Source organism: Lepidothrix coronata, unplaced genomic scaffold, assembly GCF_001604755.1.
Source record: "Lepidothrix coronata isolate B3197 unplaced genomic scaffold, Lepidothrix_coronata-1.0 Scaffold29, whole genome shotgun sequence".
Classification (NCBI taxonomy): Eukaryota; Metazoa; Chordata; class Aves; order Passeriformes; family Pipridae; genus Lepidothrix; species Lepidothrix coronata.
This window is the reverse complement of record NW_016690209.1, coordinates 3,349,042-3,411,503: the sequence shown is the minus strand read 5'-3', so window position 1 is coordinate 3,411,503 and position 62,462 is coordinate 3,349,042. Positions and strand designations below refer to the sequence as shown.

The following is a 62,462-nucleotide window of genomic DNA, read 5'->3' as shown; positions in this document are numbered from 1 at the left end:
TAATGAGCGTCAGAGGTAAAGCTTTGTGCAGCCGTCACACCCCAGGCCTCCAGTGCTCTCATGAAGAGGGACGTGCGTCTTTCCCACACAGGAGGAGGCAGAAGGGGGTCTCCCTGTCCAGAGTGGGTCATTTGAGCTGAAACCCTGCACAGCAGCACAGAATCATCCTGTGCTTGCAGCTCTGCCACTTTCCTGCACGGAAGCAACCATTGGAGAGGCGGAAAGCTGGGAGCATGGCTGGCAGAGCTCCCTGCTGCAGGCTGCCAAGAGCCCCTCGGCCTGCAGCACTGCCACTTCCACGCTGGAGCAGCACAGCCCAGGGATGTGTTTTGGGATTTACTGCAGCTGCCTGTGAGTGGATGCTGCCATTCCTGTACCCATCATGGTCCCAGGGCACGTGTCAAGGAGGAGATGGTGGCTACATCTCTCGGGGTTTTGCTTTTCACACCCTCTGTGCCTGTTTGTGTAAGGGAGATTCTCCAGTGGGATCCCCCTCCACTGTGAGCCCCTCTTTGCAGAGTGGGGTGAATTCCCAGCCATGGGCTTGTGTGTACCTACCATTGCTGTGCTACAGGGATGAGATGGGTCCTTCTCACACCCTGTTCTGGTCAAGCTGATGCTCAGTGAATCACATGGCCATGGTTTTCTTGGGGTCATGAATGCTGCAAATACAGATTTTCCTGTGGACACTGGGATTCAAGAAAGGAATCAGGGAAGGCATGTAGGGACCCTTGGTGGTGATAAAGTCATGGGATGCTGTGGAGCTGGTGCAGCCTGTTTGGGCAATGTTTCCTGGGGAGCTTTCACAGTCTCCAGGACATGGAGCTGCAGGGCATCCGGGAAAGTGATAAGCTGAGATAAGGAGAGAGAAAACAGGTCTGGAGAAAGTAATGCAATTTTCCTCCCCAAACTGGGCTGGACTTGGGGTTTTCTTGGTGCAGAGCCAAATGTTGTTTGACTAGCAGATGCTGTGTGGGTTCCACTGCATGCCCAGCCTTGGAATAGAAGAGCCTTTCGCATGAGAAGCTCAGTGTGTCTGGGGGATTGTGAGAGCTGTAGGAGACCATGACCCTCATCACTCATGAAAAATGCAGAGGGACTGTTGAGAAAGATATTGAGAGATCTCTGCTGGACAGGGAAAGAAATATTGCAAAGGATTTCCTGCAGGTTTCCCATCCTGGCTTCATGGTGGTCATGAGAAGCTGGTGGGATTGGGAAGGTGACAAAAAAGGCAGATATCAGAAATTATGGGGACCAATTTTTATGGCTGACAAAGATCTTCAACTGAAATGCTACATTTAAGAGGAAAGGAAGATCATAAATCTGCTTCTCAATGGTCAACGGGGAGTCCCATACTGACATGGCTGTAGCAGAAATGCTGGTGAAATTGCACCCAAACCAGGGCTGAGGGAACAGGAAGGACATCTCACCTGTTTGTGGTGCTGTTGGAAATTTTACCCATGAGAGGTCCTGGCATGCCAAACAGGCACCTTCCTGCTGCAGCAACTCTTCCTCTTGACTCCCTACACCCCTAGGGGAGATGTGGGTCCTCGGAGATTTTTGGGTCCTGGACAGAGTGTGGGTGCTTGATGAGATGGGAGTCCTGGGCAGAGTGTTGGTCCCTGACAAGGTGTGGATCCTGAGTGAGATGTGAGTCTTGGGAGAAGGGTGGGTCCCAGGAGATGTGGGGATCCAAGGCAAGATGTGTGGCTCCATTGCCCCAGAGACGCCAAACCACACTGTGCACAGAAGCAAAGCTGCTATGAGAAACTAGGGTGTTAAGCCCTAGCTCCCTTTTGAGATTTATCCCAAAGTGAGTGGTCCGTGTTGGGTGGTGGTTAGAAAAGACCCATATGGCATTTCCAGAGATCCCAACTGCCAAAACCACCTCTCCAGGTGACTACTGGGATGCCCTTCCCATAACTGGGCTCCTTTGCACTAAAGGCTCTGGGACAGAGCTACAGCACCCCGAAGAGGTCACTGTGCCCGCGGGGCCGGGCTGGGACCCCCCCGAGCTCCCAGCTCCCGGTGGGTGTCCCATCAGCAGCGGGGAGGGTCCCCAGGGGAACGTGTGGGCAGTCACCCTTCAACACGTTCCCCGGGCAACACTGGGGAGGTCTCTGCCTGCTGGAGCGACCGGGGCGGAGGGGCGGGGACTGAGGGGCAGGGCAAGAGTTAACCTACCTGGTCTGCCATCCCTCTTGGCTCCACCTCGGAGAGCAAGGGGAGGGAAAAGGGAAAAAGTAGGAAAAAAAAAAAAGAAGAGGAGGAGGAGGAAGAGGGCAGAGAAGCGCCCGGACCGCGGGCAGCCCGGCCAGCAGCGGAGCGGCCGCCCCGTCCCACTCCCAGCATGTTCCAGTGGTGAGTGATCTCCGGGTAGCGGGGAGCCCGAGCTCCGCTCCTGCCCCGCTCCAGCACGGACTGAGTCCCGCTGTCCCCTGCTCCGCCGTCCTGCCGAGTGTCCTCCGCTCCCGCAGCCCGGCACCGCCGTCCCGGCGCCGCATCCTGCCCGGAGCCGCGGGACTGCGAGTCCCCTCTCCGCCGGCTCCCTCTGGAGAGTCGCCCGGTCCCCTCTCCACTGGGTCCTTCTCGAGGGGTGCCCCAGGGGTGGCTGGCTGGGAAGGGGCAGCTTCGGTGGGGAGGGTGGGAATGGGGAAGCGACTAAGGATGGCGTTTATCCTTTGTCCCCTGATCGTCTGTCCTCATCCCAGGAGCGAGGGCTCTGCGGGGGCTCTCAGGTGGGGTCTCCCGGGCCCAGTATCCTGGGGAAGGCTTTCTGGGCTGTCCGCTGCCTACACAAATCTCTCTCCATCCCGTGGTACATCCCGGCCCGCCGGGAGCCAGGACAGGGGCACCGGGCAGAGGCGGGTGGTTGGTGTCCCCCATCCCTGGGGATGCCTTTTCCAGCCTTTCCCTGGGAAGGGCTGGTTTGTGTGGTGGGGCCGGGGAGAGCAGGGCCACCAGCCCTGCCCCGTGGGGTCCCTGTCCCAGAGCAGTGCTAGCCCGGGGGCAGATGCCCTCGGCGTCGGAAACAGCCGGGATTTCGGCTCTTGCCTGTTTTCCAAACCTGCGTTTGTACTGCTTTCTGTTTAAACCAGACGGCTTTTATAAGGAGGGGACACGTCTCTGGGCACCCTGGCATTGGGGAAAACCGTTGGGAACTGGGGCCCTGCTTGGTGCTTCCACCTGGCTGGCACAGGCTACTTCTGGGGACATTTGGGTGCTTTCTGCCCAGTATGTGTCCCTAGATAAGATTCTCTCTTCCAGTCCTTGGCACTGCCAACAGACAAGGCTCTATACTGGCCATGCCTCTAGTGACTGGATCTAATTGAGGGGCCAGAAAAAAACCCCAGCCTAATAAATAGAAAGTGCTGGCGGATCAAAGAGGTTTTCATGTGAATCCAAAGTGAGATGGGATGGGGTTAGAGAGCCCCAGTCTCCGGGGGGGGGGGCATCGTCTGCCCTCCATCATCAACACCTGAAAGGGAAACTGCTCACCTCTAATTTGGGATTTACATTTAATTGCCTGCTGGTGCAGCCACCTCACAGGGGGTTTTAGAGTTTTCCTGATGGATGAAAAGGACCAGGCTGGGATCCTTTCAAAGCTCTCTCAGTGGCACCCATACCAGCAGTTGGGGTAGTCGGTTCTGGTTGGCACAGATGGGAGCCCTCCGGGTGGCTGCTGCCCTCAGGCCCTGCAGCGCTGGGTGTCCCCAACTCCTTGGGATGCTGCTGGGGACTGGATGGGGGCTGTGCCCCAAAGCAGGGTCCTGGGGCTCAGCAGGGTGTCTTCTCTGTAATGGCAGCAAACCCAAAGCCCTTTGACAATGTGGTGGTTCTTGGCATCTCCAGAAAACAGGACCTGGTTTCTCCCCTCTTGAAGTACTTCCCAGCTGAGGAGACCATAGAGAAAGACTTAAGATCAGAAAAGATGTGCATATTATTCTCACTCTTTTGCCCCCCAAATCCTCAGTTCAATGTGGCAATCTCCGGAGGTTGTTGCTCAGGGTCCCCCTAACCCCTTACGCTTTCCTGACAGTGCAGGGATGGGATTTCTGCAGGGGAGAAGTGGCTATGGGGCCCCTGTTCCTGCTGGACCTGGTGGTACCCCGTGGTTTGCAGTCAGACCTGTAGGAAAAATGCCAAATAGGTTCTTGTAATAAAGCAGGAATTGTACATTGCACTGGTGAGAGCTGGGAAACGGTGTCCTCTGAAGGAAGGAGGAATAAGTTTCTGTGCTGTTGTGCAACACCTCGGTTGTACCCAAGCCACCTGACTCTTCACCTCTTACTAAACACCAGAGGTCTCCCCTCAGCCCCGGGTCTGATCTTCTGCCTGGACCCAAGGAGGGTGAAGGGGGGTGAGTGGATCCATGTAGCTTCTCTCTGTTAGGCAGAGTCTGCCAAGACTAGGACCCATCCCTGCCAGTTAGTGACAGCCCTACCTATGCAAATTTTTAAAAATTATAGCAGTAATTCCCTGCCTTTGGCTTCTGGTGAACCTTTGGCCATCCTTCAGTTTGGGTATTTTATCACTTGTTGTCCTTGGAGTGGTGGGGAGTGTGAGGATGGGATGGGACAGGATGGGATAGAATGGGATGAGATGAGATGGGATGGGAGTAAGGCTAGTTTGTCAGGGTGGGATTGATGCAAATAGAGTTACTATACAGGGGTGACCAGGGTTATTTTTGTGGCAGTGGTGGGATACTGATGAGAGGTTTTAAACATTGCTTGGCTGTGCTTGGAGTGAAATTGTATTGGAACTGAAGGATTTCTAAGAACAAGCTCAAAGCTGTGCGGGAAGGGCTGGAGAGGGTTAAGAGAATGGTGAGATCTAATCAGAACTGCTCCCTCATCAGTCTCAGATGAGTGGCCACATATAAAACCGGATGGGGAATATCTATCCATTTACCCGTAATTACTTATTTCCACGCTCGCTCTCACACTAGTGATCACAGTTTTCCCACGACAACGTGGGGCTCAAAAGTTCTTTGTACTTCAGGGCGAAGCCAGAGACAGGAGCTCCTGAAAGCTCCCAGTTCCTGTGGTTCCCATTTGGGGTTCCTGCATTTAAGGGTTACTGAAGTCCCCAAGGACAATGCTGACCCCTGTCCCAGGGAGCCTGAGGGGCTACAGGGTGTCCCACCAAGCAGGTGCTTTGGTGCAGCCTGTGGCCCAAAGCCCCAGCAGCTTCCTGGTGGTGCTGATCCCATTCAGGCCCCCAGGTCCAGGAGTTTCATGGCTTTTTTGTTTTTTTGGCTATCTAGGTAAAATACTTGGGTTAAATGTTTTCACTTCCAGCCCCAAGCTCCTTCTCTGGACTGTCCCAAAGTGAAGGTGCCATTTGCCTGTGAGAGATGATTTTGGATCTTTCTGGCTCTCTGGAGTGGGAGACTGAGGGCTGTCCCCAGCTGGTATCACCCAGGCTGGGACATGCTTCTGTCACCAAGAGGACAGGCTCATGGGATTCACAAGACCAGTGCCATGTCTGTCTCCTTCAGCTCCCCAGCCAAGGTCCCTTTCACCCACCGGCAGGGAAAGCGAGTTGGAGCAGAGATGGGATTGCCTTTAGGAAGCTGTCAGGAGTGGGCACGAGGAGGTCAGCTGCCATCCCCCCATGCCCAGTGCTCATTTGCATAGGGAGATGGCTCACTTGCACAGGACTTCGGCGGGACAGAATTGGTGCAGATATGCCAGATGTGGAGGGGAGCCAAGCATTTGGGAGCAGCATAGCTCAGATGGGCAGAGAGAGCAGTTCCTCTCCTCTGAAGAAGTGGGAAGAGAAACCCACCTTTACCTATGTGGAAAAGCGGGTTGGGGGGACTTTGTGCTTCAGTAATCTCTGAGTGCAGCCTTCCCACTGTCCCAAGGACCTCAGGAGGATCCTGCTCAATCCCCCCATGAGTTCTGTCCAGGGTTTGTCCCATGAGCCAGCAGCTTCCCTGGGAGATGGGTCTGCAGTGAGGGAGAGCAGCAGGATGACCCCACAAGGGGCTGGGTTTGATCTACCCAGTCCTCTACACACCTTGGACATGCAGACACCTGTTTTGCTGCAGGCTGAGAAAATCTGTCCCCCTATCTGCCCTGAGTCCACTGCTCCTTATCACCACAAAGGAAGCAGTGGGACCCAAGAGCTGGCCAAAATGCCCAGCAGTGCCCCCAGAAATGCTGGTTCCCAAGGTGATTACAGGGTTAGGGATGTCTTTTCCCCACTGAATCTTGAAGTTTGGCTTCTTTTTTTGTCCTGATGTGCCATTTTGGAAAGGAATAATAATGCCAGTTTCATGTTGACTCTCGTGGTCTTCCCAGCTCTGGTTTCTCAGTGTTGCCAGTCTAGGGCCGTGGGCAGTATGTCTGTGTCTTGTAGCTAATGCTTCTGTGGAAAAGATAATTCTCTTCTGCTCTTGTCCTAAACTGCAAGTTTCAGATGGCTGAAACAGAGGTTTCCCTTGAGACTTTTCTCCAAAACGGCTGCCTTGCCAAAAAACTCTCACCCTGACTTCATCCTTCTCAGCCCATTTTTTTTTCCCCGTGAACCCTTCCCAGCTCTTTGCACTGGGGTTATCAGATGACTCTGCAGTCACCTGCCACACGCCTTGAGCCTGTCCCTGCAGTTATGTGTGGCCCCAGAGCCACCCCACAAGTGGGATGCAGGTGGGAAGAACATGTGTGAAGGTGTCCCACAGCTCTTTCCATGAGGCTTCTGCTCATCAAAAGATGATGGGACACAGATTATGAGTATCCCATGACCTCTCCAGGAGGTCCTTTTGCAAACAGGTCTCTTGCAGCCTGCAGTTTCCTCTCCTTAACCCCCCATCTCGTACCTTTAGGAAGAAGACCATCTACAAAACGGTTTGTCTCTCCTTCTTGCTGGTTATTACGGTGACGGTGCTGCAGCGAGGAATGGCCCCCAACCAGTTCATGCAGGGCCAGCAGCAAAAAGACCTGCCCCCTCCAGAACCTCTGAAAACACAGAAGAGAGACAACGCCTTCTCCATCACCAGCACCTTCTGGAAGACCAAGAAGGAGAAAGCTCCTGTGAAGGAGGAGAGCGTGACAGCAAAGCAAACAAAATCCTGGGATGTCACCACTACCAACTGCTCAGCCAACCAGAACTTCAGCAAGGTGGACTGGTTCAAGGGGCTGGAGCCAAACTTCCAGCAGTTCCTGCTCTATCGGCACTGCCGATACTTCCCCATGCTGATCAACCACCCGGAGAAGTGCAATGGGGACGTTTACCTGCTCATCGTGGTCAAGTCCATCATCACACAGCACGACCGCCGCGAGGCCATCCGGAGGACCTGGGGCCAGGAGAAGGAGGTGGAGGGCAAGAGGATCAGGACACTGTTCTTGCTGGGCACGGCTTCCAAGGAGGAGGAGAGAGCCAACTACCAGAAACTGCTGGATTACGAGAACCACATCTATGGCGACATCTTGCAGTGGAATTTCCTGGACAGCTTCTTCAACCTCACCCTCAAAGAGGTCCATTTCCTGAAGTGGTTCAACATCTACTGTGACAACGTCCGCTTCATCTTCAAAGGTGATGACGATGTGTTTGTGAGTCCCAGCAACATCCTGGAGTTCCTGGAGGACAAGAAGGAGGGAGAGGACCTCTTTGTGGGGGATGTCCTCCACAAGGCCAGGCCAATCCGTAAGAAGGAGAACAAGTACTACATCCCCAGTGCCCTCTACAACAAAAACATCTATCCACCCTATGCAGGGGGTGGGGGCTTCATCATGGATGGACCCCTGGCCAAGAAGCTGCACAAGACCTCGGAGATGCTGGAGCTGTACCCCATTGACGATGTCTTCCTAGGGATGTGCTTGGAGCTCCTTAAAGTATCACCTGTTGGACATGAGGGCTTCAAAACTTTTGGCATTGTGAAGAACAAGAACAGCAAGATGAACAAGGAGCCATGTTTTTTCCGGAGTATGTTGGTGGTTCATAAACTGCTGCCTCCAGAGTTGCTCCAAATGTGGAACTTGGTCCACAGTAACTTGACATGCTCAAGAAAACTCAATGTCCTTTAGCTCAGTCTCTCTGGAGAGCTGGGACTGGAGGGGCTGGGACAGCTGATCCCTGCTCCAGAATGGGGTGAGCCTCTGCTGGTGGCACATGAGTCCTTCGGGGGCATCTCCCTCCAGGGCGAGGAGGGCAGAGACTTTGCACTCGCGGGCAGGGTTTGGCTCGCGGGCAGGGTTTGTGATAGTGTTTGTTCCTGTACTGTATTGTGGTTCGCTTATCTCCAGCTGGGTTGGGGGTTGCTGAAAAAAAAAAAGAAAAAAAATAACAACATGACAAATCAAGCACGAAATGGAAAGAGAGAGAGAGAGAGAGAAGGCACAGAGGTTTGTGCATTGCTTTAAGCACCTCCTTCACAGGAGTGTGATAAATGAAGGAGTCGGGGAGGCAGGGAGGGATGTGGCACATTTTTGGAGGTGTTCAAGTCTGGCTATCCAGGGAAGCTGCTCAGAGGGAGTTCAGCTGATCGCAAGTGCATCAGCCCCCCACAACACAAAAATCAAGGGATTTTATTTGTTATCTCAAATTTCTCCTCCATGCAAGGTTTCAGTGACCTTGACCCTGTGCACATTGGGTTCATCCCCATCAAAATCCTCTCTGTGTCCCCACATGCAGCTGGGGGAAGGGGCTCTCCTCCGAGGCTGGCCCTCAGCAGCCCTGGGTCCCCTTAGGATTTCAGCATGGCAGTTGGGGCACCAGGATCTTTGTCCCTATAAGAGGGCCCCAGGCGATGGTGGGGGGCCCCAGTGACCCTTTGTGGTCTTGCTGTGCATGCCCTCAGAGGAATGCACCCAGCTGAAATTCCTTAGGGATTTGATCCTCCTGGCAGGAAAGAGAAGAGACCAGGCAGACTGTCCTTGCCTGTGGCCCACTAAGTGGCAGAGAAACTTGGTGGCCCCCAGCTAGAGTGGCCTGGGGGTTTGTTACACCTGGGACCTCAGCTTGGGTGCAGGCATCCTGGGGGTTTCCTCTGGGGAGACCCTCTCCTTGCAGCAGGGCTGCCTGGTGGGTTTGGTTGGAGGGGGACAACAGCCCCCAAAGGCTCCATCCATGGCTGCTTCAGGCTTAGCCCTGGTTTGGCAGCAACTGTGATGCTCCAGGGTGGACTGGGGAGCACTGGTCCTCCCCAGCACATGGAGCAGGGTCCAAGGGGACAAGGTAAAGGAGGGCTGGCGTTTCACACCACATCTGCTCTTCTCAGGGTTGTTGCAGTGTTTATGCTACAGGATGAGGTGCAGGAGCACAACAGGGAGTTGTGTCATGAGACATGGCCCTTTTTATGGCTGGAAGGGCCACAGGCTCTTGAGGGGAGCCCTGGGTCAGCTGCTGTGATGGAAACCCCCAACACAGAGAGACAACCCACGAGAGGGCCATGGATGTTCTCCAGCAACCGACTGCAGGTATGAGCAAAGCAAAGTGACACATGTGCATGGGTAGGGCTGTGCCAGCTCCCAGGCACAGGGTCTGCACACTCAGATGTCCCTGCACGGGGTGGACAAGCACAGCCACATCCCTGGCCCTGACCATGCACAGCAAAATGCAGGCACAGGTGCACTCACTCTCTCCCTCTCTGGTGCCAGACATTGAAAGGAAAAACTTTTGACTACCTCAAAGGTCCCCCTGTGCAGTGCCTTTTTTTTTTCCTTCTTTCTTTTTCCTAATGTGTTTTGGAAATGGGCCTGTTTCGTTTACTCCAAGTCTCTATGTTGCCCAGGTTAGAAAATGAATTAAAAAAGGTCATAAACCAGTCAAAAAGGCACTTCACACCAAGCCACGCCACTCTAGGCAAATGTCCCTGTCTGCAGATTTGAAGAGGAGAAAGAGCAAGAGCCAGTGCTGCCCAGGGCTTGGCTGGCAGTGATACTGTGAAATTTGATGTACGATGCACTCACCCTGTCCCTGGGGCAAGTGCCAGCAGTGCAGGGCAGAGCCCCGAGGGCATTTTTGGTGCCTGTATAGGTTAGGCAGCACACAACGCTCTTTTCCTTTCCCCTCTCCTCCCTCCTTCCACTGGGAGTGAGTTCAGAAATACTTTCCAAATTGACACCTCCATAATTTATGTCAGGTACAGTACTTTGGGCAGTTTATTTATCCTGTATGCAGGGTTGGCTCTTGCTCTTTGTAGCAATGTGTACAGGGAGCAAGGGCTGTGTGCAGACACCTCTCAGTGTTGTTCTTCACCTGGTGGGACCTGTACAGAGAAACCTTGTAGATTTTGGTGAATATTCTAGTTTCTAAATAAAGGTTAAAAGAGGAAGAAAAAAATCCTACAAGCCCTCAGATCCTGTTATTACTAGTGGGTTTCTGCTGGGAACAAAACCTAGCAATGGGCTACAGTGACAAAACTGCTTGGATTGGACATCTGGGGACTGTAGCTGCTCTGTTCCAGTTTGGCACAGCTTCCTGGAGCCTGGCATGGAGTTTACAAGGCCAGCAGGTATTTTCTCTTTCACGCACTCCTCCACCTCCATTTCAAACCCAGCTAAACTTTGGATCCTCTTGGTGCCCTGCAGTGAGGAGCTTCTCATCTTGACCTCTATGACAAGGGTCACTTCATAAGGGTTGGAAACTCACCCGTTTTGTTGAACACCCTCTCCTCATGCTGAAGGAGATTGACACCTCCTGTGTCCACCACCCTCCCCACGGCAAGACCTTCCTCACTGCCCCTCTGCCCCAACCAAAGCTCCACCACAAGGTGACACAAGCCCTGGTCACAGGGCAGTGGGGCATGTATGCCAAGGGGCAGCAGTGACCCCAGAGCAGAGTGAGCTGCGTCTGCAGGGACAAACCCACATCAGGTTTGAACCTGGCTGGGGCAAAGAGGAGGAAAGCCACAGGTGAGCCTGTAGGGCACTGGGGGCTCAGTTTCCAGAGCTGGCTCCCAGCTTGGCTGCTCCACATGGTGATGAGAGGTCAGCAAAGCAGACCAGGACATGGTGGACTTGGTAGGCTGGGCCACCTGCCACTGGAGCCGCATCAAAAATTGCACACGTGGGGACAAAAGGCAGGTACACTTGTGGGTGGTCCTGCCCTTTCCTGCTCCAGTGTGACCCCAAGCTGTCATGTCCCACTATGGGACTCCACTGCAGGGTACTAGGGTGCGAGGGAATGCTCCAGCCAGCATCCCAGGGTGCTGGAGTGGGCGCAGGCCCATATCCCGGTGTACGAGCCGGTGTGTCCTGAGGGACGAGTCCCGGCGGGAACAGCGGGCGGGTGCTGCCCCCTGGCGGCCGGACCCGCCCTCCGACCATTTGCCGGCGGGGCGCGCGCGCGGCTCCAAAATGGCCGATTCCAAAGGGCCGGGGGAGCCTCGGGCAAGGGGGGGGAGCGAAGACGCGAAACACACAGAACACATAAAATCTCTAACCCTCCCGACCGCCCCCCCCACTGGTTAACATGAAACATTAAAGTCACAGGGAATCCCTGCTCCCCCAGGGCTCAACGTTGGGAAGCCAAGAAGGGCTGCAAGGGCTCTGCAAGTTCCCAGCGCTGGTACAACGGGCCTGGAGGGTGGAACAGTCTGTAACTGCAGCCAGAGCCTGCGATGAAGGTCATCGGAACGTGGCTGGAATGCCAAAGCCCAGGGCAGGACCTTTTAGCAGGGCACAGGCCATTGACATTTGAGCCTGCGGGTCCCTGCGCCCAGGAAGGCACAGCCCTGCTTTCTGTGCCCGCGTACAGAAGTGCCTGGCTAGAGAAACTGGGCGGTCACCACTGCCACTGAGCTCCATCATCCCCAGGCAGTCACCCTGACCCAGCCTGAAGAACAGTAGAAGGCCTGTGTGTAAGCAGTTACTTACCCCGACCTCCTATTTCAATGTATTTGCTTCATACTTAGGGACAACTCAAGAGGAGACAATTTGGAATGATACACAAGAGGAAATGCCTGCAGAATGGAGCAATTGAGCTGCAGGGCCTTAGTACAAGATTGATTTACTCATTTTTTAAAAAGAATGTAAAAGAGCAATTGGCTACTAAGCACCATCACAGCATCTTTAGTTAAAAAAAATAAAACATGGTTGTGGTCACAGAGCTTACCTTGGCAATCCTATTCTTCTGCCCTTCTTCCTGCAAGCACTCTAACACAGCACACACACACAGCTGGGAGCTGACACAAGCTCAAGCAAAGCAGGACAGAAGCTGCTGCTGTGACACTAATGACCTCAATACAAGAGAGGGAAGGCTATAGACAGTCTCTTTCTCCCAGCCTGGCTTCATCTAGTGGCACAGAAGTAACACGAACCAGTTTAGGTCCTTTAATCTGTCCAAGACAGGGTGCTGAAGCACAAATGATAAAACATTCTGCATTTTTACAGCAAAAATGCTACAGAAGTTTATAGGAAAAAAAAAATTTGTACATGGTAAAACATTATAAATTCAAGACAACTCACAGACAAGGGGTAAATTCCCACATCTATCACTTGTGGTTTTTTTTTAAAAAGTTCCTTTGAACAGGCAAGCAGTCAAAATGGCTTGCTCTCGCTTCCTTGAAATGAAAATTAGTATTTTCCAAGTGGCTCACAGTACTGCTTCGCTTCTTGGAATGTCCTCCGAAGGCTCCGCCAAGATCAAAGGAGAATAAAAACCCCCGGAGTCCTTTCATATAGTCTCGGAGAGCAGAAGAAGGGGAAGGAAAGGGGAAGTTTATTCAAACTTTATCTTTTTTCCTTGTGGCTTGTGATCTCCACCTCCTCCTCTGCCTCCTCGGAAGCCACCTCTACCTAAAAAGAAAATTATTGCAAAAAACAGAGTTAGAGGTACAATATATATGATGTGTATATATATATATATGCACACATATATACATTTTATAGATATATGTAATATATACCACTGGCCCTTCCAAAGCCATCCTGGCATAGAATAGAAAATAAATTCAAATCCATTGCTCTGTGGTAGCCCCACATCATAATCCCAAGAATGGCCTTAGGTTAATTTCTGAGCACACCCCCTCAGAAAAAAAAGCATTTGCCTCCTCTTACCTCCAAATCCACCTCTGCCACCACCTCTACCACCAAATCCACCTCTTCCTCCTCGGCCGCCTCCTCTGCCGCCACGACCGCCAAATCCGCCGCCACGCTGGAAGTCACCCTTTGGCTTGGCAAAATCGAGGATCACTTTGTTGCCATCTATCTCCCCGTCTTCCATGGCTTCTTTAGCTGCTTTGGCATCTTCTGCAGAGCTGAAGTCCACAAATCCAAACCTAGAGAACAGGTTACAAGAATGACAGTCAGCCACACTCTGCGAGCTGCAGCACCACCTTCAGGTACCCGACAGCAATCCCTTCAGAAACAAACACTGGCACTTCTGCATCTCACAGACATGTCATGTGTAGGACAGCAGTGGCTAATCACAGTCGATGGATCCCCACTGTGAGTTTGCCAGTACTGAACAGTTCATATCCTTCTCGTGCGAATCCATCAGCTGCCATGGATTTGTTGGCAGGAAGGAGCTCATTGAGAAGAGGTGAGAAGTGAGCATGTGCTGCACTCCATGAACAGGCCCCAAAGCTCTGAGCACATTCTCTGCTTCCACCCAATTTAGTTGTTTCACACAATTACCCATGTGAGCATGAGAACCTCCCCCACTGCACAGATCAGTGTGAGGTGCTTTGCAGCACCTGAACTGATCCCAGGGGATGTTTAACATACCCTTTAGATGATCCAGTGTCTCTGTCTGTGACTATTCTTGCACTTATAGAGCCTTCAAATGATTCTCTTAGCGTCTCTTCCGTGGTGTCCTCAGAAAGGCCTCTGACAAACAACGTTTTGCTTTGCTCTATGGAAAAGGAATATATTCACAGGTCATTCAACCTGAACAAGGCAACCTTTAGCTTCTTATCACATCCAGCTTGTGCTACTGGCTCGCAGAACAGCTCCCAGGGATGACGGGGCTGTTTTCAAGTAACACCTCAGGCACCTCAAACCCATGAAAACTCTTCCAAGACTGTAGTTAAAAACTGACATCAAAGGATTTCCATTCGCCAACCTGATACTGTCAAAATAAATTCTTCCCGCTCCCCCATTTTGTAAAATAGATGCCTGCATCTTATCAACAGCGATAACAACTAACTGTACAGACACTGCTGGATCAGCACTTGACTATCTAGAGGAATTTGACAACAGTTTCATCAGCAATTCAGATAATCAGTCATCATATCCAGCACACTCACTTACAATGCAGATCTTTCACTCCATTGGCACAGTTTTTTGTTTTAAAACAGCCCCAAGTTTGCCTGACTGTTGCCCTCCCGACACAGCTGTTTCACGATCAAGCATGCAACACTTACGACTGAATCCTCCTCGTGCGTTTGTGTTCCCTTTCTGCCATGATGGTGCACTGAACTCCAGTCTGATTGTTCTGCCTTCAACCTCTGTGTTGTTATAGGAATTCAATGCCTCCCTGGCATCCTCAGTTGTGGGAAAATCTACGAACGCATATCTATATGGAGAGGAAGATTTCAGTCAGCCTGGGAGCAACAGGGAGTATCTGAAGGCAAGTCATTCACAATGCCAGCCGGGGGGGGGGGAAGCAGGAGAAAGGCACAACATACCCTTTAGACCTGCCCTGGTTGTTCTGTGGCAGCTTGATGGAAGAAGCTTTCTTAAACAGTTCTTGGAGCGTCTCTTCTGTAGCGGCGTACGAGAGGTTGTTGACAATTAGGGTCTTTGACTCCCTCTCTCCACCTCCTATGGGGAAAAGTCAGTTCTGTAAGTGCAGGTTTGGAGGAGAGCTCTCTTCCTCTTGCTACCAGACCCTGTCTAAGGGTGAGTAGTTGTTGCCTTCTCCTTGTCTCAAGGTGAGGCACAAAGCCAAATCCAACCCTGTTTTGGTCACCTAGATCTGCTGACCCACCTTGTCTGAAACATGCAGTAGAGACATAAAATGCATAGGATGCAGAGCACAAGTCAGGTAAAAGGGCCCTTCCTGATACCTTAGTTTTCTTGCAGTGCTTAAAGTTGCCATACCCACAGAAAACTTCTGAAACAAGTGGACTTAAATCCTGAATGTCATTTGTATGCATGTTATCAGTCTGGAAAAGTACCTTTCTGATGTTCTTGCTGGCTCTTCTCACCAGTGAAGTCAATGATCACAGCACGACCCTCAATCTCCGTGCCCTGCTTCTCCTCCAGAGCTTTGTTTGCCTCAGCTTCTGTTTTAAATTCAACATAGGCCATCCTACAGCACAAGAAAGAATGTAAGCAAATGTCTCCTTCTGGAAATGACAAAGCTCATGAATGGGGAGGGGGAAAGGATGTGGAAAAAAAATGCTGCAAAAAGTAGCCTTTTCAGTATACCTAATGCAGCAGGTTCCTTTAAGGCAGCTAAAGGACACACAAGCTTATCAAAATACACCAAGAGTCAAAGGAACAGCAAACATCCAACAGTCCTCTCAGCTACACACCCTCTGCTGCTTCCATCCTTGTTCAGTACTATCCGGACTTCTGCTGCATTTTCAAACACCTCCTTGATTTCATCCTCGGTTACACGGTAGGGCAGGTTCTTCAAAAACAGTGTTCTGGCATCTCTCTCTGCAAAGAGAGAAAAGTTACTTTCAGGTCACCAGCAAAAAATCCCTCCTCTTCTCCACTGCCACTGCCAGCAAGTTATCTAGCAGAAAATAAACCACAGCAAGTATTCACATTTTCAGAAGCTGCAAAAGCAACTATTATGAAAGTTAACGATGCTGCCATTGAACTTCTTTTAAGGGCATCAAGGTCAGGAAACAGGTCCTAAAGCTTTAAAGGTAACACATTTCCTTCAAAGTCATCCCACTATGTACTATTTCTTGGGACCACATTTGCAGATATTCCAGTCTGAACTTACATATCTACATGTTAGCATTTGAGAAACTTTACTACGTAGAGGCCAGAGCACGAAGATCTGCCATAACAGAGTAGAAAAGCAGGCATCAGTAATACCCCAAGCCTGCTCCGAGCTCCCATTGTAACAACTCTTCTTTGATGTACACAGGTATGCAAAGTTATTGCCCATACCTTTCTTATTTTCTTTCATAGTTTCCTTGCTCTTTGCTTTTTCCAGTTTGATTTCTGAACCCATTAACTTCTTTCCATTCATTTGGAGAGCTTTATCCAGATCTTCAGCAGATGAGAAGTCCACATAGCCAAACCGCCTGAAACAACAGTAGCCTTAATATCTCAACTGATCTCCCTCTGGCAGCAAAGACCACAAACAGAAACTCAAACCCAGGGGTTTCCACTGGTCAAGTTTGACTGTAATAAATTAAGTGCTACCTGTTCCACCTAAGAGAACAGCTCTGCAGTGGCAGCTCTCCCTTTAGGAAGACACTCTGACATAGCTGCACACCAGGCAAAGTATTAAACCCTTATCAGTACTGTACCTCCTTCATACACTACCAAGCAAACCATCTTGAAGGCAATCAGCATGAGCACACTTGCACCCCTCTAAACAAATTACTGCCAATTAGAAGAAATAAGCAGCAGAATTCTGCTGATGAACTCACTTGGAAGCACCAATTCTGACATCTAAAACTTCAATATTCTTCTTCCCAAAGAATTCTCTGATGCCAGCCTTCAGCTCTTCAAACTCCTTGGTGCAGACCAAATTTCCCACGAAGAGGGAGAAAGCTGACACAGGCCCTTTAAATAAAAAGATAATAAAGTGGGGTTTTTTAAGGCAGTTTTTTTAACAACTGGGAGCCAGACTCCAGACAACTTCAGCACATCAGCTTCTGCTCAAAAGTGACATCATGTGTCAGTATTAAGTCCCTTATGATCATCATTTGTGCCGGGAAACCCCACCCCTGGCATTCTGGCTCTTCACAGTTCTGTTCCTCACCCAGCAGTCCAATCTCAGTCCATCAAAAAAGTATGATGATCCCACACCACTTACCATCTGTTTTCTTCTTCTTGGCCTCTGGTGCACTTTTATTGGCCATTTCTTTCTTCCTCTTTCCAGGTGCTTCCTTGACAGGTTCTGTGACAGAGAACAAACAACAACACTGAAAAATACAGAACTTTTTCCTATACAGAATCAACACAGGAGCATTAAACTTTACACCAGTCATACACAAGACTTCTTGTCATAGAACAACTGCTCCTCAGCCCAAAAGACGGGACAAAATTTTTGTTCAGCCATCCTTCCTGTTATTGAGTAGTTATGATCTCAAAAGCATTTAAACTCACTTTCATCCTCACTTTCCTCCTCAGCATCCTCCTCTTCATCATCCTCATCATCCTCTTCATCGTCTTCCTCATCATCATCTTCCTCATCTTCAGAGTCTGCCTTGGCTTTCACTGGTGTGGCCTTGGCTGGAGTGGTTTTCTTCACTGGAACAGGGGCTGTGTCCATGGCTTCATCTTCAGACTCTGAAACAAGTTAAGCACAGTATTTCAGTCAGTTTCAGATTAAGCCTCTTTTGAGACTAAGAAAAGAAAATTCTGTGAAGCAAAGTAGTGTTTCTCACACCTCCTTAAGTTTGTTTGTTCTCAAGAAAGAAGTTTGATAGTTATTGTTTATAAAAGCTGCCTCTCCCCCTAAAGTTTTATTGCATTAAAAAATAATACCCTTTCACCAAAAGTCAGAAGTTTTACTAATAGGGATAAACTAACACCCATTCAGCCACATGGACAACATCAACCAGCTAAAACCAGATGGGCACACACTGCATCATTCCCACTAATTCATTAAGTTACTCCCCTCCCCAGGCTCCCTATAAGTGTTTATTAGTTACCCACCCTTTTTTAAGAGTCAGACAAAATTTCCCTAAATCCCACATACCATCATCTTCTTCATCATCTTCCTCATCATCCTCTTCATCCTCCTCTTCAGATTCCTGCTTTGCTGGCACAACTGCAGGCTTTTTGGCTGGTACTGCTGCAGGCTTTTTGGCAGCAGGCTTCACAGGCATTGGTGGTTCCTCTTCCTCATCTGCATCAAGAGTACAACAAGTCTTTATTATCAAGGCTGGAAGACTGAGTGATATGGGTAAAAAGTATTTTGTTTCACAAGATTTTTACAAAGTTCAGCAAAGAACGGTCAGGAAACTAGGAGGTGCTTCACGGGCTGTGTGTAATGCAGCTGCAGCCCAAGTTCTCCTCCAGACTTCACTGATTCCCCACCTCTCCCACAACTTATACAAGGATCAATGCATATTTCCAAAGTAATTTACCAGAATCTTCTTCCTCTTCATCCTCCTCCTCATCATCCTCCTCATCTTCGTCATCATCTTCGTCGTCATCCTCCTCCTCACTCTCTTGCTTCTTGGCATTCTTTCCGTTTTTTGCTCCTTTGGTTAGGACAGCTGCCTTTTTAGGTGATGGAGCAACAGCCTTTTTGGGCTGTGGAGTAGGCACAGCCTTCTTTGCAGGTGTAATTGCCTTTTTCGCAGGAGTAGCAACCTTCTTTGCAGGGGTAGCAACCTTCTTGGCTGGGGTAACAGCTACTTTTTGTGGTTTCTTCTGAGGGATCATCTGAAAGGCACATTAGTGTAAGACTCTTATGCTGCCCCTTTAAGCCACAATTACTTCAATATCAGACAAACATACAGCAACTGCAATCTAAAGCATCACCTTCTGACAGTTTCTGTTAAGTTACCTTAATTGCACATCCTTTTGAATTAATAAAGACCAAACCCACATTTTCCATGCTTTTAACAGATTATTTATGTAACATTCAAGCCCCTCCAAATTTCCTGGCCCTGAAGCAAGACCAGTGATCTCTATTAGCATTTAATAGGTTGAAACTCCTAGAGTTGAAAATAATTCGTGCTCTACAAGAGTTAATATTTACCTACTTGCTCATCAGCTTTAGGACAGCTTTGAGACCCCAGCAGTCCTTCCAAAGCTTGGAAGTACAGACTTTGTTACATTTCTAAGCTAGTTTTCCTCCCTATTGCTTTTGCCTCATAAAATTCACTTTATTTTTTAGCCACAGTTAACTGACAGACACCGATTGTTTATTAATGTTCATTTTGCCACAGTGTAACCCATAGGCCCCATGACACTTTTGTAACACGTGCATCCTTCCGACTTTTATCTATAGATCCATCACCTCTTCTCCGCTGCTTTCGTCTAGGTCAGAGGACTCTTCCTCCTCGCTCTCCTCGAACTTTTTCGGAGGAGGAGCCATTTTCTTCTGTTTGATCTGGTTCTTCGGGGTCTGAAAGAGAGCGCGGGCAGCACGTTTAGCTCCGTGCACACCTTGGCCGCCCGCGCTCCGGCGGACAATTGTCCCAACCACGTGGCCGCCCCGCCCGCCCCTGCGGCGCTCAAGGGGCCGCCCCGGGGTAACGGGGGATGGCGGTCCGGGGGTCTCCCACGGTCGGTGTGCGGGGCCCTTTCGGTGTTGCGGGGGGTCCGGGGGCCGCTCCCACGTGCGCGCAGTTCCCGCGCCCCACGTGGCCGCGCGGTGACGTAGCCCCGCCCCCCCGTCCCGCGCGCCCTTACACGCGGTGCTCCCCCCCCCGTCCCTCACACACACGGGTCCCCCCCCATCACCGACCCGACCCTCCAGCCCCGCGCCCCCGCTGGCGACCGCCGCTCGGAGCGGAGCGGGACGGGGGGGGCTCGAAACCGCTCCCTCCGGGGCCGCGGCCCCTCCCCTCGCCGCCATCTTCACGGCGAGGCCGAGCAGGCCCGGACCCGCCGCGCGGCCCGAGCGAACAGAGACGGGAAGGCGGCCCGGCTCCCTCCCTGCTTCCCCATCCCATCCCCATCCCTACCCGCCACGCCACGGCGGTGGCCGCCCCGCTCCCCCGCCCGGCCGGCTGCGCCCCGGCGGCGCGCCCTCACCTTGGCGATCTTCACCATGATGGCGGCAGTGCCTGGCGGCGCAGGGGCGGCGGCCGGGGCTGTGCAGAGCGCGGGGCGGGCGGTGCCGGCGGCGCGGCGGGAGCGGTGCCGGTGGCGCGGCGGGAGCGGCGGGGACGCGCGGGCGGCCGGGCCGGGCACTGACACGAAAGAGCGAGAGCGCGCCCCTTCCGCCCCCTTTGCTCACCCCGCGCCAGGCCCCGCCCCCGCCGCCCCCACACGGGCCAATCGCCGCTAGCGCCGCGCCGCCCGGCCAATCCCCGCCCTCCGCCCCTCGAGCCCCTCCGCCAATGGCCGGCGCCCTGCCATCGGCCAACGGGAGGGCGCGTTACAGCAGCGGGGCTGCGGGGCGGGGGGCGCGGGCGGGGGACGCACCGCCCGCCCGGGGGGAATGGGCGCCGGCCAATGGGGGGGAGGCAGCGCGGCGCCTGCGCGTTGATTGGGCGGTGGGGCCCCGGCAGGGGGGGCGTGGCCGCGCTCGCGGGAGAGCACGTGGCGGGCGCAGCCACGTGTGCGGCAGGGCCGGGGTACCGGGGGTCCCCAACCCCCCGGGAATCCCCCGGGAATCCCCGCCCTCCACGGCTGGCCCTGCGGCAGCGCGGCGCCCGGGAACACTGGAACCCTGCTCGAGCACACTTTCGCCTTATTCTTTGGGGCTGGGGTCTCCCCAGCGCTGCATCTGCCAGCCCCGCTCCGCTCTCCCGCGGGCATCCTCTGCCGGCCCTCAGGAAGAAGAATCCGCAGGAACTGGTCAGTGTACAGCTGCTGCAGTTGGCACAGGAGCACCTTGCAGCTGCCACCCTCCACCTCTCCCGTCAGGGAGAAAAGGCACAAAGCTGGAGAAAAAAATAAGCCCGTGCTTGCCCGATGAATGCTTTTGAATTCAGTCATTGGAAGAAGATACCAGGATTCATCCTGTGGAGTTTTACCCCGGTGGTTGTAAAGTCAGGATAGGAATGACCCCCGGTGCTCCTGTTTAACTTGCTCGTGTGCTGGCAGAGCTGAGTGCTGCGTTACCCCTGCCTGTGTTCCCCCTGGACTGGAGTGTCCTCCTTTGATGGGGATTCCCCACTGCCTTACCTCCCCTCCCACTTCATACTGAGTGTCCAGCCAGCTCCTGGGGTCTCCTGACTCGGGCATGTGTGACTATACCAGCTTGCCCTTCCAGGGCCTGCTTGAGAGAAGCCCCTGACTTGGGGAACACAAAATCCTAATGAGACCTAAAGAAAAAAAATGCAGATTATCAAAGAATGCAGACCTCCATGGCCCTGATGGCCTTGAGGGGATACCCCTGGGTTGCTCAGTGCCACCTGAAAGCAAGGGACACACTGTGGATGAGCCAATATTACTGGCTCCTAGGCTGTCCTAGTGCCTCTTTCTACTCTGCTGGGCAAGGAGAGGCAGTTTCCAGGCAGGCAGAGTTATGGCTGAAGGCACCTGCTAACAAAGAGGTGATGGGATCAGCCTGCCTCTCCAGGAGCAAGCCAGCCTGTGAAGAGCCTGCCACCATCAGCTAGTACGAGGAGGGAGGGAGCTGGAACAGAGGGGAGACTGCCCATGTCCCAGCCCTGGTCACATATGCAGGCAGATGGGATCCCAGCTGGGAAAACCCTTTGTGTAGGGCAGCTGGACTCTGCACATGAAATAGCCACCCCTGGCTCGTGTCCCACTGTGTGCTGCAGGAGCTGTCCCTAAGTGGCTGGGGGAAGAAGTGACACAGACCCAGGGTGGCCCGAGGGATTGCAGAGTGATGGAGACAGAGGACAGAGAGACCTGGAGGGCGTTTTTATCTGTCTGAAGCAAGAGCTGATTGCACTTTCCTTGCCATCCATGTAGAGCAACAAAATCCCCTACTATGATTGCCTGTACAGCTCTGCTGCCAGTGCTGGGCCTGGCCCTGGCTCCTCCCCATGCTGCGGGAGCATGAGAAAGGGACAACTGTTGCTCCAGCCAGGGGCAGTTTTGGCTGCTGGGGCACTGCGTGTGTCTAATAACACAGTGCCAGTGGTGGGATCAGTGGAGAGCTGGGCTGGAAGCTGACCAGTCTCAGTTCCCAGCCCTGGCAAGGGACATCTCTGTATGGCCTGTGCTCCAGCTCTTTTCCCAGCAGCGTGCTGGAAGGTTGTCCTTGGCACTGGCATCTCTGAGGGTGCAGCAGGACCCGATGTTCAGGGAAAGGAGCACAGCACCCCCATGCAGAGGAGTGAGAACCAACTCTGCCTACAGTGTTGTGTTAATCCATGCACCATTGAACAGGTCTGGATATGGCCCAAACCTGCCAGCTGCTGTTGTGGCCATAAAGGGCCTGGGATGCTGCAGGGAGGAAGGTAGCCAGGGCATTGCAGATTCCAACACTTAGGCTGGGCCTGTATCCTACCTGTGGTCAGGACCTCCAGGCAGCCCTAGCAGGGGGCAGGAGGATGCTGGAGGGGAGCAAGGCCAGCCTTGTTTTGGGAACACACCACATTGCAAGGCTGGCCCAGTGGCACAGCACAGCCCCGCTCCTCTGCAGGCACTGCCAGAAATTTCAGAGCCAAGGGAGGTCTGCAGAGCAGCATCAATGAAGGGTAATTTGGCCAAAAGAGCAGGTTTAACAGCTCTATTTGTGCAGTAAATATACTTTAGGTCCTTTTATGGCTGTCTCTTGTTGCAGCATGTCTGCAGCTTGGGAGCGTTGATCTAATTCCACAGTTAAAGGGAATTTAACTGGTTTAGTGGAGACCCCAGGAGGGATTTGCCATGGATTTGCAGTTTCTGGTACAGCAGAGACTCATCCTCTATGCTTCTCCCAAGCCTGGCAGCACTGGAGACACCTTACCCAGCTGCTGCTGCCAAGGGCTGAGGGGAAGCTGGGCTGCGAGGCAAAACGGCCTCCCCAAAAGCCATGAAAAATGGGTGACCAGCTCGGGGGGATCCCCACAGGAACCACAGGTGAGGGGAGTGAGTGTCCCCAAACGTCCTGTTCAACCAGTGCCTGGTCGCGGCTGCGTGTTTCCACTAGATGGTGACAAAAGGCTGCAGCGCCTGTCCCGGGTGGGAGCCCGCGGGGTTACCCGGCCCCCTGAAACAGCCTCTGTGGGCGCAGCTGAGCCGGACATCCCGCCCTGCCTACTGTATCACTCCCAGGAGATCTGGGCATGTGGAGAAGAGTCTGAGACGCGCCCCGCGTTTGATACCTACCAGATATAAGCAGTAGCCAAGTGCAGTCAGGAGAGGGAAAAGTGGCTGGTGAAGGCAATTGCTGCCGGAAGACTGTCAGGGATCTCCATGCAAACACCCCGCGGGTGCTCAGAGAGGGGTGAAACGAGCTAAAAAAGTCGTTGAATGCGTCCAAGTTCCCCATCCCCAGCTTGCTTTCCCTGGCAAGGGAAGCTCAGTGGCTGTGTGGTCTGAGCAGTAGCCCAGTGTGGATTAAGGCATGGCAAAGTTGGCAGCAAAAATACCACCAAATAAGCAAATTTACCCATCCCAGGTCTAGGTGCTGCTTAAAACCTCTTGAGCATCCCCATGTCCCACTGGCAAAACCTCTTCCCCTGTCACCAGTGCCCATCTCACCCCATTGTGCTGCTCCCATGACAGCAGGTACCACAGATGATGGATGGTAACTCAGCAGGACCAGGCACTCAGGGCTTGTTCTCTCTCTTCCCAACCGCACAGCTCACTTCAAATACCTGTCAGGTGGAGAAAACTACCCCCAGGCCCTGATTAATGCAGGTCATCAAATGAGATGGGTTTGTGTGGTACTCTAATTAAGTCTTTTCTTCATTATCCCCCTGTCCATGCCAAGAGGAGAGCCCTCAAGGCTGATGAGTATGAAGTTGGCGCAGGGCTTGCTGTGACGAATGGCATTTAATTTGAGTGGCCGCAGACCAGCACACGTCCTGTGCCTTGGAATGGGCAGCTTGGGACACATTAGGCTGCAGGAATGACAGTGCCTGGCAGAGAATGGGATTTCTTCTCTGCAGACCATCCTTTCTTGAGGTGGGATGCTGAAGGTATTGATGGGCCCCTGGAGCCAGAGGTACCAGTTGTCACTCCAGCAGATGCCAGGTGATAACCCAGCACATCGCTGTGCCATTTCCTGGGGTTCATGAACAAGGAAACGCCCTGGTGACTCACACAGGGAGTTTTGTACATGCTGCACTTACCCCTGACCTCCAAGTATTCCTCAGAGTGGTCTTTTCTGGTACCCTGCAGAGAAAAAGGGCTTTTCTATTTCCAGAAGGAGCCAATTCCTGTAAGATGACCCTTCTGGCAGTCCAGTTCCTCTCCCTAATACCTCTTGCCTGGAGCTGGCAGCAGGATCTTGCTGCCTGCCTGTGAGCCCAGTTCAGCAATCCCAGGCCAGCAGCCAGCTCACCTCACAGTCCTGTGCAACTGCACATCTCCCTGCATTGCCTTGTGGCACTTGGGAAGGCTTTCCAGGACCTTTGTGGAGACAGCCCAGAGGTGGAAGCTCTTCCTTGCACAGGCATTTCTGTGCATCCTATTTATCTCCTAGAGCTGGGGCAATAGGGAACGGGATCCAGACAAGCACTGGGTCCCCAGGGATGACTGTCAAGACATTCAAGTAAAACATCTGCACCCTGCCTGTGGCTCAGCACATCTGCCCCTTAGCACAGCCCCATGGAGCGTGCTGCTCACACGTTACCTGCTGGAAGCTCTCTCTGCTCCCAGGTCTGTGTTGGGCTATTTCCATTTCACAGCAGCTCCCAGGCACGGGGCCAGCAGAAGGCAGACACTGCCTGGAGCAAAACCAAACCAGGCAAATTTTTTTCTTATTTTACTTCTCAATCAAAAAAAATTCAATCTTGAGTCTGAACTGGAAAAGCAGGAATCTCTCTCCACTCCCCTTATTTTTGTGTTTGTATCTGAGCGAGGGGGTGAGCTCATCCCTGCCTTGGGAGCCACATGCACCCATCACTCAGTGAAGGCAGAGAGCAGATTGGCATGGAAACCCTGGGCTTCCCCTTACCTCTAGAACCAGAACAGAGCCAAATGCCACCAGGGAGAGCAGAGCCACACACACGCACATGCACACATGTCCCCAGTATAACGTGTCCTAGCCTCTGCCAGGGAGCAAGAGCCAAAACTGCCCTCGAAAACAGGCATCAGTGCCAGTGGAAAGCATGCCAGGTGGCTTCTTTAGCTTAGTGGGAAATGTATCATTCCCCCAGGGAGCTGCTGTGCTGTGTTCTCCCAACTAAAGTTGCCTACTGAGCCCCATCCATGCAGTTTGCAAACCTCTTTCCTCAACTTGCCAGTGGGAGGGACTAGCCACCCTGAGGGCTCTCATAGTTGCATGGAGAGATCCAGACACAAGCTGAGCTTTTGTGGAGAGGGTCACTTTGCACTTGGCTGTGCCTGCAGAGCTCAAGCAACCTGTGCAGGTGTCAAGGTGTAGAGACCACCTGAGAGCCTGGGAGAAGTCAGAGCTCAGGAGTCAGGGATACTGAGCCCATCCAGATTTCACTCTCCATCTGCCCCAGCCTCTCCTCCACAGCAAACTCCATCAAAAGGGAGGGCTAAAAGTACTGTCCCAGCCCAGACCACTCTTGGGTTGTTTGTGCCTCATCCCAGCAGTACATTGGGCTGTTTCACTTACCAGCTCTCACTGCAGAAATTCCCACTGACAGGATGCGAGTTAAAACCACTGCTTTGAAACTTCCTACAACCGCAGTCAAAAATAAGACTCAGAGGAATAATATCCCCACTGTTGGTGCTGTCAGACCTGAAACCTGGTCCTGAACGACTCAGTGGTGTCTCATTAAGCTGGGCAAGCGTGTGATCATGATATGTGCATCCTGGGAGGGAGGTGAGAACATGGTTTCTTGGGGGAAAGTCCTCTCCTTCCCATCCCTTGCAAGGCAACAGCTCCTCTCCCTGCGTATGAAATGGCAGAGGAAGCTTGAAGCAGACTGAAAATTACACTGCATCTCTCCTGCTTAGTTTTAATTGTAGAGCAAAGAAAGAAGCCCATCAATTCATCCCACTGGGTAATTAAATGCTTAATGCTATTGACTATAAAAACATTATGGTTCAGCAGCCCAACACTAATGCATTAATAATCGCTTATATCATGGCAAGGAAGGGGCATGAGCTGCTCCCGAGGAACGTGATAGTTACGCGGGATGGGAGCTTGCAGTGAAACCTTAGGGACTGAATGAATTAGTGCCATGACAACCTGCAGGAGCAAGAGCTTATCCTGGGGAGCAGGGGAACAGGGAAGGGCTAGAAGGACCATGGAGAAGGCAGGCAGCCCCTACCCCAGGGAGGCTCCCCCCAGCCATGGCAGTGGGGATGGGAGTCTGGGCTCCAAGCATCAGTGCTGCCCCCAGCACAGCTCTAGGATGTTGTCAGCCTTGGGATCTGGAAGATAACTCTGAGCAGTACAACCCATTTATAACAAGCCATGGCAAAGGCATGAGAAGGTCTGCCCACCTCCTGCCAGGTTCCATATTCCCAGTAATTAGCTGTCTGCTTTAGTTTATTTATTATGCAGATGATAGATGATGTGGAGCACAGGGCAGAGCCTGCACATTGCCTGGGATTAAGCACATCAGAGTGGGGCTGAGTGAGCACTGCCAAGCTGGAGAGGGTGATTTGCTTGCTGGGAAAAGCAGTGTCGACCCTCAGAACATGGCAGCAGTTTCTGTGCACTTCCCAAGGGGTTCTCAGCCAGTGAAGGATGGGGATTGCTATGGTGGCTGTACAGCATCACCCCCTGCAGGGACTTCAGAGCCCACATGGCAGGAATCCCATGTCCCATTGCCGGGCAGGATGCATAAGGCCCATTTTCAGAAGGTGGAGGAAGGAAGGACCTGCAGCAGCATGGGGGGAGGACATCCTTCTCAAGACCATCCCCTGCTGAGTTTTTTCCCACTTACCCATGAGTGAGGCATTGCCCCTCCACAGCACTGGATTACCCCAGCACCTCACCTGGAGCTTAAAAATCCACAAGAGGCACAACTTCCATCTAAGCTCTCAAACTCATGTCAGCAACCCCCTGCCCAAGAATAAAGGGAGCCCATGCAGTCCTTCCTGACCTCCAGCATGAAAATGAAAAGAACTTGCAATTTTCTTTGAGCAAAACCAAGTACAGATCATGCTGTCAAACCCTTATTTCATTTGTTTTTCTGGCGGCTCTGCACTATTTGCCTTCATTACTTTCTCTACCCTGCCATAGTCCAATAATGTAGCATCTGCCCCATAAAAGGTCCATGAATATAATTTACAAGTAGTTGGCACTTTCTGTCTTGTCTGTGAGGATGGGCTCCCTGGGTATGCTGTTGATTGGAAAAAGTATGGCTTTTTACAGTCATTCTCAATGGCATAAGTAACCTCTGAGCACTGTTTGTAGCCTGATTTATCTTCGTGAGGTTGCAATTCTTCCAAACATTTGATTCATGGCTTGAAATTGAACCTCTTTAAGTATATTTCTTTACAGAGTTTAAAAAAAAAGTCTGGAAAGAAAGAGAAGGTGCTTTCCTACAGGCCCAGGGATGAGGAAGAGGGTCCCTCTGGCTTTTTGGAAATGGCTGAAGGTAGAGACTGAGCCAGGGGAGGAGAAGTACTGGTGCTCCCTGTGTCCCACCTCTCCAGGTAAGGCAGCCCTGACTGTGTGAGCTGCTGCATTTACTCTATAAAAGCCTTTATGAAACTAAAGTTAGCCTAAATACACCTATGTTGGTACATATGTGTGTATAACAGCCTTGCTAAGGGTTTGTTGGAATATTGGGAAAGAAATAGATTTCCTGAGAATGCTGAGGGTAAGGGAAGCACGTTCCTGTGTCTGCCTTTGGATGTGCCTGTGCAGTGGTGGGCAGAGGTCAGGGTCTGTGCTGTGGAGCACAGACAGTGCTTCCTCTGCACCCTTTTTGGGGAGCAGAATGAATCATTACTGCTATGGATGCCAAACCCAGCACCATTTGAGCTCTGAGCCTCATAGCCTCACGCCTAAACTTGCTGAGATTGGTGCAGATGTGCCTCTAGGCTGAGGAGCGTCCAAACTAGTCCTACCACCTCACTGGGGCTCATCCTGTGCCTGCATCCTCGCCCTGGCTCAGGGCATCACTCCCAGGGAAACTGAGGCTGCTCCACATAAAATGTTTCCTGCTGCAGGGCCTGCATTGTCCAGACCTTGAAGGTGATAAAACATCCCCAGTGGACAATCCACAGCCTTTGTGGGAGCAAAAGGATATTGCACTGGGAGAAAGGTCCAGAAGGGAAAATTTAATGGAAAGCCTACAGGGGTGCCAGGTTTTTCTATTTTAATTGGTTTTCCTTGGCCTTCAGTTTTCAAGTGCCTCTATCACACTGCAGGTAAAGGCTGCCTGTGCACAGAGAAGAGACAGGAGGTTTTTGTTCAGGACTAGCCTGAGCCCTCACAAACACCTGCTGCAGCAGTGCAGGGGTTAACACAGAGCCTCGTTTCACCATCAATCTTTTGCCAAAGTCTTGGCCAAAACCGGGATGGGGTTATTGAAAAGATCATGCAGATTGGCCAAAGGTGGGGGTCAAGAGTTGTTTTCACATCTGACAAAGACAGAGGAGACAAGTGCATCCCTGGGTCCCTGCCCCAGAATCTGGCAGGGATTTGCTGGAAAACTATCTTAAGGCAAACCTTAGTGAGTCTAAAAGAGCGCTGAGCTGTATTTGCACTGTCATTCCTGCAGGACTAGTGCAGTACTGCACAGCCTGAGCTTCACCCTCTTGGTATTGAAAGATGAATTTAGCTCAGGAACGACCAGAGGGTGTGAAAACACACCAAGCATGGAGGGTCCTGCATGGACTGCAGTGGGACCATGTCTCCCTGCAGCTTGTGCTTGGAGATGCTCCAGCTCCCTCTGGGTGCTAAATTGAAAGGACGCCAGATTGCTTAGCCTGGTCTTTCCTGCTGTTTTAAATTGTTCTCCCAACTCCTGCCTCAAGCACAGTCAGGCTTAGTGACCAAAATCATCATTGGCACAGAAAAGTCAAGTATTGGGACCTCCTGAATGGGGTTAGAGATCCCCAAACCTGTTACTAGTAGGTTTAGGGTGGATAATCATGAGCCATGCACAGGGTACCTCACTGCTGATCCCAGCATCTCCCAACACACACCTGCAGAATAAAATTGCACCACTGTCAGCCAAAGAACCTGTTCAGCTCTGGAGAGTTGTTGCACTGGGGGGATGTTAAACCTTTGGGGCAAGGAAGCAGGCCAGGAGCTGTGAGGAACAGCACATGGACACAGAGACGCCTCCTAAGTCTGGTGCTCCCGGCAAGGGAGGAGATGCTTGAAGATAGGGCCCATCAGACCTATGTCAGTTCCAAGGATGGATGGTTTCCTACTGCAACCCAGTGGCTTTTGGAATAGGGATTAAACTCTGTTACACCTCCCAGCTACATCTGCACAGAGACAATCACCAGAGAGATACAAATCCTATTTTAGGAGGAAAAACCTTTAAATGCTTCTATGGCCACACTCACCCACCCCACTGGGTGCAAGTGGGTGCTTTTCATTGCAACTATCACCATTTACTCTATTTTCTTTCTTTTAGCTTTTTGCTGCTGTTCAGTGATCCATCACACACACAATCAGTAGAAATGCCTCATCCACCTCCCTTCTCCCAGGGCAGGGGGCTGAAGAAGTTCTCACACAGCCCTGATCTTGCAGGGCTCCCAGCTCGCACAGATGATGCTTTAGCACGGCACTTGCTGCTGTTGTGTTTCGGGCTCCTGCCAGATGGACTCACCGCCTGTCAGCCAGGATTGCCACAGAAAAATAGGAATGAAACCCAGCTCAAGCCATTTGCTTTTCCATCTGTGCAAGGAGGTTGTTTAAATCAGTCCCATCAGAGAGATTTGGAGCTGAGGCCAGGATAAGTTTGGACAAGTGAAGAGCTGTAGCGAGATGTGAATCTCCCTTTAGCCAGAGCAGAAATCACTTGAAAACACAAATGCAAATACAAGGCAGTACCTGAAAAAAGGCAGCTTGAGCCTGGTATTGCTAACAGGCTCCCAGGATGGCTTGGGGCTGTAGGTGTGGGAGAGAAGAGCAAAGCAGGCAGCAGCAATATCCTCCCTGTTCCTTATTAATACAGCGGTGAGGCTTGATGGGTCTCCTAAATTATAATGTCTTTCTTGTCATTAACTTGATTTCTTTCTGGTGACAGCAGCAGCAAATTGGTCCCAGCTGTTCTGAGCAAGGGATGACAAATTAAAAGGAATTAAACTGAGCCAAGTGCTGGAGGGGTTGGTGTGCAGAGGAGGGGGTGCTTTGGGCCAGTGATAACTGGGCAGGGGGGGGTGGGGAGCTGCAGTAATGGCAGTAGTGGGAGATGCCAGGAAGGGAGAAGTGGTGCCAGAGCTCACACTTCTCCCTGTGAGCAGGACACTGAAAAGCAGGTGTCTGCCACAGTGAGGTCTAGCTGGGGAAGGAACATCCTTCTGTGTGCTGAAACCACTGCCATGCGAGAGCACACATGAAGACTGATGGGTTGTGGGACCTAGCCCAGCCAAGGGAGACAGGGAACCTGTAGGAATGCTTCTTGAGGTGGAAGTTGCCTGAAAGGGATAAGACCAACAAGCCAAAAGCCTCCCTTGAGAAAACAGGACCTTGTCCACCATTTGCCATAAAGCTGCAGCACCCCAGGGATTCCCCCCCTCCTTGGAGCATCCCCTGGCTGGGCATGAAGGGCTATGCTGCTGAGTTTCTTTACGAGCCTACACAAGCAAGTGTCAGGCAGCAAAGAGTTTCTAGCAGCTGTCCTGGAAGAGGTCAAGCACGGAGCTGAGGAAAACAGATTTATGTCTGTGTATTTATTTTCTGCTGCCCATTGGCAGCTCCTGCCCCTGCAGGCACCTACCTGCCCTGCCGGGGAATGGAGAGGAGCTTGCCTGGGGAAGCTACTCAGTCTCTGCCAAATACCTACTGTGAACCTGTGTCCTCACCTCCTGGCAGCCTCAGGCTGATTGCTGTGTGAAATACAGCTTTTGGCCTGGCTTTCAGCCCCAGGGCCAGCTGGGACCATCCTGTGCCTGATGCAAGCTCTGGGGGCGGAAGAGGATGTCTCATTCTCAGTCTCAGCATCATTAATGTGAGATCGTCTGTAATGTGAGACAGTCACTCCAGCCGCCAAAGAAAGATAAGAAGAAAGATGTATTTGGCCTCCAAATGCCTCTCAGACAGCTTTCTCCAATGCACCACATTAAATAGTCCTGAACTGAGAAGACAAACTCACCCTGGCTGCCGTGATAAGCACAAAGAGTGATAAACCCACATAATTAAAGTCTGCCACTATAATAATGTTGCAGCAGAGACAGCTGGGGTCTAGCCCTGAGCCTGGGTCCATATCTTGGGTTTTTACTTGTTTTCATTCAAACTCATTTTGGAGGGATTCAGCCCAGGTACTGCCAGCTGCCAGGAGGGAAGATGCCATCTGGGCATGGTGGAATGGAGGAGCAGGGGCTGTTATTCCCTTCCTGATTCTGTGACACAGACGGGTCCTTAGCAGAAGCAGACACTCTCACGACCACATTTGAAGAGGAGCTGACATCATAGAAAAGCACCCAATCCATGAGGAGGCATTTCCCCTTGAGAGACTCCACCACCACCCTTAAGGACCTGCTCAGGGACAATAGGGACTGGTCAGAGATCAGTTTCACTGGTTCTAAATATATATATAACACTAGATAAAAGTTAGCTTTTCCCAGTCAGGGCATCCCAGCCTTCCTCTTCATACTGGAATTTATTCCACCCCAATGAGGACTGGAGAGCTGGTGCCCCCTCATCTCACAGAGGGGACCAGGGCAGACCCCTGGGACATGTGTGCTTGGGACCCAAAGTGTCGCTTGTGTGGCTGTGGGGAAGTCCTTTGCAGGGCTTTTATTCTCCAGGTCAGTCTCAGGGTGCTCTACTTGCACTCCCTAAGCCCTGGGGACCTGTTCAGGGACAATATGCAGGGACAATCTGGGGCCTAGGGGCTGAGCCCAATCCCTCCAGTCCTGCCAGCAATCATAGCCAGTCATTAGCAGTCCCCATTAGCCTCAGAGCTCTGCCATGCAGCCAGCTTTAATCCACTTACTGCTGCGCTAATTATGCATCACTTTCATTTCTTAACCAAAGTGTCCCCATGAACAAAATTAAGCATCACACAGGCTCCTCTGACATAAATTCTGTCATCTTTAGCAACAACACAGTCGCGATGGGAGAAGGCGTGGGCTAACCAGGCAGTCTCTTCTCTTCTAACCCACTGAGGTGGGATTTTAACACTGTCCCAGGTGATGCTTGTGAGGTACCCGGTGGCTTTAATGCGTTGTCCCTGCTAGACTGCACTGTGCATTGAACCTCTGTCCTTCCCCTCACCCTGCCATGACGACAGTGGGATTTCAAAAAGGAAATAACACCCAGACCTTCACTTCTTAGGGATGTCTTTTGTCCCTCTAGCCCTAGTGCGTTCCCTCCCTGCATGCCCTAAGGTAGGGAGAGGTGGGGTACAGGGATGCCATCCCTTCCCTGCACATGGCCTGGTTCCTCCAGGGCTGTTGGGTTTGCTGTGACGTGGAGAAGGACATCCCCAGTGCAGGTGACAGTCACACTGCACCACAGCTGAGTCAGCCTGAGACATCCAGAACTGCACCTGAGCTCCTCCATCCAGGCCCTTGGGTGGGCTGTGCTTCCCACACCGCCTCTTCCCAGCCTCCAACAGCACGAGGCTGCCTGAAAGCTATTTTCTGTGAGAATCCTGGCTCTTTGGGAAGCAGCAGGAAGATGGGGCTAAAAGCTGAGCCCAGGAGTGCCCCCTTGGAGCAGAATCAAATTCTACATATATATGTTGGGGGTTGGACTAGATAACATTCAAAGGTCCCTTCCAACCTGAACTATTCTATGATTCTATGATCTCTCACTGTCTGTCCCCCTGGGTGTTGGCTTTTCACCACCACCACTATCCTGGGATTCAAGAGAAATAAATGAAATATGGTTCAAAAAGCTGCCTAAGCTCAAACCCAGCACATCCCTGTGGTTTCCTGACACCTGCATTTTCCTGCTTCCCTGCTCCCCTCACAAAGTCTGGGATCTTGGTGGGAAAGGCTGCTGTGCCACATCCATGGTTGGGCAGCCCAAATCTGCCCCACTGCCCAGCCCCAGACAGGGACTGCTCAGTCCCAGGAACACAAGGGCTTTGCTAAATTAACACTGGACAAGTTTTCCCCATGCCATGGCTGTGCGAAGGAAGTGAAAAACAATTCTTTTCTTGAAACCATTTTCCCTTGAAAAGGGGCGGCAAAAAATCTGCTGGCACACTCAGGAGCCATCTATCATGGCTACAAATATATAAGGCAATTGCTGTAAAACTTGAGTTTGGCTCTGTAAAGGAAAAAAAAAACCACCCCATGCCTGTTGCAAACAACCACAGCACAAAAAAAAAGCCTTACAAGGCTGGGGCAGCCTCACAGATGGATTGCTTTTTAATCCCCAAAGCTATGGTGATAAATCTTTTCACTGAAAGCTCTGGAGATACTGTGTCGCTCAGGGTGTGCGGCAGCGCAGGGGGAAAACAACTCCATGAGCTGCTGGGAGGGAGGGAGTCTCCTGGGAGCGGGGTCAGAGGTGATGGAGGAGGACGGGTGCTCACTGTGGGGGTGCTGAGTGGACGCGGCAGGGCAGGAGGGCTCCCTGCAGCCAGGAGCAGGTGATTAGGCAGGAGCAGGACAGAAGCTGCTGTAAGTCTGGGAGGACAGATGAGACAGAGACACATTTTGGGGAACGGCTCTTCGGACTAAGTATTTGGAAAGGAGGTGGTGGTGTGGAGCCCAACTTGGCCATGTGCTCCATATTGCAGGGACAGAGAGATGCTTCTCCCAGCTCCAAGCAAAGACGTGGAGCAATGGCATCACACACTCCCTGCAGCTCCTGGTCCCTCGATGTACCTCTGCTCTGTCCCCTCTGGGCTGCCTTGGGTCCTGAAATGTTTGTTCAGTTGACTCCCAGGCATTGTTTTGGGATGCCCCTTCCCTGCAACCATCCTGAAATGCCAGTCATTCCCCCTGGCCAGTTACATAGGTGGAGCAGTGGGAACAATTTACCCATCCCTTGCTTCTGTCTTCCCCTGTCCCGCAGGGCTTTTTACTTCTATACCACCTCCCTGGCAGGAATAATCCCTCTAATTTATACTGGGAAGGCAGCAGGGACTAGACTGACCCTGAGGGCTTGAGGCAGTTGGGAGCATTGTCCTCAGTGCTAACAGGCTCCATAATTCCCTTCCTGGGGTCTGCAATGAGCCTGAGGCTGGCAGTAGCCATCAACCACTGCTTTCCTAGTGATGGAGAGGCATAAAACCCTCTCCATGAAACCATTCTCCCTGAGGAGATCAGTTCTTTTCATTAGGTTACATGCCCTGACTGCAGATTTTACTATTAATTAAGGGATTAAAGGACTTGCCTGGGAGCCTTTGATTCCAGCATCTCTTGAGAGCCTGGCTGGCACGTGGTAACCCCGGACGTCTCCACACACTGTTGCCAAACCACAGCCAGGGGGGCAAAGTTTGCCCACACATCTCCACCCAGGAGGTGCCACCAGCTGTGCTGCAGCTGCAGCTTTGCCAAGTTGTTGGGATGTTTTTCAGGGTGATCCTGGCCCAGCTGTGTTTGAGGGGAGTGGGTAGGGGGGCAGCCCTCAATATCACTGCCCAGTATGCCACGGCCTGAGCAGAACACACCCCTCCTGTATCTCAGAGAGGGGAATTTGGGGTAGCCAAGAAGAATGGGGAGTCCCAGGTCAGGGGATGGCTAGACAGCTGGGGACATAACGCTGGATGAAGGCAAAGCCAGTGTCTTGTCTTTCTGGCTGCTCTGAACTCTACTCCAGCTGTGCTGAGACCCAGAATGCCCTAAAAAAACCCTGGGAACACACACGCTGTCCTCTGGCACTGACAAGGAGCTTGAGCTGGAGCAACCACAGCTGCATCCTTGCACAGCCTGGCTGCTCATGAGGAGGGGAACATGTTCTCCCGACTTTCAGCACAAGGGACCCCAAAGCTTCACGTGGGCACCTGTCTGTTGCTGCATAATAAAATACTATTGACTGCCTATTAAAAAGCCATTCCCTGGAGATTACTGGCTGGGGAAGTGGCTGGGTGAAGTGAGATGGGACAATAATGGCCATCAAGGAGGCATCAGTCACATCCACTCATGTAACAGCAACAAGAGTCTTCACATGGCTGCCAGAGTGCTGTTCCCTGCCAGGACCATCAGCAACAGCAGTCAGAGAGGGATGTCAATGCCCTTGGCCACGCTGACATCCTCCAGAGAGAGGCTGCAAGCAATCAGCAGGACTGAAGTCCACTGAAGTGCAGAGTTACTGCAGCCCAATGCCCACCCTCATTCAGCAGCACCCAACAGGACCCACAAGGGCTGAGGAAGGGCTTTGCCCATGGCAGATCCTGCTGTGGGGATGGGAAGTGGAGGGGAGCCATCTGCACTGCCCCTGAGCCAGGGACTGAGTGAATGGGGGCAGGAGGGAGTTTGCAAGCTCCAAATCCTGCCCATTTTTATTCACTGGCCTGGCCACAGTCCCATGTGATGTGCTCAGAAGGGGCTGGAAGCAGAGCAGCAGCTGCCAGTGCTCTGCCTGGGGCTTGCTCCTGCTGTATTTCTGCTCAGGTCCCCTCAGGGTCCACACTGCCCAGAGGCAAGGCCATGGGATGCTGAGCCAAGGAAGCCTCCACAGCTGGCCGAGGGAATCAGGGCTGGGGAAGTAGTGCAAAGCAAGAGCTCAAGCTGCTTGGACAGTCCCTCAGCTGCCGTTTCAGATCCTCAATATTTCATCCTGTGGGAGGACCTGGTGTACACCGGGGAGTCAGCAGCATTGATCTCAGACACGAAATTGATGGGTCCTTCCACCCCAGGAGAGCATGACCAGCCAGGCCACGCTCCCTGGCATTTTCACGACATTTTATGAGCCATGTGTCTGGGGACAGACTGATGGCCACCACTCTAGAGGCAGCTGTCCCTCTGCAAAAGCCCCAGCCCCAGCTCAGCCTGAGCATCCTGGAGACCAGGAAGGGTGCATGCATCCCACTTAATGCCCTCCCTGCTGTGCCCTGAATGTGCCTGGACCCGCAGACCCAAAGAGGCAGCAGAGCCCTCAGGGAGATCTGGTGAAACACCCTGGTGCCCACCACCCTGGTGCCCACCACCCTGGCACATGGCCCTCTCCAGGAGCACGGCCCAGGTTCAGTCCCATGCTGGGAGCAGCGCTGGGTCTTGGGGGACACAATGAGAGCACAAATCAAGCCAATGACCCTTTTTAATTCTCAGTGAGGCTCAATCCGTGCACAGCAGGGATGGAGAAGGGCTCCCCACATTCCCCAGGGGTTCAGGGGGCCACAGTGGGCAGAGGAAGAAGAGGGTGGCACCCATGAGATGTTAATCAGAGAGGGGAGAGGGGAGCATATTCATGGGGCACAAGGACAGGCATGGAGCTGTGCCTTGGCACTACAGGCAGTCAGGGGCTCCCTTTGTCCTGTATTTTCCCCTGCAGACTCCATCTTTGGAGAGAGCAGCCATACTCCTTCCCTTGCCCTCAAAGAGCTGGGAATGCAGGGTGAGAGGAAGGAGCTGTACCATCACCCTGCAGCTGGACACCAGCTGGCCCCACTGGTGCCACAAAATCAGGGTCATGTTGGCGCCAGAGAGCCCTGAGGACATCTTGAGGGAGAAGGCACCCACAGACTGTTTTTTCCCCACTCCATCCCATGCAAACCTCTCCCACCTCCATGGGTCTCACCCCAGATAGGAGCACCTCTCAGGGCACCCATCCAGCACTGTGCCCCAAAACAGCCCGGGATGCCTGACACCCCCAATACCAGCCCCTGCGGGTTCACCCCACTGGGCTGGGATGTTTTTGGGAATTGCTGGCATATCTCTGACATAGAAATCAACTGTCCCCACATCACAAGGGATGCCTTGGCCAGCCCTAATGCTGAGCACAGTGCGTGCAGTGCATCCAGGGCACAGCATGGCCACTGCCACCATGTCCCTGGAGCAGTGCTGTTGATACAACCAGCCTTTGCATCCCAGTGGGATGAGCCCAGAGAGTCAGGGACCCCTTCATTACTCCTGCCCCACTCCCCACCACAGAATGAGTGTCTTGTGGATGCTGGTGGTAAGGAAAGCTGGTCCCAGTCCTTCCGTGTCTCCCCACTCTTCAGCAGAGGGACGCTGTGTGGGTGGTGGCCTGGCCCCTTTCCATCTCCTCCAGCTCGTACTCCTCGGCGTCGGAGAGGGGCAGCCCGCTGGAGCCGGGCATGGGCTCGCACTCGGTGCTGCGGGTGGTGGTGCGGGTGACGCTGGGCGAGTATTTCCGTGACCACGGCGGGCGGTGGCCGGGGCGACACATCACCTCCTTGAACATCTCCCGGAAGCGGGTGGACATCAGGTTGTAGAGGATGGGGTTGGCAGCCGAGCTCAGGTAGAAGAAGACACCTGAGATGATGTGGACGTACTGGAACATGTGGAGCATGTTGCTGGTCCAGGTGGAGACAAAGCTCCAGACGAGGCGGTCGGTGTGGAAGGGAGCCCAGCAGATACCGAACACCACCACCAGCACGACTGTGGGGAGATGAGGAGCCATTGTTACTGGGAGGATGGGGTTTACCAGAGACCTCCAGTCCATGGCCAAGCACCTCCCCATTTCAGCTTTGGCCATAGCAAAGAACTGAAAATGCAAGACAGAGAGGAAGACAGAGAGTGGAAAGGTCCATCTAGTGCCTTTTGGACTTGTCATGGAGGGATTTGGAAGTCTGGTCAGGATCTCCCTCCCACCATCTCCTGCCAGGGCTGTTCTAGGGCTTCCTGTGCCACATATCTCCATTTCTCATTGGTAGGCAGCAGCCCTACCACAGCCCTGGGGCCATGAGCACAGCTGGGGGACTCACCTATTGGCATCCAGCCCCCAGGAACCTGCCACCTTCACCAGCAAAGTCCAAGGAGCAAGAGCTATTTGCAACCTTTCCTTGTACTATGGTTTTTGATTTTTTTTTATAACCCAGCTCTGCTGATGGAAAGCAAAGGGGGTAATGTATAGGTAGTCCTGGGGTCCCCTTCTCTGCCGTACCTGTGCCACGATGCACCTCTGCGGCATGCAGGGACGGGTCCTCCTTTGTCCCCCTCCCAGCCCTGGTGCCAGGGGAAGCAGAGTTACCACTTGTCTGGGACGCGGTGGGGAAGCAGCTCTGGCCCTGTTGTTGGACTGGGCTGGGCAACCTGCCATTGCTGTGCCATCACGGGACTGGGAGCGTGCAGAAGTCAGCATGCGGGGGAGAGACAGCTACCCATGAGCATCCAGCTCCCACTGCTGGAAGGGGGCCAGAGGCTGTGGGGACTGTGCTGGGGAGGAGATCAAGAGCACAGAGCAGGGGAACAGAGGATGCTCCAGTTCAGCCTTGGGTCATTGCCCCAGTACAGTGACAGAGGCTGCGGGGCTAGACAGAAATGGTCCCCCTCTGGGAAATCCCATCATTGCCACCAGCATTTGAGGTCTGGGCTGGGGGAAGGGGAGCAGGTTTTCCCAGTCCAACCCAACTCCTTTCCCTTTCTCACCCAGCACTTTCCTTGAGGAGGGGAGGTCTCATGGCTGGGAAGGAGCTGTCATGAGCAATCGTCGTGCTGTACTGGAACAACCAGATCTGCCTTTGCCCTAACACCCCATAAGCCAGAGCCACAGCCTTCCTCCAGGTTGACCCAGCCTCAGCATTCTGGACTGTCCATGCCTCAGTTTCCCCCCAGCACCCTCACAACACAGCCTTGGGAGATACTCCCTGGCTCTGCCATCCCCAGCATTGACTCACACAGCATCTTTGTGACCTGCCTCCTCTTGACTTTCTTCTGCCCCTGACTCTTGTGGCAGTTGCGGCTACTGCTGGTCTTGGCTCCCAAGGCTTCCAGCATCTTTTCTTTCTTGAGCTGCAGGCCGATAAGAAGGTAGAGGACACTGATGGTCCCCATGGGCAGGAAGAAGAAGATGATGGTGGTGATCTGGATGATGAGGTTGTAGGTCAAGCGTGGCTTCACCAGGGTGCAGATCTCTGAATCGGGCACCCGCCCCCGGCCTGGCACATAGAGAGGCTGCAGCCCATGGAGGCTGGTGTTGGGAATGGAGCAGATGACTGACAAGACCCAGATGGTGACAATGACCTTCTTGGCGTGATTCCTGGTCACCACGTACTTGGCTTTGAGCGGGTGCACCACAGCAATGTAGCGCTCCACGCTCAGGGCTGTGACGTTGAGGATGGAGGCGAAGCAAACGGCCTCAAAGAGCAGTGTCTTGAAATAGCAGCCGCTGGCACCCAGCAGGAAGGGGTAGTTGCTCCACATGTCGTACAGCTCCAGCGGCATCCCCAGCAGCAGCACCAGCAGGTCAGACACGGCCAGGCTGAACAGGTAGTAGTTGGTGGGTGTTCTCATGAACCGGTGCCGGAGGATGACAATGCAGGTAAGTGTGTTGCCCACAGCCCCCACCAAGAAGATCAGCAGGTAGATGACACACACTGGGACAAAGAAGCTGGACCGTCGAGGCCCCAGGTACTTATCCCGCAGCTGCTCCTCTGTCAGGTTGGCATCCTTGGGGTCAAACAAGGTTTCTGCGTGAGTCCTATTGCTGAGATCAGGACTGATGGGCTCCACAGGAAAGTCTTGCTGGGACAGGGGGAACTCGGGACTGGAGCAGTTGACGTAAGGATTCATGGCTGCAGAGAGACAGGGAGGTTTGCGGGATGCTTTCCCAACCCCTTTGCTAACCCTGCTCCCTCCGTCCCTCTCCCCACTGGTGTCAGGGTGCTGCTGATCACCATTGCTCTGCACCCTTGTGCCCATCCTACCCCAGCCACAGCCTTTCCTTTGGCAAAAATCTCAGAGGAAAATCTCCACCTAACCTCCCTCCAGGCTTCCCAAGTGCTTCTTGCCCAATTTCCCATCTACAAACAACCCTGGCAGCTCCCCAGCCCACCTTAGCCCCTTCACCCCGTCATCAAGGAAATGTCAGCAGGGGTCTGGAAGCAGAGCAGGACACAGCCCCAAAAGCCAAACCCAAAAATCACTCGCAGCTCCAATTCTACCAGCTGTGCAGAGGGACTGGCAGGGCGACCATAAAACAGCTGAGGGAAAATTGATTTTCCAACATGAGAAGGACTTACGGCTTGTTGAGAAGCTCCAGTTGAAGGCTGAGGTCCCACCACCCCTGCGCCGGACAGGGTCAGGCTGGGGAGGGAGTGTGGGAGGGGATGGAGACTTCACTGCCTTAAGAGGCAGGCTAACGAAATCTTGCGGCTGCTCTCCCCTCGGCTCAGCTCGGAGAAGCCGCCTGCCCTTATTCACCTTCTCCCTCTTGTTCTCTGTGAGCTGAGAGTCTGGTGGGTGAGCCGGGGGTGTGCTGGGGGCTTCCTTTCCCACCGCTGGCTGGGCAAATCCCGGTGCCGAGACCTCTATTCCTGACAGGGGTTGGCTCCTCATCTGCAACGTAGCACTGCCGAAAAGATGCTCCTCAGAGAGAGAGGAAATAACGTTAAAGTAATAAACCCCATTGACTCCGAGAGTCCCAGGGGAGGGCGGCGCAGGCAGGCGTCTCCAGCCCCGCCAGGAGCCTTCGCAACGCCGGCATTTGTCATTTGCATGGCCTCGGTGGTGAGTAAAGCGTCGATCAGCCCCGCTGCCGCCCTGGCGCTGCCGGGCACGGGGGCCTGTGCAGCACCTAGTTGTCCGGGCTCATCTCGGGGACATGCAGATGGACCCTGCGGCTTCTTGGCGTGTCCCCACTTCCAGATGTGCAACCCCTGGGTCACCCGAATCACCCTCCTGTGGAGCAGGTGGCTCCAGCCGGCTCCTGTCACACTTCGGTGCGACGAAGTTGCTGGGCTCGCAGCATCGCCCCTTGCTCCGTGTCCGGCTCAGCTCCCTCCCCGTTCCCAGTGTCTCTCTGCTCTCCAGCGTGTCCTCCGTGCGGGCACCCCGTCCTTTGGCAGCCCCCGGCCGCAAGGAGCACTCCCGCTTTGCCGTCCCGCAGCCCCCCGCACACACTCGCACAGATACGCGCACACAGAGGTACTCACGCGTTCCTGAGCCCCACGGGCGCGTGTCGTGGATGCGTGTCCCTACTCCACCCGCGGCTCCTCTCTCCTCCACGTGCTGCACCTGCCCGAGACCCTCCTGGAGCCAGCGGAGCCCACGGGCTCCCGATGCCCTTGCGGCGGCGAAGGGCTGTCGGTTGCGGGGCGGGAGCTCCCCGGCCCCGGGCTTTCCAGCCCGCCCCGACCCCCCGGAGGTGGGGAGGAGGCGGCGGGTGAGTAAGGGGGGGGGTGGGTAAGGGGGGAGGCGGCTGGGAATCGCTCCACCGCTCCATGAGACGGCTGCGGGCACTGCCACCCCGCGGGACGGGACGGGCAGGTGCCTGTGTGCACAGGGACACGCATCGGCCTCTTCATCCTCTCTGAGGGTGGCAGGGCGCAGGTGGACCCGATTCCTCCCGAGGATGACACCTTGAAGGGCTCTGGCATCCCGGGACCCTCCTCATTCAGCGTATCCCGGCACCATCCCACTCTGCACAGGGGTTGAACTGGAGCTGAAAGAGCCTCCGGTGGGGCTGGATTCGAGGAGGCAGTGTAGGGATCTTGGAGAGGGAGCGTGGAGAGACTTACCAGGAGAGACCTTTGCTCCCTGCTCCCACTCAGGCTGAGCCCCAGCACAGCTCACTGCACTGCTGAGCCTGGCACCTGCAGCCAGGATGTGAGGAGCTACCTGGATCGAGTGGCCTCCAGCATCAGGACACTGCCCCTGGCGTGCTGCACTCCCAAATTCTCCTCCTGATGTCAGAGCACACAGCAGATGGGAGCAGCACCACTCACCCCTTGGTGCTTTTGCTCAAAGAAATTTCAGAGCAGGTGAAGGATGACAGGGCAAGACCATCAAAGCCCTGGTCTGGCTTGGTAGCCTTAAGCTGGCCCCTACCTCTGCTCACAGCAGCAAACAGGCATCAAGCAGAGGGACCTGGCAGAGCAAACACACTGAGGACTGGAATTGTCTGGGGCTGCCCTGAGACATGACTTTCCTCGGAAAATCATCTTTTTCCCCAGAGGAAAGGAATTGCTGAAGCCAAAGGGCTGGAGGGTAAATGAGTGTAAACAAGACATTACTCAAGGGAAGAAATCAACAAGCTGGAAATAGTGTCTGAAATGGTGAGGGAGAGGGAGAAGAGTTGCTGCCTGCTCCTATGGAAGCAATGAAGGAAATGAAACTTCATCCCCTTTGGGGAAACGGAGACACAATCAAAGAGGGGTTTATGGCACAGTGCTGGTGACAGCTGGGACAGAACACAGGGACAGCAGCCAGATGATGCTGGCAGGGACTCAGCAGGACTGGCTCGGCAGATGCCAGGACGGGTGACAGTGCCAGGGAAGTGGCACGTTGCAGGTCACAGTCCCTGTGTGGCAAAGCCAGAATCAGGAGCTAATAAGGCACGAATTTCTGTCCCTGCCTCCAGACAGTGCACAGGCTGTTTTCCCTGGGGAATGCCTGAGGCAGGGGACGGATCTGTGCCAGTGCAAAGACAGGTTGTGCTGTACTGCTGAGGCACAAGGAGCCTGAACACAAGCCCACTTCAGGGATTGCAACAGGGAAAGAAACATTCCTGGAAATCTCTCTCCCTTCCATCCCTCAGCTGTCCCCTCTGTTTTCTGGCCACTGATGAGGATGGTAACACTCACCCTGATGAGCCAGCTCCCAGCGCAGTCCCAGCTGTTCCCCAAGCTCTGTGCAGTTACACAGCCATCTCCCCATCCTTGGGGCAGTTCCCTGCATGCAGCCACAATGCCTCCCACCCGTCTCGTACCTCATTCCTGCCCAAGCTTTGCTGTGGGGCAGCCCCAGGGGAGCCCCCTGAGCTCTGCACCGCTGTCCTTGTCCCTGCAGGGACCACCATGGCTCATTCGTCCTGCACTCCCAGGAGTATTAGGGACATCTGCTGGGACTGAGATGTTTGGAGGTTTCTTGGGTTGGAGCAAAGCAATGGAGATGCTGCTGAGCTCTTGACAAACTTCAACATCTGTTTCCCTAAAGTCTCCTTTCCTAGCTGAAGACAGCAGGCACATAGTAAGGATGGTGAGAGAGGAGCAGACAGAGCTTGGTTCACTCAGAGCTGAACCACAGGTTTACCCATCCCTCCCCAGGTTGTCAGATCCTGACTTCCAGGTGGTGATAGACCTCTCTGTCCCACTTAAGACTTACAGTCCAGCTCTCCCAGCCCCAGTTTTCCTGGGACACCAGAACCACCAGACATGGGGTCCTTCTCCCTTTGCCTCCATCACTTGCATCAGCCTGCTCGAGCATCCCACATAACCGGGGCCTCAACAGCTGCTCCCCCTCTACCTTCTGTTACCTCTTTGAGAAGAGTTGGTAGCTCTCAGGGACTGACTGCACATCATTTCTTTCCCTTGGATCTGCGTTTCTTGCTACACCCCACCTCTGAGGCCCCACACGTCTAATGTGATGATCCATTCAGAATGATCCATTGTCTTTTTCAATTTTCTGATAAACCAAATGACCAGGAGGTGACAACCCCTCTTCAACTTCTGCTCCCTCACTGCTTTAAAGAGGGTGAACTGCACATGGGAGCATGATCCTTCAACCTATTCCCCTTATCAAGTATTTTATTATATTAACCCTGCCTGGGGAGGTAGCAAGGGGGATGACCAGCAGCACAGCAAAACCTGCTCCTCCCCATGATCTGTCAGCCACATCCCAGCCGTCTCCATGGCCAGAATGTCTCTGGGTTAGGCTAAAATTGCTCCTGCTCCCTGATGTAGACCCATCCCTCTCAATGAACCAGCCAGTGTGGAGGTTGTCCCTCCTGGTAGCTGGGTCCCTCCACAAGGGGGTTAAGGCTGGCACACAGAAGTTGAGAAAGCACCGCTCTGCAGCATTTCCAGGAGAATTAAGAGGCCGAAAGTGAAGACAAACAGCAGTTTTGAAGCTTGAGAGGCACAGTCCTAATAACCAACTGCATCCATTCCTGGCTCTTTTCAAGAGTGGATCACAGTAATTGCAGGGCAGCCCAGCACAGCCTTTTAGAGCTGTCTGTGCTCCGTCCCTGCTTCTTCCCCCACTTTGCAGTTTTAATTAACAACCTCTGGTCCTGAGCGCAAAAAGCCACCAAGCCACAGAGTGACACTGCATCCAGGAGGAAAACTGAGGCATGAACAGTTGCTTGTCCCCTCCGTGCCATCCTGCAGCAGGCAAGAGCCCCTGGGATGCATCCTTCTGCCACAGAAGCAAGTGGATGAGCAGCCCCTTCTCAGGGTATTGCTGCAGCAAATTTTCCAGGACAGGGATAGCCAGCACAGACAGAACAGTCATGAAGCTTTTGGACAAGAATGAACCCTCTCTCCCTGGAGAGCAGGCAAATCTCTTGGCCATGGGGATGTGTAAGAGGTTTCTCTCCCTGCTGGGAGCTGCCTACTCAAAGTTGCCCCTCTTGTCACCTGGAGGTGACATGTCTAGAGGATGCATTTCACAGAGCAGGAGGATGCTTATTTCAGTCCTCAAGGCCAGGAAGGGCCACTCAGACTCACAGGGCACTGAACTGAGATGGATCTGGGTAATTTTGCACAAACATAGCCCAGGGTGAAGGTAGGGCATTGGGGTGGCCTTTTCAAAGCAGTCCTGATGTCATTTACCCAGCAGAGCCCCCCTCCCACCTTGTCTCTGTGGGACACCCTCCTGTAGTAATCTTTTGGCTTCCCTGAGAAACAGGCATTTCTCCTCCACTCCATCTAGGCTAAAAGGAGAAGGAATGAAGGGGAGGTTAAAAAAAAAAAAAAAAAGATATCCATGGGAGAGAAGACCATTTCAATGTCCACTGGGGTAAAAGCAATCAGCTCTCTAAGGAACAGCAAAATTGACCTCTGCTCCATGGCATGTGTCCCCCAGGTCTGTTTGGGGGGACAAGGAAAGTCAGGCATTCTGTGAGCAGGTATTCAAGCCCCATGGCAACCATAAGTTTGCTAATCAGGGCTGGCACAGACTTTAAGTGCTTTTTCATCTGGCAGGACCACTGGGCTCTTGCAGGTCCCCATCAGGCCAAGTTGCCTGGTGGTGCTGCCTTGGCTGTGCTCCCTGCACAGTGATGGACTGGGATGAGGGCTGGATGCAGCCAGGGCACCCTGACAAGAAGCTGCAAGGTCCCAACACTGTGTCCTCCATCCAGCATGAGGCTGGGGACCATGTTTTTCTACTGAGGCCAAGGTGAATCACCCAAGATCAGAAAAGGATCAGATTATTTCACCCCAAGCTGTGGATGTGTCTGTCAGCCAGAGCTTGACTAATAATACACTGTGTTTTCCTGCCTCCCCCTTGCCACCTCCTTCAGCTCCTATCTGATGCTGCTCCATGGCAGCATGCAGGGTCAGCAGAGGTGGCAGAGCCAACACTGGCATTGCAACCAGCAATGGAGATGGCATTTTGTACCTGGAGAGGAGAGATGTAGATGCAAGAAGAGAGGTCTTGTGGTACTCAGCCCCCCGGTCAGGACACAGCTACCACCATCTTTTCCTTAACCTGGAAAATTCCATTTTGAGGAGAATGAGAGGCAGCCCACAGCAGGTCCCAGGGCTGCAGCAGAGTGCTCTGCCAGCCCCAGAGGCAGCAAACAAGCTGTGATGGAAATCCTTTGTTTTGGCTGAAATCTCTCCTATGACAAAGACTGTGGCACACTCAGTGGGCAGGAGGGACTCGGCACCTGGCCAGACCAGTTCCTCCCTTGCTCAGTAGCACAGCCAAGCCAGGGAACACCCAAAGTAACATTTTGCCAGCTAGAAACATCCTGGCCAACACATAACAAGCTTGGGACCACTTCATCTCCAGCAAGACAATCTCTTAAACACATTTCAATGGAGCATGGGTCCAGGGCATTTTCCCAAGCATCAAGAAGTCACTTTGTGGGCTTTATTACTTTCCAAGTCTCCTCCTTTTTTAGTTATCAAAAATATTTAACTACATGGTATAGCACAGGGATGGCTCTCTCCATTCCCCTTGGTTCAGAGCCACTTTGTACTCACAGATTGATTTAAGGTGCCCCCCAGGTCTCCCAGGATTGATTGCCAAGACATTTTTTACCTCCCCCACTGGGCCATGGTAGATATTAATTCCCTGCCAATGCACAGCTCTCAGCACCCAATTCATAAGTCTTTAAATGGGCCTGGGAAGAGGATTTCAGCTGGAAGGAAAAAGAGCTGCTCAAGCTCTGCAAAACCTCATTTGCAAAGAATACCAGGCGAGGAAATGACATTTCTGTGATGGGCTCCATTTGCCATGTAGTGACTCACTCTCCGAGTCAAAATCAAAACCTATAGTCATAAAAAAACCTCAATCAGCTACAACAACATCCCAACGAAACATAAGCATGGCAGCAAATAGAGATGCAGGATAGAGAAAGGGAAAGTCAACACAGGATCTGCAGCACTTGCCCTGGAAGTAATTTGCAAATGAGGATCTCCTGGGTCTGGGATGGGATAGGGCTGAGGGACAGGACCATGGCAATGGCAGGGATGAGGTCTGCTGCGAGTGCCTTGTTCTTCATGCTGACACCCCCAGACACCAATTTAATCATCACATTAATGATACTGCAATTTTCCTTATTGCTTTGTTCCTTTTCAGTATGACAGCTGGTGACTGGGGAGGGTGGGAGTATCTTGCACTGGTTGCTGGTGCCTTTACTGGTTCACTGGGAGAACAAAGAGCTGGGGGTAAGAGAGTGGCTGCTTCGGGGGGAAGGGCAGGGAGCCCTCCCCACATCTGCAGCATCCTCCCCCAGGGCATAAGAAAAGTTCAGTGGGGCAGATGGGAGAGGTGAGAAAGCTTTGGAGAGGGTCACACTAACCTGTCACCTGAAACATCACACCCACAGCATTTCAACTGAGTATGGACCCTACAATGGTAAAGTGGGGGGACCTCCTGGAAGAGCTGGGCTCAGGGCTCCCAGTGAGGCTCCTGCACCTCCCTGTCCAGCTGGCAAGCCAAGGGTGCTGCCAATCCTCCATACAGACTCTTCCACATGCCACACTCAAAGCCCTTTTCACTCTGACTGCCAGGCACCGGATAAGATGCTCTCCCTGATCCTTCCCTATGTAAGAAGTACCCCACTCTGCTCCATGTCCTGGGACAGAACTTTTCTCTACACCTCACTTTCCAGGTACTGATAAACTTCAGGGCTGGACTTTTCCAGTCTTGTTCTGCATTCAAAAGAAATTCAACTTAAAAAAAAAAAAAAGCAGGACACATGCACAGACTTCCATTTTTTTCAATCAGAAAGTTTATGCTGCAGCTAGAGAGAATTAAAACTGAAAGCACATCATGAGCTCTCAGGGATAGCAACATGGCAACTTCAGCATCAATAACGGTCTCCTGACCCCCAGGAAGAAAAAAAAAAAAGCCACAATTGTGAACAAACAGCCTGAAATACTCCTGAGAGAAGAAATCAAGAAATCTAGCAAACTGATGGAGCTGGCAGGGTTCATCTCTGAGCACAGGCAGCAAATGGCAGCTGAATTTGCGAGACAGCTGCCAGCAGTGCTGCTGTGCTGGAGAGCAGGGGATGCTCAGGCTCCACCAGGGAGAATGGTGGGCCCAGCCCCTTCAGAAACTTGCAGTGTTTTGCTGCCAGCAGAATTGGAGATGGATACGAGGAGAGCTCCAGTGAGCTCCCAGTTCTCTGTGTAACCTGCCTGACCATTGCTTTGGTTCAGGGAGAAGCAATCATTGCAGAGGCCAGGGAGAGTGGAGCATCCAGGAGTCTGATTTCCGCTCTGGGATGGATCAGATATATCACACCAGGATGGGCAAGAAGCAGAAGTGGGAGAAATGCCATGTCCTGGGCTTTTCAGAGGACTCACTTGCACTTCCCAGGGCTGTTGGCATCACCTCACCCGCTCCAGCAGCAAGCAGAGGTCACCGAGGTGGGCAGGCAGGAATTGCCTCTGTTGATGGTCCCAAGGGTGACAGTTCACTGTGTTTCAGGCAGCTGATCATCTCTCTGAGATGAAATTGCTGCTTCCCATGGTTTGGCCATCCCATCAAAACAATCACTGCTGCAACACACCTTCTTCAGCCCAAAGCCAGAACTCTACTTCCCACCTCCTCCTCCTCCTCTTCACTGCCTCTGCAGCTCTCACCAGCCCTTCTTTCACTTCATTTGTATGGGAGGGGGCACAGGGAGAAGATCCAGCCTGTGTCTACCATGACCATGAAGTGCATAGTAACTGTACCTGAGGACACTGGCAAACCCAACCTCTCAGTGTGGCACAGGATGGGCTGAACAAGAAGCCATAGGGCCAAGTCACATCAGCTAATTAGGGTGTGACATGCACAGTGATGGCATAAAGCCAGAGACCAGAGATGGGGACACAGGCACTAACAGGTTAAGCAGACACATGCAGGGTGGCAGGTCCAAATGACACCCACCCTGGGGGACCACATCAAGTCATCGTGCCATTAGTTGAGACCTTGGGGACACCCAGGGGATGAAAGAAGATTAGGAATGATATTTCTCTCTAAGTGGAGGGATAAAGATGAGAGACTCTTAGCCTGATTTTTACACTCAGAAAGAAACTGGAATGAGTAATTAAACATCCCACCTGCAAGGACTGAGGATAATCCCAAACCCACATCTCACAAGCACAGCTGGTCCGGCCAGTCCAGTTTCCCGTTCCAGCGGGATGGTGGTTTGTGGGTGAAAGCCACCAGGCAGGCACAGTCTCACTGCAGGAAAACTCCCAGTGCTGTCTGGTACAATATGCTCCCAAACCTGGGAATAGGCTCTGGGGCGGCTACACGTGGTTACACGTGGCTACACACGCACACGCGCGCACACACACACGCACACGCGCACACACACACGCGCACACGCACACGCACACACTCTCTCCCACTTCTGCCCAGACCCCATCACAGCCCTGATGCCGCCCCCTTTTCAAACATGGAGACCCTATTAGCCTTCCTACCCTATTAGCCCTTCTCCCCTATTAGCCCCTTTATAGTCCTGGGACCACCCACCTCTCTGCCAAGCTGGGCAGCACCTGGGTAAAGGGATGGGCTGGGTTAACCCTCCACTTGCCAGCCACCAGCCTAATGCCACCCTCACCAGCAAATCTATAGGAGAGGGTTGGGGACAGCTGTGCATCCACATGTTTCAACCATCCTACCTCACCCCATCCCACCAATCCACTCTCCTGTGTCTCAGTTTTCCTCTCTGTCCCTGCCTGCCACAGCAGTTCTAAGGAAATTCCTGTTTTCTCCTCTCTTCCCTCCTTGAAGTGTTTCCCAGATGGGCAGGCACCTTTCCCCATTCCAGCTGTCTCACAAGGCTTGGGGCATGCACACCCTGCTTCCAGCATCTCTGGGACTGCTGGGAGAGTCTGGAGCACAAAATCAACCCATAATGGCTCCCCGATGGCCTTGATCGGGTTTCCCAGCCAGGCTTGGTGGCCTCCCAGAAGTCTCTTGGCCTCTGGTTGCTTCCATGCCCCAAAGTCCCCAGGAGCTGAACATTTTCAGCCTCTCCATCAGGAAGTCAGGATTAAATGCCAGGTCTGGCTGGGATTTCCTCTCCCCGGCTGTGCCAGACTGCTCTGGCAGCAGTGCTGCCTGGCAGCCTGGCACTGTCTGCCTGGATTTGGCCCAGATCCCATTTATTCCATGATTTTCCCTGGCCCAGAGCCTCTCTCATTCTTGCTGACACCATGGCAGCCTCCTGCTCTCAGCCCTAGCCTCTGATGTACCCAAAATTTCCCTCATGCAGGTGAGGGTCTGGGGCTTTCAGACCAAGCTGATGAAGACAGCAGCAGTATTTAGTGGAAAGCAGGAATTTGGAGAGGACTTTAGTGCATTAGACACATAGTCAAAACGTGGCACCTAATTCAGCCAGGATTGGTGTGAATCCCATTCCACATGGCTGCCACCAATGACGGGCTTTAAATAAACAAGCAAATGCTGGGCAAAAGGGAGGGACTTTCCTCTGACGTCACACAGCATTGCCTGCGATATTTCTTCTCTATCTCTCGCTCCACCCATCTCCAGTCCCCATATGGCAGGTTATTTCCATCCTGCTCCCTTTTCCCACCAATAATGTGTCCAACACTACCCAAACCTGGGGAACGACAAGGTGTGAATGAGAAAGCTTCTGGTGTGACGCCATGAGCTGCCATTCATTCCAAGAGTTCCAAGAGCACCAGGAGGATCATTTCAAATCCTCCCTTTCTGGTACTTTATGTCTGCATTAATTTATGCTATTTACATCCACCATAAAGTGACCAGAGCAGAGCTGCTGCATCCCCACTCTGGGTTTGGATGTGGTGCTGGGTGATGGTTTGAAGTGGGGGAAATTCCCTGGTCAGAGCAGGGATTTGGGACTGCCCCAAGGTGCAGGGAGCACCCTCTTTGCTGCCACAGCCGCTGTTTTCGGACACATTTGGCCTCAAATTCTCTGCACAGGGAGCTGGGCTGGAGGAGAGTTCTGGCAGCGGGGTGCAGACCCTCGAGACTGGGGCTGCGAGCCCCTGACAGACACAGACACACAGATTTTCTCTCCCCGGGCTGTGTGGCGGCTGGAAGGCGGTTTCGTGGCATTTACAAACCGCATGGAGGGGTGACAGCTCCGTCTGGCCTCCTGGGGTTGTGGCGTGTCCGTGCGCCCCGACGCCGCGATGATGGGCGGTCGTGATCGCGATTCGTGGCATTTTGGCTCCCTCTGGTGGGAACACGTGTGAAGTCCGGCGTGTCCCAGCCACGGGCCACCACTGGCCACCCCACAGGGTGGCCCTGCTGGCGTAAGGCTCACGGGCAGGACAGGCATTCGCCCGCACCCCCCGTGGTAGGCTGGAGGGGTAGGGGTCGCGTTGTATGCACTCACTGCAGCCCCCAGGAACCCCCTTGGCTGGGCACGGTGAGAGGGGCACCCTGGGGACATGCTGACATTGCGAACCCCTGGGGAAAAGGAGACCTGGAGCAGGTCTGGGCTTGTCCATGGGGAAGAGTTTGATGGAAAATGGGGAAGAAGGAATATGAAATGAGGGGAAAAGGGGGGTCAAATAGGGGGAGAAAGTTCTCATGTGGCAGAGATACTCTCTTGGGACTTGGGGGGCAGAGCACATCTCCCCCAGTCCCATCATATCCTTCCATGTCTGGCCACTTGTGGTCATTTATTGCCTCCCTTTCCATTGCCAAGAGAACTTGGGGGGTTCCTCACCAGATCAGGAGGTGCTTCACCCCTTAATGTAGTCACAGTTTAGGAGTGGCCAGAACAGCTCAGGTACAGCAGTAGGGGTGATGGGGTGTGGAAGGAAAGGGCACAGCACTGGTGGCTGAGGGGAAGATGCAGGCAGAGGGCAAGATTTTGGGAGACTTGGAGTAGTGGGAGTGGGACATAAACCCCCCTGGTGTTCAGGACAGCCCAGGAAAGCAGCACTGCCAAGCTCAGTCCCTCCACCAAGGAAAGGGACAAGGGGTTTGTGAAAGTGTCGTGTGTCCACACGATGGCACCAGACCTGGAGCGGTGTCCCCAGCCGCAGTGGCATGGCAGGACCCAGCCTTAGAGTTGTGTGATCCTGCATCTGGGAGCAATGATGGCTTTCTTGGCAGTGCTCCACCCGAGGGTAAGAGCTGTGCAGCAGCTCTCTGCGAGCAGCTACTCTCAACAACCCTCCAGTTTTGGATGCTCCTGCTTTTGCCCCGGGTGTAAAACAGAAGTCTCAATGGAGACTGGGTTCCTTGCTTGGGATCTGGCAGATGAGGGTTTTGACTGTCCTGTCCTACAATAGTTGGGGTGAGGAGCAGGAGACAGGCTGGAGACACCACAGAGGGCTTGGAAGCCTAATGACTGCAATAATGGCAAGCCTACAAATCACCTGGATTAAACCACAGCTATGTGAGAGTCCCAGCAGATCCTGCACAGGCTCAGCACCAGCAGGATTAGTCCCCAAACTTGTCAGTGGGCAGCCAGGCTCTTCTCCATCCCCAGTGCAGCCTTGTGCTCTGGGCTGGCTGCTGCAGGCCAGGATTCCCTTGGAGACTCCACTGAACTCTTCCCAAGGAATACAGGATATCCTTCCTCTCCCTTCATTGCAGCCAGATTTTCCCCTGAGCCTCCTCCCAAAAGGCAACATGCATTAGTAGAGCATGAGGCCTCCAGAGGGGACTCTGGGGAGCCCAGGGTTTGTTCAGTGTCCCTCTGATGAAGCTCCCCCTTTGCCTATGTGCTTCAGCGTGGTCGAGGCTTTCCACTGCCCTCAGCTTGACCTGCTGTAAAGTTTGCACAGGCCTAGTGAGGAGCTTTCCTTGTTTGTCTCTGCAGTGGGCCCAGGGGTCCAACAGAGCAGCAATGCACAGGGTGCTCCCTGTGCCATCGGGATCGGCATGTGTCCCAGATGGAGCTGTAAGCCCCCTCCATCCCCTGTTCCATCCCCCAGCCATAGCTCCAGCCAGACCCCTCATCTCCATAACTTCAGCAGAAAACCTTTCCCTGCTGTCTTCCCAGCTGCCCATTTCACTGGGGAGTCACCCAGGCTCCCTGTCCCCACGTCCTCCCTTCCTCGCTCCAGAGTCCCGCAGCTCCCCAGCCCCAGCAAGCTCAGCAGCTGTTTAAGCAGCAGCGAGCCAAGATCCCATCACAGCAAACAGTGTCTCGGTGCAGCCTCACGCTCCTCCGTCTGCCCATCTCCATCTGCCAGCTCTTGTCCTACATCTTGACTGGCAGCACCATGCGAGCAGCATCTGCCCCTTCCCCGTCCCTCTGTCCTCTTTGTCCCTCCTGTGCAGGATGGACATTTCACTCAAAGGTTATTTCCACAAGGCTTGGGAAATAACACGGAGGCTGAGGGCTCACCAGAGCAAAGGAAGACGCTGCAGGACATCCAGTTTGGCCAAACCCAAGGTTTCAAGACGAGGTGCTCAGCTATTAACCCCAGGAAACCCCTTTCCCACTCAGCATCCTTAGAAGGGCTCAAGCCACATATCCTGGCTTTCCCTGTCTCCCTCTATCCAACCAAGCTGGCTGCTGCCTGCCTGGCACAGCTCTAAGTAGCTTTGGCTAAATCTCCTAGATTTAGCCAAATCTAAATTTAGCTAAATCTAGAGGAAGCTGCTAATCCCTGTGGCTTCATGGCCAGAGGGATCACTGGAGCAGGCTCAGGGGTGGCAGGGTGGAGGGATGGGGCAGGTCCCCAGGAAAAAGGGGCAGTGAGTGGTCATGCCCACGGGTCCACTGCTGCCACGCCAGCTGAACAAAGCCACTGGCTGCAATGGTGCCTGGCCTGGCCATGGTCCTAGAGACAGTGGCAGGACAAGAGCAGGGATTTGTGCCTCGGAAGGAGCAGCTCCATTGCTTTCCATGGAGCAGATGTCAGGGTTTAGGAATAAATCGCCTCCAGCAGGAATGCAAGCTGGAGACATGTAAAATCCACGGCTTTTCAGCAGTCACAGGGACTGGAACCAGAGTGGAAAATGGGCTGCAGTGCCGGGACGTGGCCAAGCCCCCCCAGTGGGCCCCACTGCCCCGAGCCCACTCTGCCCACCCGTGCCCACTCCCCATGGAGCCCAGCTCCACCGCTGCCTGTTTCCACGGGGAAGCACATTTCCCGGGGAAGCACATTTCCCATGGAACAAGAGGACGTTCCCGACGCAGGCAGCTTTTCCGCCAGGATTTCTAAAAATAATATCTCGGGATAAGCCAAAACAAAAAAAAGCTTTATTTTCCTTTTTTCACTGTTTTAATGCGAAGCTTTTGCTGTTCCCCGGGGGGTACACCACTCTCCCCGCCTTCGTGCCCGCCCCCCGCTCGGGGGTATGTAGGGGGACCGCCCCTGGGGCCGCCCTCCGGTCCCGGGGGAGGCCCCGCATCCCCCTCCTCCGTCTCACCGGCCCGTCGCCATAGCGACAGTGACCTCACACGGGGATGGGCGAGCGGACCGGTCGCGTAGCAACATTCCTGGTGACATCAGGAGCCCGGTGCGGTTCCCACGGCAACCCGCGGGGCAGGGAGGGAGCTAGGGGCCGTTCGCGGGGGGACCCCGGGCCGGAGGGGCCGGGTCAGTGGCGCGCTCCCCTCCCACCCGCAGCCACCGTCTCGCCGGGAGCCCCCGAGCCCCGCGGGAAAAGGGTTAATGTGAATAAATCAGCATATCTTAGTGACGTCACCCCCCGCTGCAGCCAACGACTGGGGGGGTGAATAGGGAAATGACCCCCCGCCGGACCCCACGGGGGTCTCAGGGGGCAAAAAGAGGCAACGTATCACCCCCCACCACCAAAACCCTCCGCATGGCTCAGCCGCACCCCACCCATGCCCGGGGGCACCAACCCCGCCCCGGCTCCCCCCCATGCTGGGAAGGGGACGGAGCTCATGCTCGGTGGGGGACACGGCAACAGCAGCTCTTGATGGAGAAGCACGGAAAGGTTTAGGCCGGGTGCTCCCGGGGTACAGCCAGGTGAGTGCGTGTCCTGGGTGAAGCATCTGGAGTGAGGTGCTTCCTGCCCCCCAGGCAAACCCTCGTGCACCTTTCATCCCTGGGAGATGCATCCTTCTCCCCACCCACTGCTGGCACCCCTCACCCTGGCGAACACTCCTAGACCCTGCACATCCTCTCCTGTGGCTCCTGGCCCTGGATGTGCCTCCAGCCTCAAGTGAGGCCAGGGAAAAGCACAGCTTTTTTAGACGCTGGATAAATCCCTCAACACCTTGGGCTACCAGTTCCTGAGCTGGGATGGTGAGGTGACGCTCAGAGGGGTGACCAGTGTCACCGGAGGCCTTTGCAGAAGTTAATCCCCGGCATCCCCGGTGTCCCCAGTGGGATTAGCCACTAGATCGCACTCTTGCTTTATGCAGGGGTGAGGGAGCTGGCAGGTACTTGGCAGCAGGGAACGGGATGTTGGAGGCAGCCTGTTCACCCAAGCGCTACCCACCACGTAAGACGTAATTCCAAACGGGGTGCGCTGCAGGGCTGGGAGAGAGCCAGCTCCTCTGGCCCCGCCGCCAGCCAAAAATAACCACGGCGGGGTGACTTTCAGCAGGGAAGGGATCTGCATGGCTCTACGGGCAGGGTGCTGCGTGCTGAAATGCAGCTGCCTCCAGGGAAGCAACTGTTCATCCCTTGGGATGAAAGTGGCAAGGATTAGGGGGTGATTTTGTTGGGGAAAGAGGGCTGGACTTGTTTTGCAGCTTGTCTGGACACAGTCCTGTCAGTGCAATAATCACCCCTTCCTGGGACAGCTGGCTCCACAGGAGAACACCTACATGCCAGCCACTCACCATCACTGGGAGAGGCTGGATTCATCCCCATGACCCAATGCACGCTGCAAATTCCCCTCATGCATTTATTTCCCTCTCGGTCACTGTGACTCACGCTCTCCATCTGCCTGTTTACAGGCTGTTTTCCCAAGGTCCCTGTGGAGGCAATGACTGGTTGGGAAGAACTGGGCTATTTGCCCGGATACTTGAGGGAAAGCCCCTAGAAGTCTGGGAGAAAGACGGAAGGGGCAGGAGCTGGACGCTGACACACTGGAACCTCTCTGAAGGGACAGAGGCCACTGTGTATCCCATAGCCCAGCTACACCCACAGACTGGCTACACCCACAGACTGGCTACACCCAGGAGCCTGGGGCAGTGCTGGGTTTGGCACCACCAGCCTTCCTGGCACTGCTCTGGCAGCCGGGTGCCTGCAGGGCAGAGATGGGTACCACCCACACCACTCCAGCTCCAAAAGGTCAAGCATCACCAGCCTGGAAATGGCACCCACACTGCTTCCCTTCATTTCCCATCAGTGGGTGTCCGGTGTGCCAAGCCCCCTTGAAGCAGGGATGGGGGGAAGGCCCTCAACGGGATCACAAAGGAATGGAGGGCTGATGGTAAGGAAGGGCAAGAGGATGGAGGGAGTCCCAAGGGCTGGCAAGTTCCCCTTGAAATAGCCCCAGAGGGAGGTTCCCAGTGTGAGCATCCCCTCCCTGCATCCTGGCCCTGCCTCTGTGGGGATGCTGAGGCACAAGAGAGGGGGAGCGGTGAGGGGAGGAGGCTGTGCTTTGTGGTTTCACGGGTGCATCTGTGCCCTTTGAATTCCCATGTGAATGTGGAGGTGGTAAAATGTCACCAGCTGGGCCGTGGGGAAGGGGGCTGGGTGCATAAAACCCCAACAAAGGGCAGGCACTGTCTGGGGAGAGGCGGCAGGGGGCCAGCCAGCCCGCCCCTGCCACCCCACAGCTCAGGTGCTGATGAAAAGGCAGTTTTATCCCCCCCAAGCTCCCTGTGGGAGGCCATGCAGATCCCTGGCATCTTGGGGCATGGTCCAGACAAATCCCCTTGGGATCCCTCCTAGGGGGAGCTGGAGGAGAGCACAGCGTGCCCCACCCCACTGACCCCACTCTGGGCTGCTGGGGCTGCTCTCCCCCACCCAGCCTCCCATTCCCACATCCTGGCAAGCCTGACCTGTGTGGGCTGATGGGATGATCCTACTCAGGCTTGAGGAGCAGCCCGGCCCCCCCGCCCAGCTTCTCTATTTCAGAGCCTTTTATGGCCATTGGCTCGGGCAGGGCAGCAGCCAGGGTGACTTCCCGGTTGGCCAGATTCCTGCCAGGCAGGGGGAAGGGACACTGGTGGAGTCACCGGGGATGCCCTGGAGGCAGTTCACCCTCTGCAGTCCCAGGCACCAGTTCCTGCTGTGGAACAGCAGTGTTGTGGGGGCACTGAATCCTGAACACTGCCACATTTACTTTGTGCCTGCTGCCATGCATGGAGGTCGATGGATCAACGGACGCTCCCAAATACTTTGCAAGGGTGTTGTGAACTCCATAGGGTCCTGACTGGAGGAACAAAATGTCCCCTCCCCTGCCATGAAGCAGGGCTGAACACCCCAGCTCTGCTTTGGGGTGATGTGCTGGAGAGCTGGTGGGCACAGGGTGGATGGAGGAAGGCAAGCCCTCACCTCCAGCCCTGGGCAGTCGAGCTCCTGTGCTCCACCCTGGAGCCAGCTGCACACAGAGAGGGGAAGCAGTCCCCCAGCCCCGGGATGAAAGGTGTTGCTGCAAACATCACCCGTCATTTCCTCCTCTGTGGCGGGAGCTATGGAACAGGTTCTTCAGCAACCCCCTGGCACAGCAACAGGACAGGGAGAGGCTGGGAAAGGTGCCAGCCGAGACTTGGCACTGCCATCCAGAACCGCCCTGTGCGCTGCCTGGAAAGAGGCACCCCAAATCCTGGCTGTGCCAGTGGAAAGCCAAGCTGGATGGGTGCTGGAGGGTGCTGTGTGGGCCACTAATCTAGGTCAAAACCCCCCAGGAGACAGCTGTAGGGGAAAATACAGATGTAGTGTGTTCACAGGGTTGGGAACCAACCTAGCAGCTAAGCAAGGTGGCCAAGGCTGCATCCTGCCCTGCTGAGTTGGTGGCAAGATCCCCTCTCCCAGCTGTAAACCAGGGTCCCAAACAGGGTCCCTATCCCTGTTCCCAGGCTGCTGGGGGCGAGGGGCAGATGTGTCGGCAGCTCCACAGCACATGTATCCCAGTGTGAGCCCAAGTGTGGGAGTTTACAGGGCTTTGACGCAGGAGATGTGTGATGGGAGAATTGTTGCCAAGCTCGGGGAAGGATCCAATCGCACCAGGGTGCTCTCAGCAGATTAAGGATTGGAAAGCTCTGGTAATTACTTTGCAGTATAAAAATAGGCCTGGCTTTATCCCTCACCCTGATCTCCCACTCCTGCCTCTGCCTGCCCCACTTCTCCCCACACACCCAAGGGTGAGCAGATGTCACCCACCCAGCAAGCACAGCAGGAGGGCACAACACAGCTGCTGGCCTGGTGCTGGCATTTCTGGATGGAGGGGGTAAAAAACATGGAGAGGGGGTCCAGGATGGGGTGGTGACAGCAGCACAGCAATGGCATCTGGCTGGCACGTGCAAACCGTGCGGATCGGGAGGCTGGGAGAGGAGCCGGGGCACGCACAGAGGCGTCCCAGCATACTGCGAGGCATTATGCCAGGGAGGGAAGGGCCCGGAGACATCAGCAGAGCAGATGTCTGGTCAGGAGAGGACTATGTCTGTAGGACCATCTGACACAAAGAGGGAACATGGCTCTGGCCCTGGTCATCACCACATGCTGGTGGCTCCGAGAGGACCCAAGAGAAGGCTGCTCCACACACAGAGTGTGGTGCGGCATGGATTGACTTGGGGCAGTTCCCAGACCTCCCTTTTCCCTTTGCTGGGGTCTGGGAACACATAGTGGTTGGAAACACAGGGACAAAGCATGTGGGAAACACTCCTGGACGTGTACTCCGGCCTGTCCTCTCACCTTCTCCCGCAGGCTGCAATAGCTCTGGCCAATCTGTGTCTCTTGGCAAAGTTAAAACACAGCCTCTCCTTCATCTCCATCCTTGCACGGTGCCACACTCCCTTGCCAGAGACCAAAGGAAAAGGTGGTCCCTGCAACCTCCCTGCGAGGCACCGAGCATGCAGGCAGCACTGCAGGCAGTGTTGCAGGCAGCACTGCAGGCAGAGTAGCACGCGGGAATCTGTAGTCTGGCAGCAAGCCCCAGCATGTTCCATGCAGCCTGTTCAGCCCTGGGGGCTCCCACCCACCCCAGCCCGGCCAGGGAAATGGCTCAGCTGCATCCAGAGGTTTCGAGGGAGGGGGAGGCAGCAGCTGCCAGCCCCTTTCCAGGCCATGCAAACCTCGGGCTAGTGGAGCAGCGCTATAAATATCTCCTTTTGCGAGACCCGGTCACGCAGCCGAGATCACGTAAGGGGAAGCGCTGCCCTCCTGGTCTCCGAGCCTTGGTGCCTGCGCAGCACAGCCTGGGTGCCCGGAGTCCCCCCATCTCCAGGTTCACGGCAAGGGCACTGGGGTGCAGAGCCCAGAGGTAGCTGGTGGAGCACTGGGTGGATCGTGTGGGCAAGCACAGGCGGCGTTTCTGTCACCAGCACAGAGAGTGGGCAGTAGCAGCCCCATGGATCCCCCATCTGCCCCCCAGCCACCCCCACTGCCGCCCTCATCCTCCTTTACAAGTGCAACTTCCCTAAACCCACCTCATACAGTGCCACAAACCCCCCGCATGGCATGCGTCCCCCCACCGTCCACCTACATATTCATCCCTCCCTGCAGCACTCTGGGCACTCTGCACCCCCCGACCCCTGTGCAAATCTTGCAGCCCCTCTGTACCTTGAAATCCGCGGTAGGATGGCTGGGGAAGCAGAACCCCCTCACCTATCGGGATGGCTGCGATCCCTGTTCCCTGCAGAGCCCCCAGCTCCGAGCAGCCCCCGGCCCGGGGAAGGGGCCGGGGGGGGAGGTGGGGGGAACGCTGCCCTGGCACTCCCAGACCTCGCACCACGCACCGTCGCCCCCAGCCCGGTTTGCAGACGAACAACCCTCCCTATGGCCGGTACTTTTCCATACGCACCCGCCTTGGTCCTTTGTTCTACGCAAATCCCGGATCCGGCCCGCTCCCAGCACAGGAGTTGCAAATACCCCCTGGCCCACCCCGGATTTACCCGCCTGCACACCCTGGGTGCCCCGTTGCCCTCGGAGGGGGCGCGGGTGACGGTACCGGGGTGGGGTGGGGGGCTGAGCTCCGGCCCAGCCGCTCCCGCCCGCTTGCCTGGCTGCGGCCGCTGCCTCCTTCGCCTCTGCCCGGAGCGGGGGCACCGGAGCCGCCGGGGTGCAGGGCTGCCACGGGGCACCGGAGCCTCACAGGGGTACCGGAGCCTCCGAAGGGTACCGGAGCCGCCCAGGGGTACAGGCGGTGCCGAGCTGCCCGGATGCGGAGCCGCCGACGGTACCGGAGCCGCTGCGGAGCCGGGGCCGCCCGGTACCAACCCACCGCGGTGCCCCGGCCGCCGGAGCCGTTCTCGGTGCCGCTGCTCTCCTCCGCTCCTCCCCGCCCCGCGCCGCTGCCTCCCGCTCCCCCGGGCCGCCACCGCGGGGCCCGGCCGGGGGCACTGCGTGCTCCCCACCCCGCTGCCGGGGAACGGGGACCAGGGCTGCGGCTGAGGAAGGACCCCGATTCTCCCCCCTCTCCTCAATCCCCGCTGCCGTGGGGGATCTGGTCTCACACCCCCCCCCCTTCGCTGCAGATCTTTCCCCCCCACCTCCGCCCTAAAGATCCTGCGAAGTCTGTCCCCCCTCCAACTACTGCTGTTTCCCGTATTCTCGTTCTCCGCTTCCCAGCCTACCCCTGTACCTACGTGCACAGCTCTGCTCTTACAGACCTCTTTCTTCCGCCCACCTTTCACTCTCTGCTTCCAGGGGTGCTGCTGGCAGGATGCCCCCCAGTACTCCCCTTTATGGGGGTTAAATGACCCCCCCCACACACAGCCACAGATGCCCCAGCAGCAGCATTCAGTCCCATAGCAGAGACACAGCTCCATCCGTGTGTCTTCCCCTGGGGAAGTGGGGCTCCCTGCCCCTCCCGAACCAGGTCTCGGCTCCCTTTCCCCTTGCCGTAGGGACCCCCACGACCATCTGTGCTGTGGGGAGAGGTTGCTCTGCCTGGGCTCTGCAGCTGGATCAAGCAGGACCCCAAGGTGAGAGTGGGGTGGGATGCCGAGGGGGGCACGGGGCAGGGGACGAAGGTGCAGAGCCACACCCTGTGCAAACCAAAGGGTCTCCCAGTGTGCAGTAAGGGACATGCTGGGACGGTTCCAAGGACGGGGGGAGCAGGAGGTACTTGAGGAGCAGACCAAAGGGGTGACCAGTCCCTCCTGCTTGGCCTTGGGTGGGTTATTAATGGCCAGGTGCCATTGTGAGAGCAGTCTCCTGGTCCCAAGCTTCCCACATGGTGATGGAGGGGCTCAGCCGACGGGCTGGGGAGGGTTCCCAGTGGGGCTGCAGCAGTCCCAGGTAAAGGCTGTGCTCTGTGATATCCAAGTGCCACCAGACGCACTCATTGCTTGCCTTGGCTGTGCCCCCTACCAGGCAAAGCGCCCATGGGCAGCCACAGCCCACCCATGGATCCAACCTGTCTCTGGCCACCCCCCTCCCGAGCCCAGTTCTGGGTCACCGCTTCCACCCCATCCCTGCCCCGAGCTGCTGTGGATGAGCCATTCTGATCTGCTCTCCACGGTGGAGAAGGGAGAACTCGCCAGAAGGACGGAAACCTGAGCTCCTCTGGCAGGGAAAAGGCAAGTTAAACCCCTCTCCCTCCGTGTTTTCATGGGGAAATCTGCACAAATCCAGTGTTATCCTGGTGCTTTGGGGCTGGGGCAGTGCTCAGCTGCTGGCAGTGCCTACACAGCCTGGCACAGCCCTCCTTGGCTGCCCAGTTGCTGTGCTGAGACCACACCAACTCGTTTCACCCAGGGCAAGCAATGACAGCTCCCTGCTAAGCGTGGCCAGACTGGGCGGCTGAGCAGCCTTGTTGGCTTTGCCTGCTGGAATGAGCCGAGGAGGGGGGCTTGTGCCCCGGCAGGGAGGACGGACTCACCAGTCTCCTGGTGACACTTGGCAAACTCATTGCATCCGGTCTCTGCCCTCCCTTTCCAGCTGCCTGGGCTGGACTGGAGCTGCCTGGATGGAGATGGCTGCCCTGCGAGCCATGCGTACTTGCTGGGAGCAGAGGATGCTGAGGATAGCAGGGGATAAGTGTAGCAGCTCTGGGCTGTTTGTGGGGTGGTGGAAGAAGTTGGATGACAGCAGTGGGATGGAGGGTGGCACCATATCACAGTGTGCAGGAGCAAACTCAAATCACAGCAGCTGTGCCCAGGGGCAGGTGGAAAAGGCCCTGTCCAGCTCTCCAGAGGGCAGTGCCTGGGTGGAGTGGGCACAGCACTTCCCAGGAGGGCAGCAGAGCTGATGGAGACTAAGATAATGCTAAAAATACGGCAGCAGCTTTGTTGCCGGTGACAATAGCCCACAGTATTTTTAGCTGTTGTGGCATTAGTGACAGAGCAGCTTCTCCGGTCCCACTGCTGCCCCATCCCACCCTCCATGTTGCCGGGCCCCCCAAGGCCCCCCGGGGCTGCTTCCCGGTGCTGTGGAAACCGTAACGTTAGAAACTAAAAACAAACACCTCTCCCGCTGCCACCCCCGGCTGAGTCACGGCACTGCCTGCTCCCCTTGCCCTTGCCTCCCCCTCCGTCCTGCCCACTCCCTGCCCCAAAAGCAGCTGGTACCCCCCAAGCCAGCCCTGCTCTTGCTTATGGGGTATTGCCTGTCCCAGGGCCAAGCTTGGGCTTGGCTTCACTCTCCCCCATTCCAACTTCAACAGCTGGGAATTTATGGAGAAAACTCTGAAGGGTGACATCGCTGTTCCCAACTCCATGACTTTGGCATGACCCCACTGAAAAGAGGCAGACCCTGAGTGGTGTCCAGTTTGCTAATATGGCCCACCCCAGCCCTCGCCCCCAGCCCCCAGGGATAAAAACAGCTGGACAGGAGCAAGCAGAGGCAGAAAGAGCAGTTCTGCATCCCATGGAAAGGGCCAGTGTGGGGTGCTGTGCCTGGCCCCCTCATCCCATTGAAGGAGAATGGGGTGTATGAGCAGGGGAAGGGGGTTTTGAGGTGACAGTGATGGCAGGACATGGGGAAATGAGGCAGCTCTGCTTAGCCCTCAAGGCAGGTGTCAGTGCCAGACACCTGGCAGACCCAGCATGTT

The 62,462-nt window shown here is 54.5% G+C and overlaps 3 protein-coding genes across 3 annotated transcripts; 1 reads left to right on the top strand and 2 right to left on the bottom strand.

The window, feature by feature from the left end:
- Window positions 1-2,271: 2,271 nt before the first annotated feature.
- B3GNT7 (UDP-GlcNAc:betaGal beta-1,3-N-acetylglucosaminyltransferase 7) lies at window positions 2,272-8,295 on the top strand. Its single transcript, XM_017810853.1, has 2 exons — window positions 2,272-2,361; window positions 6,830-8,295. Exons 1-2 carry the CDS (start codon window positions 2,351-2,353, stop codon window positions 8,028-8,030), a joined length of 1,212 nt encoding a protein of 403 aa, XP_017666342.1. The 5' UTR covers window positions 2,272-2,350; the 3' UTR covers window positions 8,031-8,295.
- Window positions 8,296-11,989: 3,694 nt separating this feature from the next.
- On the bottom strand, window positions 11,990-19,880 carry NCL (nucleolin). The gene is made up of 15 exons (XM_017810758.1): window positions 19,797-19,880; window positions 19,057-19,164; window positions 18,176-18,476; window positions 17,785-17,934; window positions 17,190-17,372; window positions 16,897-16,980; window positions 16,508-16,643; window positions 16,020-16,156; window positions 15,428-15,554; window positions 15,068-15,201; window positions 14,576-14,711; window positions 14,312-14,463; window positions 13,674-13,800; window positions 13,005-13,225; window positions 11,990-12,743 (listed from the first exon to the last, which is right to left on the bottom strand). The coding sequence occupies exons 1-15, from the start codon at window positions 19,812-19,814 to the stop codon at window positions 12,667-12,669; spliced, it is 2,091 nt and encodes a 696-aa protein (XP_017666247.1). The 5' UTR covers window positions 19,815-19,880; the 3' UTR covers window positions 11,990-12,666.
- Window positions 19,881-37,005: 17,125 nt separating this feature from the next.
- NMUR1 (neuromedin U receptor 1) lies at window positions 37,006-40,054 on the bottom strand. Its single transcript, XM_017810455.1, has 3 exons — window positions 39,992-40,054; window positions 38,648-39,544; window positions 37,006-37,409 (listed from the first exon to the last, which is right to left on the bottom strand). The coding sequence occupies exons 2-3, from the start codon at window positions 39,540-39,542 to the stop codon at window positions 37,006-37,008; spliced, it is 1,299 nt and encodes a 432-aa protein (XP_017665944.1). The 5' UTR covers window positions 39,543-39,544; window positions 39,992-40,054.
- Window positions 40,055-62,462: the final 22,408 nt, after the last annotated feature.

Excerpts from the sequence above, each read along its gene's own strand:
- NCL (XM_017810758.1), bottom strand. Across the intron at positions 16,981-17,189 it reads GGAGGAAAGTGAGGATGAAA|AACCTGTCAAGGAAGCACCT; the intron begins GTGAGTTTAAAT and ends TCTCTGTCACAG. Across the intron at positions 12,744-13,004 it reads TGGCAGAGGTGGATTTGGAG|GTAGAGGTGGCTTCCGAGGA; the intron begins GTAAGAGGAGGC and ends TTTTCTTTTTAG.
- NMUR1 (XM_017810455.1), bottom strand. The coding sequence starts at position 39,542 with ATGAATCCTTACGTCAACTGCTCCAGTCCCGAGTTCCCCCTGTCCCAG. Across the intron at positions 37,410-38,647 it reads GCAGGTCACAAAGATGCTGT|TCGTGCTGGTGGTGGTGTTC; the intron begins GTGAGTCAATGC and ends ATCTCCCCACAG.